The sequence below is a fragment of the Rhinichthys klamathensis genome, unplaced genomic scaffold (genome assembly GCF_029890125.1).
Source record: "Rhinichthys klamathensis goyatoka isolate OS25496 unplaced genomic scaffold, OSU_Roscu_1.1 h1tg000712l_1, whole genome shotgun sequence".
Taxonomy (NCBI): Eukaryota; Metazoa; Chordata; class Actinopteri; order Cypriniformes; family Leuciscidae; genus Rhinichthys; species Rhinichthys klamathensis.
Window position 1 is genome coordinate 97,972 of NW_026607129.1, and position 72,089 is coordinate 170,060.

A 72,089-nucleotide genomic window follows, 5' to 3' on the forward strand; every position below is an offset into this window, starting at 1 on the left:
CCTATCATTGTCTCTTCTACGCTGTGTGCGTTATTGATTAAATAGCCTAGCCTATTCAGCATGGGTACAGGCACACCTCGGGCACCCATTTTAATAAACTGGATTAAACACCAGCGCACACAAGCAATCCTTTTAATAGTCAATTCCATTTAAAAATGTAAACCCAACAGGTATGACATGTCAGAAAGAGAAAAGAACTGTTCGACGAGCCTATAGCACTGCCGCAGCTCAGTGGATAAATATATTTAGCTATTTATTATTCAGAATGCACAGTTGGAAAGAAAAAAATATTTGTAGGAACATTTCAGCAGGCTCAAGATGATTAATACAGAGATCATCATTATTCATTGTTTGCAGCCATTAAACATAGTAATGATAATCTGCATGTGTGGAGGTGCGCTGAACGCTAACCGGAAACTCCCGATATGTGCTAACTAGAACGCAGAAGTAGTTGTGCAAGTAGTCCATGTTTCTTCTGTTGAACTCCCTCAAGGTCACATAGGCAGCTCTGGCACTGGACGAAAAGTGAGACGATTGGGATAAACCAGGAGCGAGGCAATCATGATCATTTTACTGAGAAAGGAACAGGGACAGAAAGTGTGAAATAGATTAAAAAAAGAAAAGAAATGGATGTAGATCAGGACAGCAAGTGACTGAACTGAATAAAATGTTATTGTGTATGTCACTATGTGTAATGAATGAACATTACTGAATGGGAGGCAGCTTGGTCACACAGGTCTTGTTAAAGCTCAGTTCCTAACAGCAAAGAGGGAAAAGATTAAGATTACATGATTGTCTTAAAAGTAATATTCTGTTATATTATAATATGTTTTAAGCTCCAAAGAATCATATAGTCAACCATAGACGAACCCACATTTTTCATAAACTCTTAAAAATAAAGGTTCTTTATTGGCTTCATTTCTTAATTTTGAGACACTCACGGGATTTTCGGGAAAGTGCATAGTCACAGCACCCACGAGATTTTCGGGAAAGTGCATAGTCACAGCACCCACGAATGGGATATCTTCAGTCAGTTGCAAAACCACACGCATCTTTCCTTGAAGCTGTATGTTCTTCAAACCAAAGATAGAAATGTATATTTATTACATTAGACTTTTAAATCGCTCCCTGACAGACAATAGACCGTTTACTCATTACAGGGCCTCATGATTGCATGAGAAGCTCAAATCTCAAGTCAGTATCTGATATCAACGTCAAGCACAATTTGATCTTTTCCATTGTTTGAATGAGCTTTCACTCCAACCACCTCAATCGGCTGTAAAATGAAGAAAAGGTTCAGTTGTAGAAGTTAAAAATGTGCAGCCAAAACTCTAATATAGGGCAAATCAGTTGTTTCTTTATGCATTTATTATTTCATAACAATGTAATATAGTCGTTTTTTAGGTCAGTAGATTTGAGGTTAATATTAAAGTAATTTAACAACATATTTGCTTGTTCATGGTTCTCTGATGTCAGCTAATGGTCACATGACAAACAATTTGATTGTTTAGATTTTACAATAATTTTTTTAATTTGACATTTTATAATTTCATTATTAGCATTTCATTATCAGCTCATAAACACCCCGCAGTAATAATTCAATATCTATTTTTAAACATCAGTAGTCTATAACTATGTAAATGAGCAACATTTGTACAGCCTTATGTATGAAGGTAATATGATGCCTTAAAGAATTGCATATGGTAAGCAATCATGATTTATTTGTTTATTTATTTAGCATGTAGGCCTCTATGTGTGCATTAAAAGACCATTTCGGGATTGATAACGTTTCTTAGCCAAATGAAGATAAATATGTGTTCTGGTGATGACTGGCGTGTTCATTGAAACAATCAGATCAGAGTAAATCGATATTGTGAAACTGCAGCTTCATGCTAACGCAAAATAAATATGATCTGTATTTCTCTGACTTAGGCTCACACTTTTGGCACGGTTTTTACACACAAATGCGGCCAAAAGCATTGCAGGCCTGAGAACAGCAATTGCAACCGAAAACATCAGAGTCAGGAACTGCAGAACAGATTAATTGCGTTAAATCAAACTTTGTATAAAAAAAAAAAAACTGTTGCAAACAGTGTTGCCAACTATTTTCAAAGGAAAGTAGCTAAGGCCTTCCCTAAAAGTCTCTAGATGATGTCATACGTCAATTAGCATATTAATGACGTCATCTTGTCGTACTTGCGTTCTGTCAGCCTAGTGCGTTTTCTCTCTAAATTAATGTTCTATTAGTCTATTTAATATAATATAGCCGAATGTCAAATAAAGCTGTTTTCATTTCCTTTTTTTGTTGTTGTCAGACAATAGAACGAGTAGCTATGATTACATTTTGTAAAGGCCTATGTGGAACATTATCTGAATTGAGAGAGTTAGGGAACCGGATGAACTAATCTCTGTGATAGTGAGTGTTACAAGTAATAAGCACAATAAAAGAAAATTTAAAGAATTTAGTTTTACCATTTTCATTTTATTTCTTTTCTTTATTTACTATCTGCTAGAAAAGCAGATAGTGACAAGTCCGTGGAAAAACACTGCTCATTCGCGTCTGTCAGCGGCGGTGCGGCCATTCACTGAACAGGGGAGACACAGCGAGAGAGAGTGACCACAGGGAGAAAGCAAGAGCTCGCGCTCGCAGGACAGTACTGGCAACATTTGGAGGTTACTGAGGTTTGTCCAAAAAGTCGCTAAAATTGTCGCTAGTCGCTTTTTTGAAAAAATGTTGCTAAAGGGGTCTGAAAAGTCGCTAAAAAAAGCGACAAAGGCACTAAGTTGGCAACACTGGTTGCAAATGTCTAAATGGCTTCTTGTGTGCATGGGGCAAAACAGATTCGATCATTTTGATGAACGAGATTGAAAGATCTGAGTCAGTAAAATGACCCGAACTTCCCACTACTACAATACTGGTTTAAACCAGAACACTACCATAGTGGTTACTTTATTATTAATACTAAAAGAAATCTTGGTAGCAGATCCTCCATCCAAGCACAGACTAAACACTTCACCACAATGTAGAACAAAAATACTAACGGAAACGTTTAAATACCAACATATAGACTGCAACAAGAAGTTTCAGAATGGTTAGTTGATGTTTTAATGCAGTTAATATGTAGATATTGATTAATCGACTAGCCTGTTCTGTCATGATAACTCAATAACTCGCTGTAGGTGTTCGTGTGGGAATTGCTGTCACTAAAGCCGCATCCTGAAAACAGGTCGTTGGGAGACACTGCTTATGATTTATGGGGATTTAAAAAAAACACAACGCCAGCTGTGAGAAGATCGACAAAGCCCTTAAGACCACAGTAGAGTAAAAGTTGTAACAATTTATCAGTTAATTCTTTTTTAGTTTTTTTCATCTTAACAATTACTTGTAATATCTAAATAATAAGTGAAATCAACATTACAGTGTTTCCAATATGCTTCTAATTTGTTATATCCCTTTACTGTTGAAGCTGCTCACCAAGGCTCTCTCAATATTTAAATGGACAAACTCTCTCCCGACTGCCTATCTCTGAGTCGGAGTTCACAGCGATCTTCTTTTTCTTGATTGGGATTGCTGTTGAATGTTTTCTCACTCTTGTGTGGATGAAGCTGGAACTATTTATCTTCACACTGGCTCCAAAATGCAGATCTCATCTCCTCTGCAGATTTCCTCCTCTTATTGGTCCTGCTTTAAAACTATTTGCCCAGTTATTTCTTTTTTTAACGTTGTAACAAAACTTTGTTCTCTTGTTCCATTTGTTCCTGTTTTAATAAAACTTTTAAAGCCTGTTGTGTAATTCTATTGTCATTTTGTTTAGTCTTTCCCAAAAGACTGACCCAAAAAAAATGTGTTTGAATACTAAAAACTAACATTAAATTAAACATTATTAACATAAAATGAGTAGAAACACAACCTTCTTGACCCTGACTAACTATGTAAAAGGTCCGTGTCCACACTGTAAAAAAAAAAATTCGAGTAAAATAACGGTAAAAAGTCTGGCAGCAAAGTTGCCAACCACTTATCGTCAAATTACAGTAAAAAAACTTAAATTATTTTACAGAAAAATTTTGTTTTTTGAAAACGGATATTTACCGTAAACATTTTCTGTATTTTTACAGTCAAACTGCTGTAGAAAGAAAAAAAAATATCATAAAAAAAATGTCTGTTTAATGTTAAACGAATGTATAAATCTGTATAAAAACTTACAAATATTGCAGAAATACCTTAAAATTACATAATTAAAACAAAGACTTCTGTTTTAATACAGTATTATTTGGTCTATTTTTAGGATAATCCAATCCATCTACAAGAACTCCTTGTCAAAGTAAAGACTTTGACAAAAAAATTGTCAGAAAAAAATATATATATATTTGTTTTTTTTTTGGTAAATTTTTACTTCACAAGAAATTTCATCAATGACTTTCAATTAATAAATAAAAAATGTATTGAAAGTCATTGATACAATTTCTTGTGAAGTAAAAATTTACCTCACAAACAGACCTGTTCTGCCAGCCACTGAGAAAAAATCCTCTGACAGGATTTCTCTCTTTTTTTTAACTGTAAACTAAGATAATTATTATTACTTGTTTACTTCATACTTCACAATTTATTTATTTATTAATGTAAAGTATTTATTTATTGAAAGTCATTGATAAAATGTATTGGGAAGTAAATATTTACCTCACAAAAGTATTTTTTTTTTACTTCATACTTAAGACATTACATAAATAAATTATTTAAATTAAATTCATGATTTTTATGAAGTCACAAAAAAATAATAAATTAAATTACAGTAAAAAGACACAATAGAGCTGATACAATCAGTGAAAACATGAATCTTTGTAATGCTGAGGAAAAACAGAAGCAGCATCTGAAATAGCACTGTTTAATGCAGCTCACAGGGAATTAGCAATGGCTTAATTAGTAAAGGACATTATCAATGCTTTATTTAAAACATAAAACGTTACATTTACTTTTGAAATAATTTAAAATGTAAATTAAAACCGCCACTAGGTGGCAGCAATTCACTTTTATTGAGTGAGTCATTGAGATTAAACCTATTAATGGGAAACACAGGGACTACATCCTTAAAGGGTCATGAAACCCTAAACCAAATTTTCTGAGATTTTAACAGAGGTATGTGTGTTGAACAACATTGAAGACAATGTTAGCATCTGTTAGATTTAATAGTAGGGCGAAAATGGTTAAATTTTAGTTTTTTCCAGCTATTTTCGTCTTCCGGGTTTAAAATCTTCATCGCAGGCTGTGACGTGGCAGTGCACAGTGTAGTGCGTTGATGACTCATCGGTCTCTCATAATTAATAATGAGACTGAGTTTTTATATCCTATGAGAAGACACGGTCTCTTAATTATTCATGACACCACGTGGATCTTTCCACAGACATGTCAAACTTTGATATCGCGTAGTAAAGGAGAGAGACCATCATGGGACGCAAGTGCCGCAAACATTTTACCCGAGAGAGCTTCGAGAATTGGAGAATGGTGGACTTCGGCCTTGTCGATGACCAATGCAAGTTACGTCTTGCGAGTAATGCGGTACCAAGTCCTGAGGACTTTTCTATCCCTTCAGAGTGTGTGTCTAAAATGTAACCCTGGTCATTTTACTTGCCTTTTGTTAAATAAGCGGTCGTTATGAACATTTTAGATATTTCGATCAAGGGCGTAGATTTGGTTTGAACATTGGGGGGGTTGTAATGTTTAATATAGTTATACAAAATTGTTCTGCATATTTTTCATGTGATCATGGTATAAATATTGGGGGGGTTATCTCCCCCCCAACCCCCCCATAAATTACGCCCCTGATTTCGATAATATATCAATTGTATGCTTAATGCGGGAGACTTGTGAATGTGTAGTGTTGACGTGCGGGCCGGGCGACACCGTGTTGTGTGTGTGTGTACGTGCAGGCAGGCGAGCCTGCGAAATGATTCGGGGTCAGAGAGAGAAGCGGTAGGATGTGTGTTTGGACGAACGACTGAAAACTCTGCGATTATTGTTCATTATTGATCGTACATTGTACAGAGGTCAAAATTATTGTACAAATACGATAATTATCGTACATGTCAAGTCAAGTCAAGTCACATTTATTTATATAGCGCTTTTCACAATACAGATTGCATCAAAGCAGCTTCACAGTGATAACATGAAAGTAGTACAACACAGTTCAATAATATTGTTGAATATTAAATATCCCCAACTAAGCAAGCCAAAAGCAAGGCGACAGTGGCAAGGAACCAAAACTCCATCAGATTGGATGGAGAAAAAAACCTTGGGAGAACCCAGGCTAGTCAGGGGCCAGTTCTCCTCTGGCTAACAATCATAGGGTTTTAAAGAAGCTTTACAGTAAGTGCATATCAGAGAGTACCTGGAAAAAATACATTTAGTTAATCATGTAATATTTAGGGGATAACATATCGCCGGCGTTGAGTCGTCTCTTCGCAGGCGTTGAGTCGTCTCTTCACAGGCGTTGGTCTTCTCATCACAGGCGTTGAGGCATCCGAAATCCCCGTGAGAGGCAGGATACCAAAACTGGAGCCTACGAACGCCATTTTTCTCGGGACAAGCGTCCCGAGATAACAGCAGAAAGGCAGATGGGAAATAATTAGCATAGCTGATGTTCATAATGATTTTCATTACACGGGAGTAGGTGTTAGAAAACCATAATCTCACAACTCTCCGCAACCCAAACTCTCCGCAACCCAACCGCAACCATACGGACCGACCCGTTTGTCTATAAGGCTGTCTAGCCCCACTGGTGCGTTAAGCAGTTTCAGTGGCAAACGGTTCCGTATGGCATAGCAGAGGACTAAAAGGTAAGCATTATGTGAATGCTTGACTAAAGAGACACGTCTTTAGTCTAGTTTTAAACTGTATCAGCGAGTCAGAGCATCGGACCGTATCGGGAAGGCTATTCCAGAGGTTTGGAGCTAAATGCGAGAATGCCCTCCCTCCTTTCGTGGACTTCGATATCCTAGGAATGACCAGAAGCCTTGAATTTAGTGATCTTAGAGAACGCGGTGGATTGTAGGGCGAAAGAAGGTCCGTTAAGTACATAGGAGCTAAACCATTAAGGGCTTTATAGGTCAGTAGTAGTACTTTGTAATTGATACGGAACTTAATAGGTAACCAGTGCAGAGATGATAAAATCGGTGTTATATGATCATATTTTCTTGATCTAGTAAGAACTCTAGCGGCTGCATTTTGCACTAACTGTAGCTTGTTTATTGAGGATGCAGGACAACCAGCTAATAAAGCATTACAGTAATCTAGTCTCGAGGTCATGAATGCATGAACTAACTTTTCTGCATCAGAAACAGATAGCATGTTACGTAATTTAGCAATGTTTCTAAGGTGGAAAAAGGCTGTTCTTGTAACAGATGAAATATGATTTTCGAAAGACAAGTTGCGGTCTAGTATAACACCCAGGTCTTTTACTGTAGTGGAAAAAGTAACAGGGCATCCTTCTATATTAAAGTCGTATTGTAAGAGGTTTTGTGTGTAGTTTTTTGGACCAATAAGTAATACCTCCGTTTTATCTGAATTTAATAGCAGGAAATTACACGTCATCCAGCATTTTATATCTTTGAGACATTCTGTCAATTTAGATGAGGTAATGTTTTCATCTGGTCGTGATGAAATATATAATTGAGTTTCATCAGCATAGCAGTGGAAATTAATTCCATGTTTTCTTATAATATTACCAAGTGGCAGCATATATATTGAGAATAGCAGAGGGCCTAGCACCGATCCTTGCGGTACTCCGTAGTCTACTGACGTTAACTTTGATTTTCCCCCGTGTAAAGAGACAAAATGATAACGGTCAGATAAGTACGATCTAAACCAGCTTAATGCCTGTCCCTGAACACCAGTGTAGTTTTGTAGTCGATCCAAGAGTATTTTATGATCTATAGTGTCGAACGCGGCGCTAAGATCAAGTAGGACTAGTATTGAGATACAGCCTTGGTCAGAAGCTAAGAGTAGATCATTTGTAATTTTAACTAGCGCAGTTTCTGTACTATGATGCGGTCTGAATCCTGACTGGAATTTTTCATAGATATCATTTTCTTGCAAAAAAGAGCACAGTTGAGCGGATACAACTTTTTCTAGTATTTTGGACATAAATGGAAGATTTGAAATGGGTCTGTAATTTGCTAGGTTATTTGGATCTAGTTGCGGTTTCTTAATGAGAGGTTTTATTTCTGCCAACTTGAATATTCTTGGAACATGACCTAAGAATAAAGACGAGTTAATAATATTGAGAAGAGGCTCTTCCACTACAGGTAACACTTCTTTCAGTAGTTTAGTGGGTATTGGATCTAATGAGCATGTTGTTGGTTTAGATGCAATGATAAGTTTATTTAGCGCTTCCTGTCCTATCGTTGCAAAGCGGTGTAGTTGTTCTTGAGGGACGATAATTGAGGCTGAATCATAAGACACCATAGAGGATTGTACATTTACAATTGTGTTTCGAATGCTTTCTATTTTCTCATTGAAATAATTCATAAAATCATTACTACTAAACTGTAACGGTATATTTTGCTCTGGGGATGTCTGTTTATTTGTTAGTCTAGCCACGGTGTTAAATAAGGACCTTGGATTATTTTGGTTATTTTCTATTAGTTTGCGGAGGTGCTCAGCCCTGGCTGTTTTTAGAGCCTTTTTATAACGTGACATACTGTCTTTCCACGCGATTCTAAAGACCTCTAAATTAGTTTGTTTCCATTTACGCTCTAGGTTACGAGTTTCTCTCTTGATATCATGCGTAACACTGTTGTACCATGGTGCTTTAGTTTTCTCTTTAACCTTTTTTAATCTAATTGGTGCAACAATATCTAATGTACTAGTGAAAATGGTGCTCAAACTGCTAGTCATTTCCTCTAGTTCATCTGTTTGTTTGGGTTCTCTGAGCAGCTGAGATAGATCAGGTAAGCTATTTGAGAATCTATCTATAGTGGTTGGAAGGATTGTTCTGCCTGGTCTATAACGTGGCGCAACATGACATATTTCAGCAGTACGTATTATGCACGTTACCATGTAATGATCAGTGACATCATCACTTTGCGGTATAATATCTATATCAGTTGGATTGGTTCCATATGATATAATTAAATCTAGTGTATGATTTAGACGATGAGTGGGACCACGGACGTTTTGCTTGACCCCAAAGGAGTTTAATAAATCTGTAAACGCAGCCCCTAACGCATCATTTTTGTTGTCTACGTGTATGTTAAAATCTCCAACAATTATTGCTTTATCGACATTGACCAATAGATCCGAGAGAAAGTCTGCAAACTCTTTTAGAAATTCAGCATATGGCCCTGGAGGTCTATATACAGTAGCCAACGCTAGAGATAATATGGATTTCTTTCTTACATCTAAGAGCGTAACATTTAGCATAAGTACTTCAAACGAATTAAATCTGTGACCTGTTTTCTGAGAAATATTAAGAATATCTTTATAGATTGTTGCAACACCGCCGCCACGACCAGTCAGACGGGGCTCATGCTTATAACAGTATCTTGGCGGAGTAGACTCATTTAGACCGAAATACTCATTTGGTTTAAGCCAGGTTTCAGTAAGGCAAAGTATATCGAAATTATTATCTGTGACCATTTCATTTACAATAACCGCTTTAGGTGTGAGCGATCTAATGTTTAGAAGACCTAGCTTTAGAAATTCTTTTTGTTCACTGATATTTAGATTTTCTGGTTTAATTACAATAAGATTTTTGCTAGATCCTGCACTAGATTTATTGTTTGGCTTCACTAAACGAGGAATAGACACAGTTTCTATATAATGTTCTTCACTACGTATATCAATTAAGTTTGGACAGCAAAGACTGTGATTTGGATTTTGACTTATTAGTCATCTGGTGCGTAACGTCTTGGAGATATTATCCGACAGAACAGCCGCTCCGGCTCTGCTGGGGTGCAGGCCATCAGCACGGTACAGCCTGGGTCGCTCCCAAAACAGATTCCAATTATTTACAAAGAGCAGTTTCTGTTCATTACACAGTGACATTAACCATTCATTTAGTGCAAATAGTCTACTGAACCTTTCTTGTCCTAGTCGGTACGTGGGAAGCGGTCCAGACACGATGATCGTTGCCTCAGGCGCTGTGTTGCGTACCGCCTCGATCATCTGGCAACATTGCTGGCTGATGACAGTTCCCCCTCTCCCCTGCCGTGCCACACCCACTCCCTCCCTTCTTCTCACAGCCATCCACGCCCATTTAAGTTGCATTTTTCAAAAAGATTATGAGCTAGACTTGAGCTGATAGAGGGGGGTTTCATGACCCTTTAAATGCATGACAAATGTTAGAGTTTGTTGATATCTCAATTAATGTGTTTTGCATTATATTTGTGTAATTTCACACTTGTGTAACTTGAAGATTGTAACTTTCTGTTTCTATTCTCCCACCGTGTTGATTTCAAATGGGTGACAAAGGTCCACGTGTTTCTGGCCACACCTCAGATCCAAGATGAGAACCTCGATGAGCATTACATTGCATCACAACAGGCAAGCAAAACAGTGTTACTTTTCAGTAATTACTTTTAATTATTGAAATAATTAATTACTTTACAGTAATTACCAGTGATGGTAATTAGAGGGTATGCATTGTTGTCAAAAAGATATGGATGATAGAGAAGACAACACTTTGAAACATGTAAAATTATATTTTATTTTGGAACAAACTATAGAAACTAAACAAGAACAATTTAAAACAAAAGTCATAGAACACAAAAAAGTGAAATAAATGAAGAAAAAGAGATGAGGGAGCTGGCTAATCCGATGGGGTCTCAGTCACTGGACGGATTTGAAGGACCCGTCTATTTATGTGCCTTAGCACAACTTTCATCGGCAGTTTCACGAGGAGGTCATCGGGATTGCCAGGAAAGATGGTGTCAGGAATGATGTATACCTCCGACTCACTGCTGAGGAAGTGTCAGGTGTCGTTCACCTCAGAGACGCCAATGATGTCTGTTTCCTGGACCTGCACCTCAGACCGATCTGTGGAAACAAACCAGTACGGGAGGTTCAGTGCATTAGTACTGGAGCACTTCATCACTTCTTCTTTTTGTACAGTTTTGCTTTTATGTATATTAAATTCTTGTTTATTGACCTGTTATAATAAAAAACACACTTGCAACTCTAGCCTGTTATCAGATTACAGTCGTGCTGATATTCTGAACAGTTGTGCTTTTGTTCTTGTGATATTTATTAATTGAAATGTAGGTTTACAACTCCAAAAAGCATGTTTCCTCTGTTTCAGTGTGTACTATGGCAGCAGTGGTGTTGTGCATTATGGACCTGCACAGACGTGTACGCTGAGGACTGATATTTCCCTGCCGTTGTTGAGGATGCAGAGACGAAGGTGTGTAAGCACCACCTCATCGCCCACGCAGAGGTCCGTCAGCGCCTCATCCCTCCACAGCGACACATCGAAGCACTTTCCTCCACACTGGAGCTGAGTGTCCAGAAGGGGGACATTTGTACGGGTCATCCTCGCGCCACACAACTGGAAAAATTAAATTCATGGTTGAGTGTAAATAATGCAGTTCTGTTTCTCAGTTCAGTTCTGATCAACATTGCACATTTTGAATTTTTATTTTATTTATTCAATTTGTTAATTACACGATTTGTTTTCCAAATAAGGGACAAATCCAAAGTATGCAGTGTTGAGGTTTCCTGAACGTGTGTTTAGATCACAGTGCCATAGTGATAGACAGATGAAGACGGTCAGATGGACGGATAGATGGTAAATCTGGGGGTGAAAAGGCCTATATGGTGTCAACAGTCTTACTCAACTGCTATGTCCTGTTAATTTGTATGTTGACAACTTTGAATCACCCGTTAGATGCACAAACTATTTCAAGATAAATATAATTCAATGTTGTAATCTATTTAGTATGTTTTTGAGACTATTCAGCTCACAAATACAAAATTAGCAATATAATTGAATTTGGCACAGGTATTGCAGAACACGGTCGTTATCACTATGACTGGTCATTTTTATTTTTTACAATTTCCTGTTTTAGGCAACTTGTAACTGAATGATGAGGAGGGAATAATGTCAAGTTAGTAAATTATATTAGATACTGCAAAATGCATTAGGCGGATAGAAAATGTACTCACTCACTCTGATCTTCCCCTGGAGGCTGAGGTTCCTCCCTGTGAGAAGATGTCCTCTTCTTCGCCACTCATCAGTGCTGATGACGGACACAGGGGATGTTTGGCATGTTTCTCCGCCTCCTCTGTGATGTCCAGTGGAACGGTTTTCAATTTGAGGGCTCCAGGGCCAACAAACAAATACATCTGTCCGTATGCATTCGACAGGGTGTACTTTTGAAGAACATAACTAACCTCCTCCTCAAACTCCGGGGTAAACCCATCTTTTTTATTTATGTATGTTGTTACGACCCTGCGTTCCGCTTGCTCGCCTGCTGGTGGCGGTGTTGCTCTGAGAGAGCGTGGGAGATCGCACACACCTGCTTCCTGATTATCTTTAATTATGAGGAGGATAAAACCTTGGATTGAACATCTCCTCTTCACTTCGTCCAGGGGATTGACAGCCTCTGGCGAAGTCATTCGAACAGCCCACACCAACCTTCTTTCACTCCCCAACCGGATTATGATTTTTACCCTTTTGATTTGAAACCCTAGACTTTGTTATATTCAGTTGATTGTGATTTTTGAGGACAAATAAAATCTTGCAAGTCATTTTTGGTGTACTTGTTTACTTTATGTACGGCCGAAACGAGCTGGCCGTAACAATGTTTTTAACCCGTCTGTCAGAGCACTCCAAACATTCGGTTTTAAATCTTGCGATTTCAATTCTCGAGCGTGTGTTAAGAGTCTGTTAAAAGCTGTGCAAAGCCTTTTTATTTTAAATAAAATTAATTTCAAGCTAAAAATATTCATTGCAATACATAAAATTAATTACAAGTTAAAAATATTTATCAAAACGAGCCCACACACACACACAGACAGCGCTGGAGATGCTAATAATATCACCAAGAATATCATAATATCAACAATCATATATATAAAATTCCTTATCAGTTAAAAATATTAATAACACAGACACACGTGCGCACACACACAAAGGCCGCACAGCCACCATCTACTTCAGTGCGCAGCAGTTCTCCTCCTTACCAGGCGAGGCGCTAGTTCCCCTGCTGGATTTAAAGGTGAGACGGAAGGTATACAGGCATGAAAACGGGTCAGGGGTGAAAAAGGTGAGAAGGATATTACCCCTCTAGGGGGGTCCGGGGGCAGTTAATTGAGCCTTTTCTTTTATCAGTTTTAAATTTCAGTTACTGTGCGCATGAAGAACAATGATAGTGCTCTCCTCTCCAGTGTGATTTAGACACACGGTAGAAAGGAACATGATTAAGGTACAGCAATACGCTGATTTCACAGAGCCGCCATTTTGAAATCGAAAGCGAGGCTCCGGTGGGAAGAACCCCGGAAGTACAGATAGACAACAATGCCTTGGACTGCAAACCTGAAGCTGCTGCCGCGATTTACACTATTGGGTGTTAATATCCAATATAGGACATGTATATAGTTCGTTCCTGCTTCTTTTTTTAACGTTCTGAATTATATATAAAAAAATATTTTCATTTATAAATGAATTTCACTGTATATAGTCTAAAGTATGAAAGAAATGTATGGAAATTTTTAGAATAACTAATTTCTACATTAAACACAACAATACGCCATAGCATTCGCGACCTATGATTAAAGGCGATACTTCCGGTTTTCTTCCCACCGGAGCCATTTCAAAATGTCGGCTGCGTGAAATCAGCGTATACAGTCCAGCAAGATAGTCATTTTATGCGAAACCGAAACCATAGACCTTTATCTACAGATCAAGTATAATAATAGTAACATTGAATCATCTTGGAGAGAGTTTCGTCGTGTTGACTCTCGTAACCGAACGCTGGAGAATGACTGACAGCCGCAGCGCCACGGAGGGAAAAGTTTACGTGAACTTGAATTTAATGACTTAAATATTAATTTCTATCTCACATTATACTATAGTATGGCTTCATATAGTATATAGTATACTATATTTATTTTGGCCACCAATGATGGACTGTGCAGAGAAAATTGAAAATGACTCGGGTGCTCTTTGGTCATTTCTGACCGAAAAATTTTCTGTTTTGAAATTTAAAAAATCACAGCTTCATCGTAATGTTACGAAACTTGGTGACTTTTATGGCATTGGGTATGTGAACACACTAAAAAATTGAGGTCATGATCCGAGCAGGCTAAGTGGTCGTAAAAAAAATAGTCACACTTTGTGCTCTTCGGTCAAAAATGACCGACCATAGGAAATGAATGGGAAATTGACAAAAACACAAAAACTTTGAGAATTTGTGTGTGTACAATCTACAAATCGGCCACGATGCAGAAAAAAAGTGCTCAGCATTGAAGGGGTGACACTCTAAAACATCAAGAGTGCAAAACAGACATACCCACCCACACACACACAAACACACTTTTATACACAAAAACACCAATAAATTATGATTAAAGAAATCTGTTTTGAATGTTTAAAAATCACAGCTTCATCAGAAAATTACGAAACTTGGTGACTTTTATGGCAATAGGTATGTGAACACATAAAAAAATTGAGGTCATGATTTGAGCAGTTTAAGTGGTCATAAAAAAATGAGTCACACTTTTGCTCTTCTGTCAAACATGACCGACCCATAGGAAATGAATGGGAAATTGACAAAAACACAAAAATTCTGAGAATTTTTGTGTGTACAATCTACAAATCGGCCACGATGCAGAAAAAAAGTGCTCAACAATGAAGGGGTGACACTCTAAAACACCAAGAGTGCAAAACAGACACATTCACCCACACACACACACACATACACATACAAACACACTTTTTATACACATACACACCAATGAATTGACGTAGATTAAGTCGTTTATTTCGCAAGTCATAAAAAAAGAGATGGTTGTTTATGAGTTTGGAGAGATAGAGAGATTTTCATTTCCTTAAGTAGCTGAAGCAAACATACCTTTATGAGATGCAAGTTAAAGAGAACTTGGTAAAGACAGAGTGTATGATTAAACACACATTGGCCCTCATTTATCATTCTTGCGTAGAAACGGGCGTATATTTTGTCGTAAGATTATGCTTACACTCCTCTCACCGCCTGATTTATGAAGCTGTGCGTACCTTTGAAATCCAGGTGTACGCAATACCTGCCCTTGATAAATCCCGCGGCTGAAAACGATCGTCATTAGAATAACACGCCCCTATATATTCATTTTTTTGTTTTTTGTTTATTGCAACAGAAAATATACAAAGAATTGTGCATGAAAATACATCTCACAACAAGTAGAAAATAACAATCAAGGAAGAAAAAGAAAAAAAGATCATGCCAGGGGTAAAATTACAATAATTTAAAGTAACAAAAAGCTTCATAGGTCTTTCTTGCTTTTTTGTTCTTAATTTTATCTAATGAATTACCATATTGTTTAATCTCTTTTATAAAGTGTTCAAAGCTTGGCTTAGCTTTAGTCCATTTTTTAACATGAATGTGATATTTTCCAAGTAAAGTAAAAAGTTGTATAAGGAAGCACATCGTACTTTTGGAATCAACATTGTCCTGCACAACAACAAAAAAATACGACATCAAACAGCTCAATTTGTAGACATGTTTCAAACAACTTAGAAATGAAATTTGAAACATCCAACCAAAACAGATTCACAGATTCTTTGGCATTGCCACAAAATTCACATAAGTTTTCAATATTCAAATGGAAACGTTCAGAAAGTAACTCCTTGACAGGGTAAATTCTGTGCACAGTTTTATAGTTACACTGGACTGAACTATTCCAACCATTATAAAGCGTACGAATGAAAAACAAAGAAATCAATAACTTTGAACATAAATGAATGTTCAACAGTGTCAAACGCTTTATAGAAATCAATAAATAATATAAAAGAATCATCTGGGATAAGGTGTCTATAATCAATTAAATCTAAAATTAGTCTAATATTATTTCCAATGTAACGGCCTTTCAAAAAACCGGACTGCTCTTCATCAATTATTGTCAAGTTAGCAAACAAGTTAGGGTAAGGAAAACTCAAAGCTAGTAAGTCTTTTTGCAAAAATTATAAAAACATTTTAGTATCATGATTTAACAAACTAATTGGTCTCCAATTTTCTAAGACCAATCTATCTTTGTTTGGCTTGGGTATAAGTGTAATTACCCCTTGTTTTAGTGATGCGGGCATTTCTCCCAAATCAACCGCTTCTTTAAAAACTGCAAGTATGCAAGATTATTACAGAAGTGTTTATAAAACTCCCCTTTCAAGCCATCATTCCCAGGAGATTTATTTTCTTTAAGACTATTTATACAATTTGTAATTTCCTCTATATTCAATTCTTTATCGCATGAATTTTTATAGTCTGACTTAATCTTATTAATACTGGTTGATAAATTACTGAGAAAACAATCTGCATCATTTTAGCTGACTATTTGAACTATACAATTTACGATAAAATTAACTAACAAAACAAGAAATATCCTTGGGATTATCATTAGTAAGTCCATTTATTATTAATTTGTTTACAGAAGTTATTTATCTATTTCTTTTTTCTAAACCAAAAAAATATTTAGTTTATTTTTTCTCCTGCTTCCACCCATTTTTGTCTAGACCGAACAAAAGCACCCCTAGCTTTTTCTTCATAAATATTATCCAGCTCATTCTGCAATGTAGCAAGCTTTAATAGTTCAGTGCTTGGCATATTTTTGTTATTTTTCCCTAGGCTATATATTCAAGTCTCCACTTCCCCCACGCCCTCATTTTACGCCATGGACACACAGAGGACGGCAAAGAAGAGAAACTTCTCCGACGTGGAGCCGAAATGACCTATCACAATGCATTTTTTTTTACAGCACGTGTTTTGAAACAATTAGCATTTAATTTCGCCTCACGTCACATGTATTGGGGTGTACAATAGTGATGATGATGTGATGTGGAGTACCATTCATTCACATTAATAATTGCATGACAATTTGTAATATTCTTATTATTATCATGATTTGTATTATTAATGACGATTATTGTTATTTAGAAGAAGAATGTCGTTATTGTTATTATTTGTATTATTATTATTATTTAAAAGAAGAAGAATGTCATTTTTATTATTTTGTCAGTCTGAATTATTTTTGGGTCATCGAAAGCCTTTCATTACCGAACCCAGTCCGTGCGCACCACCTAACCCTGAAACGTCAGGTAAAGCGCACATAATTAGGTACTTTAGTTATTTTTAACACAATAACATTACATATTCTTCATGCTACATTTCTCAACACTGAGAATGAATAAATAAATGCTTGTTTCTCCAGACTCGCAGTTGTCAGTCATCCACAAGTCAGAGCACTTTCATAAAGCCATAGCGATTTCAAATTTATTTAGATTATAATGGCCAGAGTGACTATGAATGACAGAGCTTATTTTTAGAGTCAATCCATGTGATCAGGCAGAGGATTAAGTTAACTCAACTCAATATTTCAACAAATCTCCCCCAGCCTGTTTACCGTGAGGAGTCGGACGCACCGAGACAACTGCACGGTCCTCGCTGAACAAACCCGTCAGACGGCGGGAGTGAAAGGGGGATTGAGCGGGATTCTGTATTGCTGTCTCTTTTCAATCACAAGCCTTACGCATTTGTCAATCATCCTGGCTTGCTATTTGGGGAATGAGCCAGCGCTATGATCGGCCGAACTCTTCTTCTTCTGCTGTTGCTTGATTTGAGTACAGCGCTTGCACCAGGTTTTTGCGTAGTTTAGAGGGACAAATCGTACCAGCGTACTTTTAGGTCAAAATGCGAACAGGTCTGAGTCTGTTCTATGTCAAATAATGTCTGGCTTTTGGCTTCTCTATTCTTCATTCTTCATCACTCAAATCTGCAAACAGGGGATGATCTACCATGCTCTCGCTAGTAAAGAAGGTTTTTGCATCAGGCACAAGTTCTGTGAAAGTCTCTGTGAAGAGAGTGGATTAATCACGTTTGGCCTTTCTGTAGTAGGCGTGAACACGTAAGGTGAATGTTACCATGACATATAAAGCATTTGTTGCAGTTACTATGACATGAACATTTAATCACTGCTAACATTCATTATCAGTGTATTACCCCTGTATTTTACACTTTGCTCATTCGTCTATTACTATCACTATGTGTCAGAGCTTTATATGTTTTCCAAGCAATGTTATTTCCACTTCGTCCTTGTTATCCATCTTACCCTCATCGAAGCCTTCGTTGTCTTCTTCCATTATCAATAGAGCTGCGTATTCGCAGCCCAGTTCTATTTCTGGAATTCCTGCAAGCAATACATTTCCAGTGTTTAGTAAAACATCACCAGTCATCAGTGATCTGTGTTCAAAAAGCCAACTCACTTTCATAGTCTTTTTTGTAAAGATGTGCATATTTTATCTGCAGGGTTTCTGGGTTGATCAGCATCAATCTCTTTTGAGTACTGGGTAAAAACGATTATTATCCAAGCAGTAACGCCCTGCAACATAGACTTGGCTCATTATGTGGTTCGCTGTCTCTTCAGTCAGGCACCCACAATTTCTTCTCATGAACTCTCTTAAAGGGATACTCCACCGTTTTTTCATATTAAACTATGTTATTCTCTTATCTAAGACGAGTTGATACATACCTCTCTCGTCTCAGTGCGTGCACTGAATCGCTCTGTCGGGCGGAGAACTTTGAGAGCAGTTAGCTTAGCCCCATTCATTGTATATGGGCCAAACAGAGATGAAGTTAGAAGCGACCAAACACATCCACGTTTTCTCTATTTAAATATAGTTACACGAGTAGTTACACGACCAAGTATGGTGACACTAAATAAAATATGGCGCTTTTTATAAGCGGGTAAAATGGATAACTATAATGTATGGCGGAATAGCACTTATTGGGAGCACTTCGACTCGGCGCTGTAATATCTTCACTCGTGAAAAGTCCTTTCCCCCCTCTCCCTCTCCCTGTCATTTCTGTGTCTGTGCACGAGCGACAGTGCGCGAGAGAGACCGAGTGTGTCTGCGCGCGAGCGACCGAGTGTGTCTGCGCGCGAGCGACAGTGCGCGAGAGAGACTGAGTGTGTCTGCGCGCGAGAGAGACCAAGTGTGTCTGCGCTAGAGGTCTGCTACCCGACCCGAGCCCGACGGGTCCCGAAAATTGTGCGGGTTTCGGGTCGGGTTCGGATTAATGTTTAATGAACAGCCTCGGGTTCGGGTTTAACTAAGAAGAACTAAATAGGCTATATATAGGGTAGTTTGCGTGCCGTGTGCTTTGCCTGCTTGCTGTGTTGTGGTGACCGGCACGCGCGAGAAAGTACATACGTGCGCAGATGTGCAATATGTGCAGACACACAGGCTCTCTCTCTCAAATATAATGATAAATATATATATATATATATATATATTTTAATTATTTTTTTAATTTTATCATATCATTTATATCACAAAACTGTTTTGCGCATGTGCTACCGCTCTCGCGCGCTATTTCAGTCACAATACAGACAGACAGCTGACGACAACAAGCAAACCATGAGTCTGATAAAGCAAAAAATTACTTGGTAAGTTTTTTCTCTTACTGCTGTGCTGCCTGCTGATAGGGCCGCTGCGCCTACATGTATTTGTTTAATATGTCAAGCAATCATATACAACATAGCATATTGCAAAAATGGTATTTGCTGTGAGAAACAGAATGGACCTCGGGTTCGGGCTTAATATGTAAATGTAATTGTCGGGTCGGGTCGGGTTAAATGATCGCGGGTACGGGCCGGGTTCGGGCTTCAGTTTAAAGCCCGTGCAGACCTCTAGTCTGCGCGCGAGCGACAGTGCGCGAGAGAGACCGAGTGTGTCTGCGCGCGAGCGACAGTGCGCGAGAGAGACCGAGTGTGTCTGCGCGCAAGTGACAGTGCGCGAGAGAGACCGAGTGTGTCTGCGCGCAAGTGACAGTGCGCGAAAGAGACCGAGTGTGTCTGCGCGCGAGCGACAGTGCGCGAAAGAGACCGAGTGTGTCTGCGCGCAAGTGACAGTGCGCGAGAGAGACCGAGTGTGTCTGCGCGCAAGTGACAGTGCGCGAGAGAGACCGAGTGTGTCTGCGCGCGAGCGACAGTGCGCGAAAGAGACCGAGTGTGTCTGCGCGCAAGTGACAGTGCGCGAGAGAGACCAAGTGTGTCTGCGCGCGAGCGACAGTGCGCGAGAGAGACCGAGTGTGTCTGCGCGCAAGTGACAGTGCACGAGAGAGACCGAGTGTGTCTGCGCGCGAGCGACAGTGCGCGAGAGAGACCGAGTGTGTCTGCGCGCAAGTGACAGTGCACGAGAGAGACCGAGTGTGTCTGCGCGCGAGCGACAGTGCGCGAGAGAGACCGAGTGTGTCTGCGCCATAGACAGTAAAAGAAATGGACAGAGCGATCCCATTGATTTCAACGGAGAAGACTGAAGCCCGATTATTGCACTTCCTGTCTGATGTCTGAGCGACTGCGCAGGCTCAAACTGAGCGTGACGACAGTCTGGCAGTTGAAAATCTTCCAGTAGCTGTGCCAAGCCAAATCTGAATCACCTAATTCCTCAAAAACGTTGTTGAAATATTTTGTCCCATTGCTTTTATAGACTCTCTATTTATGGGCTTCTACCTTGACTTTGTGCCTCCATGTCCCCCCGATTGCCTCATAGACAGTTAAAGATTCCCTGCGAGCTTCTCCTCCTGTCTATACGGTAATGTCTCTATTGTGCGACAGAAAGTCCCGTGGTTATGACGCAATCTTTAGCCTATTTTTAAAAAAAACGGCTTCTACGGGGCCGTAACGTAAGATACAAAGTAATGGAACATTTTATACATTGTCGTGTTTCTTTAGAAATAAATAATGGACAAATGAAGTCTTTGGACGCCTCAGATGTAAAGTTATTCGCTGTCAAAGTGACGCCAAAATGAATGGGAGTCAATGGGATGCTAACAGCAGGTGATGGTCTGCTACAATGGCGGCTCCCGCGAGGCTTCAACTTCCGGCTAATGGATTACCCCCTTGGTCTGCGCGCGAGCGACAGTGCACGAGAGAGACAGAGTGTGTCTGCGCGCGAGCGACAGTGCACGAGAGAGACAGAGTGTGTCTGCGCGCGAGCGACAGTGCACGAGAGAGACAGAGTGTGTCTGCGCGCGAGCGACAGTGCACGAGAGAGACAGTGTGTCTGCGCGCGAGCGACAGTGCACGAGAGAGACCGAGTGTACAAGAGCGCGCTCAAAAGTGCGCGAGAGAGACTGAGTGACAGTGAGCCTGAGAGACCGAGTGTGAGCATTAGTAAATTGCATTAGTAAATTGGTACATACTGTAGGTAGCCTACTACATATATAATTACTATATAAGAGGCCTGAAAGTTCAATTAATGGACTCCAATAATCAGTACAAACGTCTTGTTTTTAACTATTGTTTAATAAATAGAAATAATTCGAGCACATAAACTTTCATATGGAGGATTAAATAAGATAAAATTTATGCAGTATGATTTCACAACTAACTGTACCACAATATTTTACATTTCTCAAGCGTCAAATAACAGTGACTCTGAATTTCATCCATTTATCGAACTTCCATAGTGCAGTTCTGCCTTTACATGTTCTCATTGGGTTACATTCTGTTATGGAATATTTATGTTATATTGATTGTATATTTTGGGCATTTTATTCACATCCATTATGCAGGTACAATGCAAGTTTATATTTTGCTTCCTAAAATATATTTACACAATGTAAAATAGTGCCCTGTTGAAGTTTTGCTACATTTTCTTGTTTTATTTATTTTTGTTTATTCTTTAAGGAGATGCACTGAATTTTGGTGAATAAGAGGACCTGTTTTATTTTGATGCAGGTAGTTGTACATTAGCAGGAATGTAGCACAATATGGACGACAATAACATTTGTTTTGGTTAAAATCAACAAATAATCGTGATAATTAATTGTGATCTCAATATTGATCAAAATAATCATGATTATCATTTTGGCCCAAATCGTGCAGCCCTACACTGTAACATTTTTCGTTGTGAATTTACAATAAATAATTGGATAAATTTTGCATGACTTTCACAGTAAGGATTACAGCAATATACTGTGAAATATACTCACAGCAATTTACTGTAATTTTATATCTGTGATATTACAATGCATTGTTGTAAAAGCACAACTGTATACTGTAACTTCACAGCTTCAATGACAAAGCAATTACTGTGATATTACAGTACATTACTGGGGAATTACAATCTTTTGCTGTACATCATTACAACAAGCCCCTGTACTTTTACAGTGTGTACTGTGAAAGTAATGTACAAGTTCACAATCATTTACTGTGAATTTACAATGTATACTGTGGAAGTTATGCTAAAATTGTCCAGTAACTTACTGTAAAAGTAATGCAGATGAAGCTTCCATTTACTGTGAATTTACAAACATTGTACAATTAACACCCTCCCCCCAACAAACAACTCTCAGGTAAAGTCAATGTTAGCCCAATGGCATGTTTATTAACAAATATTTTAATGTACAGCAGATGAACTTAAAGAATTGAAGAAATTCTACTTTCTAGACTTTCAACTTTTTTAAGACGGCTTTTATAAAAGAGAGAGCCATCCTCTCAATCACAAACATCTCAAACGAGTCCACACGCAACAGCATTGTGTAAACACCTTGTGGTGCAAAGTTGTCTTGAAAAATGACAAGAAGAACAAGGCTACTCAAAACTGAGCCTAACAACTACCTCTGCAAATAAACGAAAAACATTATGATGCCCACTCAAAGTCAACAAGTTTCCTCACAACGGTGCTCACATGAGGGTTCATTTTTGACCGCTTCTTGGTCTTTGAGCCTCTTTCCGGATTGATGCTCAGGAAGCACCTGTTAATAAGCAAAGATAGTTTCAGTTTTAAATACTTACCGTATGTATTGCAGACAGCATTTATCAAGGTGTGCTTTTTGCTATGCTTTTTCCCCACATAAAACCCTAATAGATTTATAATCCAAACTTGTTAGATCTTACTCTCACCATAATTTTATTTAGCCATTTTTAGCCAAGGTGCCTCAGGTTAGGTTTGCCTAAGGCAAAGTGGTTGATTTTCCACTATGAGAGGCCATATCAACGTGCGCCACCACTGAAATACATCTTCACGCAATTGGCCAGTTGGTAAATTAAAACCAAACCCTGTTGAAAGTATGATAAACACATCCTTTTCAATTAAGGGCCTGAGAGCAATTTGTTCTGCTTTTAAAGAAAATTTCATCTACTTGATTCAATACATTCACATTTCGCAATATACTTTTCTAAATCATCATCACATAGCCTGCCCCAAAACAAAATAAATAGCTGTGATTGGACCGGTAGATATTTGTCAGCATAACGTGTAGAAAACCAGACTGATCTGCACAGCGAAATTGAATGAGTTCGCGAGATCAGGATGGTCTCACCAGGCTAGCCTCAGGTACCTTGTTTTTCAGCATTAGACCTCAAGACAATCATTGAGTTGGAAGCCTGTACTATAATGTGAATAACAAGATTAAATGTGATCTTTGTAAAATACCTTTGAATGAACTCCAGCGTCGACGATCCAGCGGCAGGATACTCAATGTTAAAGACGTAATAGCTGCTGAAGAAAGCAGCTAGTCCATGTAAAAATAAAGGATGTGGGCCCATAACGACATGTCCCTCGATGGATAAAAGCCATTCACCTGAAATGAACAGATACAACATTATGTGTTATGAGCACTTTGCGGTCTGCTTAAGATACAAAGGGCTATACAAATGTAATTCTTATTATAATTAAAGCTGCAAGCAGCATTTAGCGGTGTTCAAGCAGTTAAGGCCGTTAAGCACAAAAGCATCAAAAGACATTAAGTTTTATGTAGCAATCATTTAACCACTGAAATCATAGATGGAATAGACCATGTTTTAGCATGATTTACCATGATATATCACATTGCAGTGTGACTTTTCATTATTTACAATGTTCCAGTATGATTTACCATGAATCTAACCATGATATACCAAGTTCTAGTATGATTCACCATGATTTACCCTGTTCTAGCATGATTTACCACAATTGAACACATTCTAGTATGATTTAATATGATTCTAGCATGATTTACCATAGTTTACCATGATTTACCATGTTATACCACATTCTAGAATAATTTACCAGGATTGTAGCATGATTTGCCATGATACACCATCTAATAGTATTATTTACAATGATTTATCATGTTTCTATCGTGATTTACCATGATGCACCACATTGCTAGCATTAATGTGAAGTGTCAATAAAACGTAGTGATAAAGTTTGACAAAATATGATTGTCTTATAATAGTTAACATGGAAAACTGGTTTGCTTTAGTGCAGAATACTGGTGAAAATCAAGTGTGTCAAAATGAAAGTGAGCCAATAAGTGGTCTTCTGCTGCCCTCTGCTGGACATTATACTTATTAATAAAGGGTTTTCACAAGTGCTTTTGCATTCATATGTAGACATATGCTTACACACACACACAAAGACAAATGTTGTTGTTGTTGTTGTTTTCAATGCTATTGAGATGTGTCATTATGAAAATATACTTTAATGGTCTATAAGCATTTCACATAATGTCTTTGTAAACTATTAATCAGATTATTCAGCATTTATTCAGAAACCTAGAACTACACTTTACACACACACATTCTGCTGTAGATACAGACATTGGAACTGTGATGGAAAAACAATGTTTACTGCAAGTCTTCAGGATTCACTTTTCACAATGAGCTACAATAGTCAGTAGTAATACTTAGATAAATTTTGTGTCAGGATCTGGGTTGCTTCTCTCTCACACACTATTACACATACTCATTGAGACACTCATCTCACTCACACACCAGACTGCACGATTTTCAAAATAATCGGGTCACTGTTGTTTTTACACTGCATGACTATCTGGGGTAACATTCAGTTGCTGCTGTGTTCACACTGCACGATGCATACCTGCCAACCTTGAAGAAATTGTATGAGTACTACAACCCACGACGACCCCCCCACCCCCCTCCCCCCCCAGTGCGTGCACGAGAGAGAACCTGACATACCTAACACTATAATACATATTATACATATAATATACTTTCACCAATTAAGATTTATTAGTTACTCCATAACCATATACAAGTAGACCATGAATGTTATACAATTACTGAAATCACTCCGAACATTTTGTACAGGAGGCATACAGCAAATCTTCTTGTATGAATATGGTCAATTTCTAGTGTTTATATCCAAAAAGAAACGATGCTGGGAGATGTTTTTGTATTTAGCGCGCTCACCGCGATGTATGTTTTTTCTGGGCTTGTGCAGCGTCACGCAATCGCGCAGAATCTGATGACTGACGTCAATGGTTCCTTGCTTTCATTTTGTTCATCAATTGATGTTGCGATGATAAATGTATATCAAGTCATTCTCGAGTCATACAGTTCAAGTCGTCAAGTCTCAAGTCATTGGATCTCAAGTCAAAGTCAAGTCGAGTCATTTTCTTGATTTCAGGCTTGTTCGACTTCATGCAGCTCTGCGCAGACCGATCGGCGGCTGACTTGAAGCAGTGCATGCCGGTTAGAAATGTTGTCCGACTTGATACAGCGCCGACGGCACGTGACTGTGACGTATGCCATCAAAGTACCGCGAGAGCGATTCGAGAGTAGCCGGAGAACTCAGCTGCACGAGCTCTGATGACGACACAGCTGTTGCACGATTGGCCGGATTCACCGCATGACAACGATCACGTGCGTTTCGTGTTTATTCTCACACCTTTAGTTCCACTAAAGCTCACAAATCAGGTTTTTTTTATAACCGTAAACACTCTTTTCATGTAGTCGCGATGTATTGTGTTATGTTTATCAAAATAAAACTGATTAAAAAACGTTTATTCCACTTCATTGATAGTGGCTATTTTGAACTTTATTCTTGTTCAAACAGATGCAGTATGAAGCAGTACATAAATTATTGAATGAAAATGTGTCTGAAACATCTGTGCATTTGGCAAATATTGAATTTATTTCACTTCAGCTGTGCTAAAGTATACAAACACCACGTGAGCGGTCACTACGGGAGCCAGAAAGTGTCCGACTTCACGTCTCCGTTTGCAGCTCCTCCCCGCCTGCACGCGGCTACTCTCGCCGATCAGTTACATCCAGCCGCAGCCGATGTCGAACACACCTTTAGTCAAGCAAGTCTCAAGTCCTTAAATTTGCGACTGGAGTCAAGTCATGTGACTCGAGTCTCCATCTCTGACGCAGAGTGATCTCATTGGTCGCACGTCAGAGGCGCCCGTGCCATTGGATGTGCAGTTGCCGCAGCGCAGCCTATGAGCGAGCCAGAAGCTCATGTTCTGCTGTGCAGCTGCAAATGCGCTTTACATAAAGGCTTCAGTAAATCGAAGAAAAGGAGTTTCCCCACTGCGTATAGCTACGTAATACGAAGTGACCGTTCGAAAGGGAAATTTTGTTATTTGTAATAAATAATACCAATTTGTTCATCAATTTCAAATTAACATATTCATATGATTCAGATTAGTCAATGATATTTTAAAGACTTTACAGTTCTTCTGTACATGTCCATCCATGCAGGCATGTGCAATATTTTACTTGTATAATAGTAAATTGTATATGTGATTTCTTATTTTTCTCCCTTTTTCTTTTATGTGAACACATGTCTGTAAAAAACTTGCCAGTTTATTGCATCCATTGCAGTAAGTAATCTTTTTAGCTGACTGTCACATTCTCAGTATTTGCATTTACAATAGATACGGAATAGCAATCTACATCACCATATTTCACAACATGTAATAATCTCTTTTATTAAGCACTTAAGATTTGAATAACATTTTTGGAATCAAGATTACTCATTTCATTTACCCATTAGGTTTCTTATCTCCTCCACTGCCTCGTACCCACTGCCATCAGCGCCTTCATTTCAAGCTAATTCGCTAGTATTTGAGTGACAGCAATGGAAAAAAAACTATCTTTTGTATAACAGCATTGTATTAAGTTGTATAACAGCAGAATGGATTGCAGACATGAAGATCATAGACATAAATTGTAATGTTTATATTACATTCACCTTTATTGCCATCTAGAAACCTTTGTGGTAAATATAACACCAATAAAATTCAGATTAGTCAATAATATTTTGTAAGACTTTACAGTTCTTCTGTACATGTCCATCCATGCAGACCTCTGTAATATTTGACTCGTATATTAGTGAATCATATGTCATGTCTTATGCTTCTCCCTTTTCCTTTATGTGTCAGTAAAAACGAGAAATCTTGACAGTTCATTGCATCCATTGTAGTAAGTAATCTTTTTAACTGACTGTCTGACACATTCCTAGTATTTGTATATAAAATAAATATGGAATAGCAATCTATAGCCTCATATTTCACAACATGTAATAATCTCTTTTGTACTTAACATTTTGAATAACATGTTTGGGTATTAGATCAAGATTACTTATTTCATAAATCTATTAGATTTTGTATCTGCTCCACTGCCTCGTACCCACTGCCAACTGCACCTTCATTTTAAGGTAATTCATTTATTCACATTCACCTCATTAATAGTTCAAGTTCAATTTTTATTTATATAGCACATTTACAACAGCTGACCAAAATGCTTTACAGAAAAACAAGATTAAAAGTAGATATTACAGAAAAAATAATAGATTATAGAGTAACCATAAAACAGAAGAACCAAAAACAGAGACTTGACAGGGGCCGTTTTAACCCTCTGGGGACCAAGAACGCACCCGTGCGTTTTGGCAGATTTTTTTTCACATAGCAGAAAAATAGACTTAAACTACTCCATTTCTGGTCATACAGAGTTATGAAACATATTTAAAAAACTGTTAAATGTCTACTTTTTTATGTGCCCACCTACAATCGAAATAAAATATTGTGCTTTTGTAAAATAAAGAAAATAAACAGGGTGTGCGTTCTGCCTCTCCGTGTCCGTGAACTTTTTTCTGGAGCACGTCTCTTAAACTTAAACAAAACTCAGCGAATACTCTTCACCCAGACATGAGCAATATATGTTTATGATCATTTAAGTTTGTACTTTTAAATTATCTAATTTAAAACTAAAATAAATATTTCCTGTTTATGTAATCTATATAAAAAGAGAGATGTGTCAGCCGTTCTCATTATTGTTCTCGCATCTCATTATTCCGTTAATGTGAAACGCCCATTGTTACGACCCTCCTATGACTCATACCCGTCTAGGGCTTTTAGGAGGGGAACACATATAACCATCTCAGACACGTCACACTATAACACTGAATGAGGTGAGAAAACACGAGATACCACTGAATAAAGTGAATAAGTTTTAATAACTATGATAATGGATAAAGAGATAACAGAACCAACCACAAAGGAAAAAGGGGAAAAATGAATTGTGCCAAAACAATGAAATTAACATAAACATAAAAGTTATCTAAGACAACAAACAACTAATACTAGGATACAAAGAAAACCCAAAAAGAAAAGTCTTCAACGTCCAAGACGTCATAACTAAAACTACACTAACTAAAAAACATAAATACAGCGGGTGGCACAATTCCCTAACTAGTGTTTTTAATACAGACAGATTTCACTACGTGTGCACCATGTATGTCACGTGACAAACTTACTTAACCCCTTCTTCCCAGGACCGTCACGCTCACAAAGGAGAAGGTTTTGGACGCAGCCAAAACAAAGATCAATGAGCATACAGGTGAACAACGTACAAGGTTCTCTCAAAACAAAACAAGGCAACAGTTCCCACAAGACAAAACAAGGTTCTCTGAATACAAGGTTCTCTGCCATCTTGCAGCAGCATGGTCTTTAAGTATCCACTTCACCATGTGTCACTCATCACGCTAATGCAGATCCCGCCTTCCAAGGCGCGGCCACTCATCCTCTTAGCTGACAAGCACGATAGCCAATCAGAAACAACCTAAGAAAGTGAAAGTGAGAAGAAACAGAGAGCGGAAAAACAAATCCCCCCACACACAACTATAACGTTCTTACGGACGTAACACTCATGGAGAGCGCACGCTATTCAAGCGCTAATGATCTGAAGCAACACATTGAGACGTGTAAACGCCCATATAAACTCGGTAAACACACTATATTTAGTCAGATTAATGTACTGTCGTCTTGCGCGGCTGTGAGGAATAATCCTGGGACATTTACCTACCTCAGAACAAGTGCTGGTTTATTTTCACTTCGAGGAGCGAGCTGAACTGTAAGTGTTTTATTCTTGTGCTTTGTTCTAATCACGATATAGAATAACGTTTAGTGTCTGTAAACGCAAAAATAGCCTACTGTTTAAATTTGAATCATGTTTCTGTGTGTGTGTGTGTGTGTGTGTGTGTGTGTGTTTGACTAGTTTAGGATAGATTATAAAGTTTTAACTCTAAAATAGACATCAAATAAGCTTTTGTTAGCAGTTTCTGCTCATATGTTAAATATATAGTATGTTTTGTCAAAAATAAACTTATCAACTGTTATAGTGTTTGTTCCAGCTAGGCTATATCAAAATAATGAATCCTTAAAGGTTCTCTAAGCGATCCTGGGTGACGTCACTTCTTGTTGACGTTCGAACTATTGTCAAACAAAGCGGAGGCTAGCTAGACCCTCCCTCCTCCTCATCCGCACACTAACCCCCCAAACCCTTCTTGTCGGTCATTGGCTGGAACAGTTTGTTATGTTTCATGGTGCGGGTAAGCCCAGTTTGTTTTTGTTGCTGTTTGTGGAGCCTGGGCTGTCTACAGAGATCGCGTTTCTTTACAGTGTGTTCAGGGGACAGGCAGCCAGCGGATAGTGAGGAGATGTTTGCTGTATGTGACAAAAAATGTTTTGGCCTAAAAAACGCGTGACATCACTTAGAGCACCTTTAACTTTGAAATATGTATAATAAAAAATGTATTGGCATACTTTAAAAAATAATACTTTAAAAGAGATTTATGGAAAAAGACTATTTTCTTTTCAAGATGTTTCCAACTCTAACTTTGAACCAATTCTATTGAATGGCCCATATAACCTATTTGAACAGGATTTGTTTCCAGGTATGACTAAAAATGTGCTTTTGACTTCCATTTATATTTTGTTTATATATATATATATATATATATATATATATATATATATATATATATATATATATATATATATTAGGGCTGTCAGTTAAACGCGTTATTAACGGCGTTAACGCAAACCCATTTTAACGGCGTTAATTTTTTTATCGCGCGATTAACGGTCTTTTTGGCCTAGCAAACTTTGTAGTTTTTTTTTCACATGCTTTTGCAACAGGACGGCATGCGGGCCGCTGCGCTATGAAACCCATTCATTTCAATGGCTTGCGGTGCGCGAGGACGTTTTGAAAGCGCAAGCGGATCTAGCTAGACCGGAAACAAAACAACAGGCACGCCGCACACACTTGTTTGGGCTTGCGAGCCGGATGCGCGAGCGCGAATCTCTCTGCTCGCGCGCGGAATAATAATGTGCCGAGCACGAATCTCTCTGCTCGAGTCGCGCGCTCTCAGATACACGCTGCTCTTGTAAGAATTTTCTCTGGGCTCACTCAGAGAATATGCCTGCACTTAAAAACCTGTTCCGTGCAATCGCGAATCTCTCCTCTTCCCCAGCTAACAATTTTAGGTTATAAGAATGTTTTCATAACGTTCCCATTAAGTTATAAAAACGTTTCTGAATGTTATAGGAACTTTTAAACGTCCAGTTTTGAGTGGATGACGAGCGCGAGACGCCGAAATGGATGCCAATAAGATTCTGAATGGAAAGTTTACTTTTAAAAAGTTGCCAAATGGTTCCATTGACAAGACCAAAGTGATCTGTGTGTTTTGTCGTTGTGAACTGAGCTATCATCATCGCAGCACGTCCAGTCTGAATACCACTTGATGATGGCCAGCACACACACACAGCTGATGCAAATTCTCCGCCCCCTCGTCAATATTTATTTCACCCTTTTATTGATGGACAGTGTTATATTGTGTGAGAGATTATTTGCTCCAAGTGAGAATGTTAGTGTGAAATTGAACAGTATATGCCAATATTGTTTTCAATAAAAAACATTTGCACAAAGCAAGCCGATCCACTTTTCCATGTTGATAAGAGCATTAAAATGAGAAAAAAATAATGGGACAAAAAGAAATCAAGAGACATTTAGAATAGATAAAAATGTGCGATTAAATGCGATTAATCGCGAGTTAACTATGACATTAATGCGATTTATCGCGATTAAATATTTTAATCGTTTGACAGCACTAATATATATATATATATGTCTGTGTGTGTGTATATATATATTCCTTGCATTCTTTCTTGTGACACACCTGAATGAAATGAATGCATCTTTGTCTTCTCCGGTGAGAATCACCTAATTATTCATGAAGGGGTTGGGCCGTTGACGCCCATTCGCATATTGCCTTTCAAACAAAAAAAATGTTTTTCACAATTTAAAGCAATCTATGGTGTTATGTGAATGGTTAGAAAGGATGATTTTCAGATCATTTTGAAGAAAAAACTGTAGGCCACAACATCCATTAGTCAAAAGTCTTGTGGACACATATTTAGTATGTGTTTTGTGGCCTTATTTCAGAAACTTTAATTTTTAGTTTTATCAATAAACATGCATAAACAATATTCTCTCAAAAATACAAACATGTACATACATGTTGCTTACATTTTATGGTAGCCCTGTTTGTGCTAAATAGAGTGTAATTACACATGTGCCATTAAGATGTTTATAAGCAACTGAAAAAGCACAAATGTCAGGGCATGTCAAAACATCTCAAGGACCCCAAAAACACCTTGGTCCCCAGAGGGCTAATCACTAGAGGCAGGCTGTTCCAGAGTCATGGCCCTAAAGTCATGGTCCTTTAAAGTCTATTCTCTGAGATTTGTTCAAATTTACGACACTCATGAAGAAGTTTGGCCACTGCGTTTCGGACTAGCTGAAGACGAGCAATTTGAGACTTGGATATACAGCTAAATAATGAATTGCATTAATCTAGCCGAGACGTAACAAACGCATGAACAGCCATTTCAATTCACTCTCACTAGCTGTTTATTTATTTTCATTTATCCATAGGGTTTAGGCTGCTTTGGCTGTCTATGCAAGTAACACACACAACATATTAATCATTTGTCATATCTTTATATTGATTAATGCACAATTCTACATGTCTGTAGGGTCCACATAGACATTGTTGTATAAGTCTTTACTGTGTATATATATATATATATATATATATATATAAAACATTGTGATATTTTACACATTTAGCCATTGGTAGAAATTAGAGTAAAGGTTAATTTATGTAAAAATGCTGAGTAAAAACAAGGTTTTGTAGCTTAAATGAACAGCTTGATTTGTGTGAGATGTGTCTCTTTTTCTCTCTCCTTGCAGTAGATTGGACATCTCTATTCCCATCTATGTAAGAACTGTTTTTAAATTTAATGGCGTAGCATCATAACCCCAAAAAATGCATGTAATTTCATACAAATGTAATTCAGTCATGTGTTGAAAATATGTTGATTACTGCATTCTGTATTTATTTATTACATTGTCCCATCTCTATACAGTAAGTAATCATTTTAGAAATTATTTTTGTTTTACTATTATTATTATTATTATATTTTCCCAATTAACTGTTAAAGGGATACTCCACTTTTTTTGGAAATAGGCTCATTTTACAACTCCCCCAGAGTTAAACTATTGAGTTTTACCGTTTTTGAATCCATTCAGCCGATCTCCGGTTCTGGCGGTACCACTTTTAGCATAGCTTAGCATACATCATTGAAGTGGACAAGACCATGAGCATTTCTCAAAAAAAAAGGACCAAAGAGTTTCGATATTTTTCCTATTTAAAACTTGACTCTTCTGTAGTTACATCGTGCACTAAGACCGACGGAAAATGTAAAGTTGCAAATTTCTAGGCTGATATGGCTAGGAACTATACTCTCATTCCTGCTTAATAATCAAGAAACTTTACTGCCGTACCATGAGAGCAGCAGGCGTAATGATATGACGCAGCGCCTGAAAATAGGCCACCTTCCGTCAACACAACGGAACTATTTTCAGGCGCTGCGTCATATCATTACGCCTGCTGCTCTCATGGTACGGCAGTAAAGTTTCTTGATTATTACGCAGGAATGAGAGTTCACTCATGTGATTCACTCATGAATCACAACTGCTTACAGTGAAACTGAAAAGACGTTACCAAGGTCACAATCAGTTTCAGACTTTAAACATGCAAAAGGTTTTGTCTGCTTTAAGAAAGCTTAAAGATATCCATTCAGAATATAAAGATATCTTCATTAATGCAGAACTCTCTGAAGAAGAAATGTTTAATGAGCATGAACAGTGTGCAAATGACATCAGTGCTCCTGATGAGGAAATGGATATTGCAAGCAGACAAAGTGAGAACACTGAAGAACAGAGCAATGAGAATGAACCCAATGATGCAAACGATGACACTACTGCAGAAGAGCAATCGAGAGGCCTTGCCATGGACACATGTCTTCAGCCCCCAGATCTCGGCCAGCAGCTGTTGTCTTATGATGATGGAATATTTTGCATTGCCCCAGCAGAGAAAAACACTCCTGTAAACACTTTGAAAGTTCCTAAACTTGAGTCTATGGCATTTCCAGTGCAGTTTCCAGATGGCAAGAACACTTTTGATGAGCCTGGTAGAGCAAAACATGTTTCCCCCAGCAGATACTTTAACTCTAGACTATTCTCTATTGACAGTCGTTGTGCGAAGGATAACATTTAAATGTTAATTTAAAACCGCCACTAGGTGGCAGCAAATCACTTTTAATGAGTGAGTCATTGAGATTCAACCGGTGCTTTTAAAATTCGTGTTTTTGGTATGGGTCTGTGTAATTTTATTAAACATGAATGTAATTTTACTCCTAAATTGGAAAAACCCGATTCTTAAACTCCATAGAAAAATCTCGAGGGAACCAGAGGGGCGGGGTTTTAATTTCTTACCTGCACCACGCTGTCCTGAGTCGGGAAACACCGGATCACGATGTGATTAAAAGTGCAAGCTTCACTTTTAAACAATCAGGATAGGATTAATATTTTACAGGGACTACATCCTGTTACATGCATGACAAATGTATGAGTTTGTTGATATATCTCAATTAATGTATTTTGCATTATATTGGTGTAATTTCACACTTGTTGTAAGATTGTAACTTTCTGTTTCAATTCTCCCACAGTGTTGCATTCAAATGGATGACAAAGGTCCACGAATTTCTCGATCATTACATTGCATCACAACAGGTAAGCAAAACAGTGTTACTTTTCTGCAGGTAATTAGAGGGTATGCATTATTGTCAAAAATATACGGATGATAGAGAAGACAACACTTTGAAACATGTGAAATTATATTTTATTTTGGAATAAACTAAACAAGAACAATTAAATCATTTTCTCAGAACACAAACAAATTAAATAAATTAAGAAAAATGGTTGAGGCTATTCTGCTGAGCTCTCCCTCTCGCGGATCTGCAGGACCCGTCTGTCCGTAGTTGCATTGGCAGTCTGTCGATGATGTCGTCTGTGTTGCCAGAGAAGACGGTTGACGGCACAATAAAGACCTCAGACTCACTGCTGAGGAAGTGGCAGGTGTCGTTCACCTCAGAGACGCCAATGATTGTTACTTCCGTTTCCTCAACCTGGCCCTCAGGGATCTGTGGAAACAAACCAGTGTGGGAAATGTCAGTGCATTAGTACTACAAACACCTCACTGTAAGTTCTTCTTTTTGTACAATTTTGCTTTCTGTATATTAAATTCTTGTTTATTGAGCTGTTGTATTAAAAAACACACTTGCAACTCTAGCCTGTTATCAGATTACAGTCGTGCTGATATTCTGAACAGTTGTGCTTTTGTTCATTTGATATTTATTAATTGAAATGTAGGTTTACAACTCCAAAAAGCCTGTTTCCTCTGTTTCAGTGTGTACTATGGCAGCAGTGGTGTTGTGCATTATGAACCTGCACAGACGTGTACGCTGAGGACTGATATTTCCCTGGCCGTTGTTGAGGATGCAGAGACGAAGGTGTGTAAGCACCACCTCATCGCCCACGCAGAAGTCCGTCAGCGCCTCATCCCTCCACAGCGACACATCAAGGGTCTTTCCTCCACACTGCAGCTGAGTGTCCAGAAGGGGGACATTTGTACGGGTCATCCTCACGCCACGCAACTGGAAAAAGTAAATTTATGGGTGAGTGTAATACAGTTCTGTTTCTCAGTTATGTTCCTGGAGTTCCACAATTGCACATTTTGAATTTCTATTTTATTTATTCAATTTGTTAATTACACGGTTTGTTTTCCAAATAAGGGAAAAATCCAAAGTATTTAGTGTTGAGGTTTCCTGAACGTGTGTTTAGATCACAGTGCCATAGTGATAGACCGATAAAGACGGTCAGATGGATAGATAGATAGTTAATAGTATAGATAGTAAATCTGAGGGTGAAAAGGCATATTTGGTGTCAGTCTTACTCAACTGTTATGTCCTGGTAATTTGTATGTTGCCATTTTCACAACTTTGAATCACCCGTCAGATGCACAAACTATTTCAAAATTATATAATACAATGTTGTAAATGATTTATTATGTTTTTGAGACTATTCTTTTTAAAAATACAAAAAAATATATATATAATTGAATTTGGCACAGGTATTGCACGGTCATTATCACTGTTGTTTTTTTTAGTTTTTTTTTTTAGGCAACTTGTAACTGGATGATGAGGAGGTAATGATGTCAATTTAGTACATTATATTAGATACTGCAAAAAGTATTAGACGGATAGAAAATATACTCACTTCTCTGATCTTCCCCTGGAGGCTGAGGTATCCACCCTGAGAGAATATGTCCTGTTCTTCGCCACTCATCAGTGGGGAAGCCGGACACAGGGCATGTTTGTCCTGCATCACTGCCTCCTCTGTGATCTCCATTGGAACCGTTTTAAATTTCAGGGTTCCAGGGCCAACAAACAGATGGATCTGTCCGTATGCATTGGATATAGTGTGTTTTTGGAGTACATAGCTCACCCCCTCCTCGAACTCCGGGGTAAAGCCATCTTTTTTATTTAAATAGGTTTTTGACCCGTCAGAAAGGGCACTCAAACACTGCGTTTTAAATCTTCTAATTTCAATTTTCCATCCCTTGGTGAAGCTCTGGGCTCGCTGGCTCAACTTGGTTGCAACACACTTGCAAGTCAAAAATGCAGACGTAGTTGGAGTAGTTGGAGTTGCCATGCTGAAGACAGAGAAAGGTACATGTAAAAACTCTGGCAAATATTATTTAATTTGTTGTTTGTTTTATTCATAAAATTAAAGTCAAAGCAATATTTTGAAGGAAATTGTGTTAAGTTTCGAAGGAATGGTTCACCCAAAAATAAAACAATATTTTCTCCCCTCTCTGAGGAGGTTCTGACTGAACTTTCTTAAAAATCATGAATTAATTAGAAATAAGTGAAAAAATTACTTATTATTACCCCTTCTCTAATAATTTTTAGTTATTAAAGGGTAACTAAACCCTAAAACAACTTTTTTGTTAGTTAATGATCTGTAAAACTGGGGGTTATTAGTGATGTTCATTGATTCTAGTATATTTTAACATTATATTTTTAAATTAGAGTTTTGGTTTTATATTAATTATATTCATCTTATTGCCATATGTTATGCTTACGTCACGATGATAAAACGGCACCTTTGCCTGCAAAAGCCACCAAAGCCAAACTAATAGTAATTTAACTAAAATTACATTTTTAATTTATCAAACCAGTATAACTCCTCTTTCTCTATAATGCTAACGTTACTCCTTTATAATAGAAACACATGTCCATACATCCATACCTGTGTTTTATCTGACTTATTTCTCTATTTTGCTTGTGTATAGGTCGTTGTTGCTGCTGTGCAAGTATTTAATTTGACAGCCTGACATACATTTTCAGTCATACATTTATAACAGGGGAATGATTTGCAGATTACAGAGATGAAGAACATAGATATAAAGTGAAACGTTTTTTCTTACATTCACCTTACTTTGTGGCCATCTAACTTTTGTGGTAAATAGATATAATACCAATGTGTACATCAATTTCAGATTAACGTATTGATGATTCAGATTAGTCAATCATATTATTTTAAGACTTGTCATGTCCATCCATGCAGGCCTGTGCAATATTTGATTAATATAATAGTGAATCAAATGTGATTTCTTATTTTACTCCCTCTTTCTTTTATGTGAACCCGTGCCTGTAAAAATCTTGCCAGTTCATTGCAGGAAGTAATCTTTTAAACTGACTCTGTCACATTTTCAGTTTGCATTTACAATAAATATGGAATAGCAATCTATATCATCATATTTCAGAACATGTAATGACCCCTTTTAAGCACTTAATATTTGAATAACATTCAAGATAACTTATTTCATTTACCTATTAGGTTTTATATCTCCTTCACTGCCGTGTACCCACTGCCAACTGCCTTTAGCACCTTCATTCCAAGGTAATTAACTTACTCACATTAACCTCACTAATACTCCAGGACGGTCCAGGCGGAGCAGGCTGGTCAGGGGACCAGGGCGGAGCAGGCTGTGGGCGTGGCCACGGCGGAGCTGTCGGAACCCCTCGGGCGGCCGTGGCGGTGAGGACCCCTCGGGCGGCCGTGGTGGTCTTTTTTCAGGCCTCCGTGGGTCTTTGGCCGGCCACAGCTCAGGCTCAGTAGCCACTAGAACAGTAGCGGCCACAAGGACAGACATAAAAACAGAAACAAACATTGGCTCAGGAACAGGAGACACTGGCTCTGGCTCAGGAACAGGAGACACTGGCTCCGGCTCAGGAACAGGAGACACTGGCTCCGGCTCAGGAACAGGAGACACTGGCTACGGCTCAGGAACAGCAGACACTGGCTCCGGCTCAGGAACAGGAGACACTGGCTCCGGCTCAGGAACAGGAGACACTGGCTACGGCTCAGGAACAGGAGACACTGGCTCCGGCTCAGGAACAGGAGACACTGGCTACGGCTCAGGAACAGGAGACACTGGCTCCGGCTCAGGAACAGGAGACACTGGCTCCGGCTCAGGAACAGGAGACACTGGCTCCGGCTCAGAAACAGGAGACACTGGCTCCGGCTCAGAAACAGGAGACACTGGCTCCGGCTCAGGAACAGGAGACACTGGCTACGGCTCAGGAACAGGAGACACTGGCTACGGCTCAGGAACAGCAGACACTGGCTCCGGCTCAGGAACAGGAGACACTGGCTCCGGCTCAGGAACAGCAGACACTGGCTCCGGCTCAGGAACAGGAGACACTGGCTCCGGCTCAGGAACAGGAGACACTGGCTCCGGCTCAGGAACAGCAGACACTGGCTACGGCTCAGGAACAGGAGACACTGGCTACGGCTCAGTAGCCACTAGAACAGTAGCGGCCACAAGGACAGACATAAAAACAGAAACAAACATTGGCTCAGGAACAGCAGACACGGGCTCCGGCTCCGGCGGGCAGGCAGGCGACGGGCTCAGGGCATACCGGACTTGGAACTGGCTGGAGTGGGAGATCTTCTATGACGTAGTTGGATCCACACGCCCACAGCGTGTGATCCACGAACTCCAGAAAGGTCATATTTAGGTCCTTTACCAGAATAATCTGGGCTAGCGTGTCCTTCAGACCACCCCAGAAACTCCGTTTCAGTTCCGCTGCATCCTGAGTCATAACATCATAAAGTTCTAGGTACAGCCCCGCATACTCTTCTAGAGAGCGCTCTTCTTGGAAGAGGATAGGTGTTTCAATGGGGCTCACCTTCTTGTTCTTCCTCCTTCGGCTCACTTTTTTTTTTATATATATATATATATTAGGGCTGTTTTCGACTAAGGATTTTCATAGTCGAATCTGATTCGTTAGATTTAGCCGTAGTCGACTGATAGTCGGACCTTTTTTTTTTTTTAGATAGCAGCTAGACGTTCGTTTGAATAACTGTTCGTCTGTTATAGGACAACTCGCTCTACGTTTATTTAAAAAATGAACAGCAAGACAACTAGAAGTGAATGTGCTTTCCATTAAATGAATCCTTAACAAAAAAAAAAAAAAACGTTGCAATGAACGTGCTTTGTTTTAAATAAATCACACACAGTAAACAAAACCTTAACAAAAAAACTTTGCAATGAACTTTGCAAACTGCGAGCCGGTGCGGTGAGACGTAGCCTACATGCTCGGGCAGATTCGGCTTGAAGTCGTTCATCCTCGGATGCGGCGTCGCGCGCGCTGTTACAAAAAAAGCCGTGCACACAGCCAAGCGAAATGGGGTCTTGCCGGTCTTGCGCACCCAACGCGTCATTTTTTGCCGTGCGCACCTTCGCGCTCGTGCGGACGCGTCGAGTATAAACAAGGCTTTACTCCGTGTCAGCGCGTGCTCTGATCGGTAGGTGCACAGACCTCTCCCGAATCATCTCCAGCACTCAGCCTCCGATGCACCACTAACTCCGCCTCCGCTTCCCTCATAAGATGATATTAGTATTTAAACATTCTCTATGATAAAAAATGTTTGTAAAAAATATTTGAATAGCACTGTCTTGGCGGTTATAGAGTTCTAATGACGGTGTTCACCTATAACCGTCGTCTCACGGTAATATAATACACCCCTATTGGTTACGTAACATAACACTTCCCTATTATTCGACTATGAGGTTCACAGTCGAATCAGACCTCTCCGAATCGAATCGTCGAATCCTCGACTATTAGAAGTCAGCCCTAATATATATATATGGTTGATCGTTCTGTCAGGGTTGTGCAGGGGACTGAAGACGAGGACAGAATGAGCTCAATGAAGATGCTTTATTCATTAACTTACTATCAAAAACCAAAAGAGAAAGCATTCCAGGACTTCAAGAAACACAACCATACATAGACGATGATCAACAAACACTGAGGGAAAACACAGGGCTTAAATAAACAGGGACTAATAGGATAATTAACAGAACACAGGTGAAGGGAATTAATAATTAAACAGACCGGGAAACACTAACAGGACTAAACCAAAATCACAAAGACAGGGGGAAACCAGATCACAAACCAGATCTTAAACGCATAGAAACGTGACATATACTCAAGTAATTTGTCATGATATTTTCATGTTTTAGAAAGTCATTGAAAACATTATGAAAGTTATAACCATACCTTTTTTTTATTTATGATTCTTAGGATGGCCTACAGTCAGCAAGCACCACTCATCTTTACAACATCTTTACAAGTCCTGGGTACCTGAGTCTGCGGGGAAACATTGAGAAAGTGAGTGAATTTAAAAGCATAATTGAATATCTAGTACATTATCCTGGTTTACTCAAACCTAGGTAAATGTAAGCTATTGTACGTGTGTTTCTCAATCACAGTCCTAGAGTACCCAAACACTCTTATTTGAGAGACACAATTTAGGTGAATTAACCTTGATTAGGAATACATAGGAAATATTCAGTGTTGGGGATTCCTGGACCAGGACTGAGAAACTCTCTCATCTGTGACACTGGGCTGTTGTTCTCCAGGTGCAAGTGGCCAGGATGACTCGGGCCCAGTTTCCTATCCTGGACTTTGTCTGAGGTCTGGAACGAAGCTCCACGACGTCTCCTAATGGAGAGAAGAGGCGTTGGTGGAGCTGTATGTCGGAGATAAGGTGGAGATCACACACCTAAAAGGAAACATTCGGCCAAATGGAGAAAGAAAATTCGATTCTTCAAATTACACGACTGTCAAGGTAAACAAATATAAATTTCAAAGATTATAAAAGACAAGTAAACAGTCATTAATAAAAAAAAAGAACATATTTAAACTGCAAGTATTGAGATCTTGTGAATCGGAATCGGGACATCTATATTGACACACAGCCCAAAGGTGAACTATATTAAGGCAAACAATCTTACATCGATAGTTACAATCCTAATGTTCATACCCTTGGCGTTGATGTCTTCCGGCTCTGTGTCCTGCAGTAAAACCAGCATAAATGTTAGATTTCTTCTAAATGTTTACATTAATGGTTTAAGACATAAAAAAAATTTATATACTGACTTTTATTTTATTTCATTCACAGTATATATATATATTTATATACTGTGTATATAATTCACTATATATATATATATTTCATATACAGTATATGATGGTATTTCTTTTTATGACTGGACCTATTATATAGGTTTATATTTGCATACTTTTCTGTCAGGAGTCCATTTTCTGGCAAAGAGAACGCACTGCTCTTGACTTAACTTTATTACTTTTAATAAGAGTCCAATTAACTGAAAACGCTCAAAAGGTTGTTTTTAATTACTTATAAAAATCTTTATAATTGTAATTACATACACAGTGTGGGGCGGCATATTTTCAGACTTTTTTCTTTAGACCAAAAAAAAGAAGAAGCCATTTTCGGGCGATTTTTCAGTATAATAATATAGTTAACAATATGTTACAATTACGTAAAATATTAAAATGAAATAAAAAAAATACTTCAGTCATACTGTGCTATTGTGGCTGCGATGCGTCACATGTCAACCATGACGCGTCACCATGGAAATAATAATACATAAAAATGTGAGGCGATCCCTGGCTATGCCTTCCCCTATAACTGGTGCCCTCTCAAAAACACTAACGGCATGACTCCTATCTCCTAAGCCATTCTATAGCTATTATTATTCATAGCTAATTTAGTTAATTTGTGGATACCATAGTTTAACTATAGTAACCATGTTTTGTTGGTTTTATTTGTAGTTTTCACTGTTTATAAAAAATCTAACTGTAACACTAACCTTAAGCCTAAATGTGGATTTCTTTTCTTCACCAGATTGTTGAGCGCCACATCCTCAAAGTGGAGGTAAAGATCATCTGAAGTTGGTGGTGTGCTCATCCTTTTGGACAGTAGATTGGAAGAATACTCTGTACCAAGTCATTTTTACTCTGGCAAACTTAATGACTTGGTACAGACTCTTCCAATTTCATTAAAAGTCCGGCACATTAACAATCACCTTCTGAGTCTCCAACAACTCGATATTTATTTATAACATAAATTACGAAAAACGTAACATGCATGAGCTGTTCTCTGATTGTTTCAGGAAAAGATTCGAAGCATCAGGAATGTTGAAAACGCCATCTTGTGGCAGGTCAAAAACCCAAATGTTTACAGCTCTGTTGTTTTATCAATTAAGCACAAATAAAAAGCCTGACAATGCTAAATGTTTTTTGATAATATAATACATATTTATATAATAATAATAATGAAGTGTTTCAATAAATCAATGAATAAAATGTTTCTGGACAGTGTTGCTGTCAACGGGCAACCAGGTCAGAGACTCTAAATTATCCAGATATGTTTTGCTCCAACATTGCTCAAAAAGTTGCCTTGTGTATCTTCACCTTTAGAGTGCACGCTATCACTACATGATTTGGTCGATTAAATTAGAATGCCCCTAAAATTCAACATAAGAGGCAAACGAAATGTATTTATATAATTTAAAGTCCCTGTAAAGGCAATTAAAAAAAATTCTAAACACGTCAGATATTTCTCAGAAATAAAAAAAGCGTCATTTGAACGGCCAGGACGCCGCTTTTTACGCCGCCAAAAAGCGAAAAGGCCGTAAAAAGCGCCGTGGGATGGTGTAAACTACGGCGTATTTTTCATCGATCCGGAGGCGGCGAAAAAACAACGCTCTATATGCTCATGTAACGCCGCTTTTTACAGGAAAAGTGTCCCTCAGGACTTGTAGGAATGCATCTTGATCTAAATCCGGGGTACAACGACCCGGCGAGGTTCAGTGGCATCTGACAAAGCATCAACAAACAAAACCATGTCAATAGCCCATTTATTGCAAGCTGCTAAATGCATTTCAGTAATACCGTAAAACTTCAAATAGTAGCCCGGGCTTTTATTTTCCCAAATCGTACCCAAAAAATCGTATTTTCCCAAAACTGCACCGGCTTGTATTTGAGACAGGCGTCTATATGAGACAGGCCTTTATAATTTAGTGTTGAGATGTTGTTCATTGAGTGTATTAGTGATGCGCAGGTCGGCTTTTTTTCCCAACCTGCGGGTCCCGCTTTTATGAAATGATTTGGTACGCCCCGCACCACTGTATCTATTTTTACAACCCGCCCCGCACCCGCGACCGTTAAATAGACACATACTAGGCATTGTAATGTAAATGAAAACAGCCTTTATTTCAGCCTGAAAGTGCTTGGAAATATCGCCCTGTAAACTGGCAACAACAAGAGACGATTATGAATATGAATCAAATCAGGTCATATTAATAAGATACTAATAAACATTTTCAACATTTACAAAGCAGCGTTTGTATTCATCTAATAGGCTAAACCATTTTTTATTTCTTAGACCCCCCACAAATATGTCTTGACATGCTGGAAGTGCCCGTTTTGTGGCGCTACTGTTTGTATATTTTTCACACGAGTTGCACTTCAGGTAGCCGATCTAGCTGTTGTCTCCTGCTGCAACTATTTCTGAGAACTGCTCCCAAACATTAGATTTAGCAGCCTAACCTTATTTTTCTTTTCAATTTAATCAGGTAAATTCCCGACCTCAATTTCTCCCGTACCTCGTCTTCCATCTTCACTTTTATTTCTCCGTTGTTGTTGTTGTCGTGGCTGGCGGCGGGAGCTGCTTAGCACACCGCTTTCGTGACGTGTCACCAAAGGTTTATGGACCTCACGCAAGTTAGGTTGCTACGGCATTCGTATTGTAACCTTATCAAATAACCTAATAAAATACGAAAATAGATATTCCCAAATATTTAATATAGGCTGGAAATTGCAAGCAACATACATGGATTAAAAAAAAACAATAATAATGACCCGGCCCCCAAATAAAGTGACAATTTCTTTACCCGCCCCGACCCGACCCGCGGGGTCCGCGGATTACGAGTCTGCCCGCGCATCACTAGAGTGTATAGGCCTGTCTCTAATCTCTAAAATCTCCAAATGCTCCACGTGAAACTGCGGTCTTCCGACCTTTTACTATCGCGTCAATTGATTTTGATTAATATGCGCGAGGGAGAGAGAGCAAGATCGCTCGTGTTGTTTGAAGACTTGAGAGTGCGCGCGCGGCCGGGTCTCTCTCTCTCTCTCTCAATTCAATTCAATTCAAAGGGGCTTTATTGGCATGAAAGTTTTTGAAACAATGTTGCCAAAGCATATACAAAATATACAAATAAAATATATAATATATATATATTATATATAAACATTTAACACAATGTTGGATATATTTGCGTGTGTGTGTGTCTGTCAATCACTGTCCCTCAGGTTGTGGCATGTTTGTACATATTGGGCAGCAAGATAAGTTCTGTCTCCTCCCAGGAGAAAGTTTAATTTAGAAATTTCATTCAGGTTTTTGAAATTTGGGATTATACAGTTAAATTTGTTAAAGTAAAGGTTCCTTGTGTCTTTGAACGCTTCACATTGTAGGAGAAAGTGCATCTCTGTCTCAACCTCACCTGTCAGACAGTGATCACACGTTTCTGTGTACGTGTAGGATGTGTCTGCAAAATTCTGCATGAAGAGATTCTGTTGGGTGTTTGTCCCAACGGGTATAGCTCTGATGACTGAGTGGACCCCATATTTCACTACCGTACAGCGCAATGGGCTGGATGACACTGTCAAATATTTTAAGCCAGATTTTAATTGGAATTTGGAAGTTATAGAATTTTCTCTTAATTGCATGTATAGCTCTTCGAGCTTTTTCTTTTAGTGCATTCACTGCCATGTTGAAACTCTCTCTCTCTCTCTCTCTCTCTCTCTCTCTCTCTCTCTCTCTCTCTCTCTCTGCTCGTTACGCGCCCTGTCAAGTCATTCTACATCACTCACCGATCAAAAAAGGCTTTGGAGGGACGAAAAATTGCTTTGGCCGGCGCCAAAAAGCAGACGATCTGACAGTTTTAGAGGATTAAATACAACCCGAAACTAAAAAACAGACCCGGCCTCTATTTGAGACCTTTATTTACCCAAACCTGCAGCCACACCAGGCGTGTAAAAGAGACAGGCGTTTATTTGGGACTCGGCTATTATTTAAAATTTTTACGTTATCTGCATTTCGTTGCTTTGTACCTACCCAGCCGGCACACGACCGACCTTCAACGTTGAAATATGGTTGAAATAATAACAGTTGTTGTTTCAATGTTGAAACTACGTTGCAATAATGTTTAATGCTAAATGGTTGAAAAAGGGTAAAAAAAAAAACACTTATAAATCAACTTTGATTTTTTTTACAAGATCTATGTTGAATCAATTAATGTATGTACAGAATAAATAATTTCTGCCTTTTAAATTATTATTATTTTATTATCATTTTACATTTTTATCATGAACCTTCTGATATAAATATTATAAAACATTGCGCTGCTTTACCACACTGAAACAATTCCTATTGGTTATTTAATGATTGGTTAATGATCATGATTGGTTAATCTGTCTGTCATTCATGAAACTGGCCAATGAAACTGTGCATGCCATTTTAAGTTTGAAAATATGACCGCTATCCTGACCATCTTGCCGTCTGACTTCGATCGCGAGACTGGCCAAGGGAAGAGCACGAAAGAAAGTGGTCTGCGAGGGCGCGGGATCAAAAAGGTAAGTCTGATTTCACAATTATACGCAAGGTCATGAGTTAAACGCATCCAGTATGTCAGTGCTTGGAGAATTGTAAATGCACAGTTTGTTGAATGAATTTACTAACTCGATATTCAGGGAATGCATTTGTGTCGCGGAGGCCTACTTTAGTTTTACAGATGTCGATTGAGGCCAAACGTTACTCGTGCCGCTTCAGTGTCGCTTTGTGCTTTTGGGGTTGCTTCGTCGATTTTCAGGGAGAAGACATTATACGTGTGCACACAGATAAAACATTTCAGGAAACAAAAGTGTAACGTTCGATAAGCTAATTTTTCCGTTTAACAGTTGTCGTCATTACTGTCCATTCACGGTAATATCGCGAGATTAGAAGCGAGACTGGCCAAGGGAAAGAGCATGAAAGAGATGGGCGATAAGGAAAACAATATCCAATCGAGTTTATTTTATTTTATTTTTTTAAAACGATTCAAAATATTATCACGATTCTTTTTCATGTTAGTTTTACTGTTTTGCAAGTTGTCTGAGCAAATAATAGTTTAATTAGACTAATGTTGGGCGATATGCTTTCATAACATCCTATCGTCAGAATTCTATCATCTTTAACAATTAGAGACAAACGATAGAGACATCAGAGGCAGTGGTAAATTCCAGAAAATAACCTATTCATTGCTATTTAAAAGTGAAATAACTTAACCTACACTGATAAAAATACTAATTTTACAAGAAAATTACAATTGGCATTTAGAGGCTTCTGCATCTGAACTCTTTATATTATATATATATATGTGTGTGTGTTTCCCACAGGATTTTGTGTGACGCATGTGACGTCACAGAACCATTTACATATTTATGATGACATTATATTTTCTGTTGTGATACATAAAACAAGTATAAATAAACACGACCCATTAATAAAGGCTACATTGTGTTAACAGGAATCACTCTTACTATACTCAAATCCTGATTTATAGGCTATAATCGTGGCAGTGTCTGATCAAATAAATATACATCTAACTCACACTAAAAGCAACTGTGTGGTGGTTTTGGCTAGTACTGTTTTATTTCAGTAACAAACTATGAGCATATTAACAGACGAGTTATGTTCATATTTAAAAGTCTGCATCTAACTGAAAGTGTGGCTCACTGCACAGAGTATGTGCCTTTTGTAGAATTTTAAACCTACATGTATTTTTATAATAGCAGTAACTGTAAAGGGGTTAGTTATTGTAAATAAAATAAGCTAATGTTTAATAAGCTAAAGCTAGTGCTCGGTGGCTCCTCTGCTCCTTTGCGTCAATAAATGAGGTACGATGAGAGGCCGTTTGAATGACTGAATTTTATATTGTGAGATATTTCAGAGTTTTGAAGGTCTTGAAACACTGTAGAACATGGAGAGAAAAGGCGTTTTGCCCGTAAAGGTAATTGAGATCATCTTGAAGAGCTTGAGGACACTGGGTCTGTTTCACTTATAGTTGCCCGGATTATTAATATTTATACTCACAGGAGAAGTTCTCACGAAAAAAATGTCTGCCTAATTCTCAACACATGCATACTCGTGTGAATATGTTCTTAACCTCGTTATAATGTTAATGAATTTGGACTCTAAATGAGTGACCCCAAAACATTCTTGGCTATCTTAAGTTATATGTTTATCTCTGTAAAGCTGCTTTGAAACAATCCATTGTTAAAAGCGCTATATAAATGAAGATGACTTGACTTGACTAATAACTTTGACATCCTTAAAAGCTTTTCCATAAATTTATAGCAATTTTGTTGATCTGGACTGTTTTGGTTTTTCCCTTTAGATGCAGTCGTCAATGCACACAACACAACCAGTACAAAATTAATGGAGAGGAGACCATGTCCAAATATTTAAAATATGCACCAGAGAGGATGGGTGGTGGTGGCCGTAAGAAGACTCTTCCTTGAAGACACCTTTTTTTTTTTTTAAATGACTGTTGCTAGTAGAGTGTGAAGTTCTACAAAAGACTTCTCACTTGTTCTACAAACTTTCCTTACTTTTACTTGGATTCTTTTTCACTTAAAGGAGAACTCCGGTCAATTTTAACATTGAGCTAATTTTTTTGCAAATTTGGAGTGCCGTCAGTACAGATAACAACGACAAAAATCTGTGTTTCCTACACTGTGTTATCCTCTTTTTAAAATTTGCACCCTGTTGACTTAAACGGGGCAAGTTTTAAACCTGCTTTTAGCCTCTTAACAACCTTAATGTGTCATTACAAGTGCACAGCCATGTGAGTGACTTTATTCAGAGTGAACACGTTGAATCTGACTGCAGTAAATGTGAAAGATATGGAGACAAATTGTCCTCCTTTGATTATTGGGGGGGGGGGGGGGGGGGGATTACAACCATTTATTTAAACTTAAATGGTTGTAATTCAAGAATGCTTTGGAATATAGACCTAAGTTTGGTCTTGTTTTAAAGGAAACACTCAGCAGATTATTGCTGAAGTGAAAACACTTCAAAAAATGAAAGTATGAAAAAGTTATGGAAGTTTACATTTACAGTAAATCAAATATACTGTACTAGGGATGGCCCGATACCGATACTGGCATCGGGGATCGGGCCGATACTGTCCTAATATACTCGTACTCGTACTCATAAAAATTCGCCGATACCACGCACCGATACCACGTACATTTTGCAAAACGAAACTGGCCGCCGCGAGTGCTTTGTCGAGGTGAACTGAGGCATAGGAAAGTATAATGTCGGCGGTTTGGGCTCATTTCAAGATAAGGGATGATGACAACAGCAAGGCAGACTGTGAGTTATGTTCAGCTAAGGTGTCGAGAGGAGGGAAAGAAAGTACCGGTACATAGTTTAACACCAGCAATCTAATTAAACATCTGAAGACGCATCACAGATCTGATGGCCGAGCGGGCGGTAATGCACTCACTCCGTGTGTGCGGGTTACGGGAGAATAAAACGATTCGCGGGACTCCCGCAAACTAGAAATATCTATGAATAAAACATAAAAACTAAAAGATTTTTATTCATCTCTTGCAGAAAAGCAACAAGAACAACTACAACAAAATAGAAACGATTTACAGGCCAGAGTTTCTATTCATAACATGGTTACAGCGTTGAGCGATGTAGCCAATCACAGACATATGTGTTGATTTCTTGAACGCAATGGCCAATCAGAAGCATTTAAGATAGACTCCCCTCACCGCTCAAAACGGACTTTTTTGTTCAGTGCTGAATTCTGTATGCTGGCAAATCCTCTAATTATAACAAACAAAGTGTGGATATTATGAAAGATTCATTGTGCAGTCAGCTTCATTGATAATAACAGAGATGTGTGAGATCGCGATGAACTGTCAGCTTTTAGGATTTATTAAGGGAGCGCACTTTGCGCGCATTCAGTCATGCCAGACCATGCACGCAGTAGCCTGCTTGCTTTTATGTTAAATTAACAGTGGTTTGTGTGTTAATACATTTATTATTTTACTAATTTTTATTTATTTTTAGACTTGTTAAAACAAGCAGAGAAGAAAATAAAAACAGTCTTCTAACCTGTGTTCTAAAATAGTCGTCTTCTTTTCTGGGAGCCTATTACTTTTGCGGTAGAAATATCGGTATCGGTACTCGGTATCGGCAAGTACACAAATGTAAATACTCGTACTCGTATCGGTTTGAAAAAAAATGGTATCGGGCCATCCCTATACTGTACTATATATTTACTCTAAAATTACTCTAAAATCTAACCAAGTACCAGTACATTCCATTGAATTTAGTTGTATACATTCTGCCTTAACAAATTAATACATATTTGTCCAAATATCAATTCTGTCACAGAATTTGGAACCTTGAGACTTAGACCTTTCTGACAATATGTGTTTTGTCAAGATTAGAAAAGGTTTTGATCATAAATTAGGAAATATAATAAAGCCCAAAAGGGGGAGGAGCCTGATAAAATAATTTAGAGTACCATTTCTATGGTAAAGCAACGTTCAATTTCAAAATGATTTTCACAGGATAAATTCTGAGTTTGTAAGCTTTCAAATGATACCCAATTTATGATAACTACTAAAATATATGATGTAATAAAAAAGGCTATAAAAAAGATATTATTATATTTTAGAGGAAAATATATATATTATACTTTTTAGAGGATAATATTATATTGTAATTTTTTATTGAAAAATACTAGATTATATGTTTTATTATGAACTTTTAGCATGAAAACCAAAGTTTCAATTATGAAATTATTTAGGTGTGGGATGCTTTGTGTTAAAACTTTATTTTTTAAAATGGATAATTTCCTGAATTTTCTAAAAACCGATTTAGGCATTTAAACTAGAAGACGTTTTTATAAAAAAGGAACAAAGCAATTTGTCAAATGTCAGTCATAATACAGGTTAGACAATAATAATAAAGGGCTACAATAATCAGTATGAATTTTTTCTCTAAAGGCGCACCCGCTTTACAGCGGAGATGGATATGTTTGTAGCCGACACTGATTTAGAAAGCATTAGTTTATTAATAAACAATTAAAATGCCTCGTTATTTTTTCCAGATATTTATTGTCATTATCCTACTTTTGCGGCAAGATTCATGCGTGCGCTTGAGTGTGAAATAGGCTATATTCCTCATTGCACCCAGTATTTAAGCAGAAATTAATATAAACGTGATTAGTCGACTAATTGCTTACATTTCATAAGATATTAAAAACGGTGTTTTTGGGCTATCTTAACAAAATACCAAGGGAATATCCTAACTGTTCAAGAGTTCAGTGTGTTGTGGCTTTTCCTTTCCAACAAACATCATCACTGAGTAAGAGACACTCTAGCGATTATGCGATCGCATGATTTAGTGTATAATCAGCCAAAGTCTGCATATTCATGCGGGGGCATTTTTTCAAATAGGCCGCACAAATTGACGATTTCCGTGCAAAATATGCGGGGATTGCATGATTTCATAATCCTCGCATTTTTGTTGCAAAAAAGTTTAGCCGTTTCCCCGTTGCCATGGGAACGTTATGAAGTGACGTAATTACGCGACTCGAACATCATCGAAAAGCTGTAAAACAGGAGCACACTTTATTTTTTTATATTTTATTTATTCATTTTTACAGAAGTTGTAGCATATTCCTCTAGTAAAGCTACAGAACTTGTTTGACTCATCAATGTTTTGTAAGTTTGATGTGTTTATTAAGGTCTGAAATAAAACAAGATGAGAACTGAAATATTCCAGCACTTTCAGTGATTTAGTTATGCTTGCTTATCATAGGAAGTAATAAGAAAGGACTCTTTACATTAAGGTAGTAGCGTAGTGAGAACAGGGTGTTGGGGAATCACTTTTTTTCTCTCTTTTTCATCAAACCGCAGTTTTTGCAAGTTCACGCAATTTTTGCAAGTTCACGCAATTTCATCGCAAAAAATTGCATAAATATCCCGCATATTCCATCGCATTTTTAAAGAAAAAACGGCCTGCGTAATCAAGGATTACGACTACAAGAACACCCATTTATATGCCTTTTAAACTAATGAAGACCACTGCAATGTCCTCACTAGTTGTTTGTCATAATATTTCACTATATCAGGGAGCATTTGGCCCTAACAAACAATTACACACACTCTCACATACACACACACTCTCTTTTGTTGCACACGCAAAAAGAAAAAAAAGAGGAAAAACGACCTTGATTGGCCAAAGGTAATCTGCTTTGTCATCATGTGCCATGGCGATATCTTCTGATTGGTCGCCCAGTTTCAGCCCCCCTCCCCCTCCCCCGACCCCTCCCCCTAAACTTCACCACTGGCAACAAGTTTCTAAGGTGAGTCACTTTTTACTTCTAAACAAACTTTTTAAAAGTTATAACTTCACAGCTAAAACATACTCTTCCCAAAAACAAAAAAAAAGTGGTAGACTGTGATATTACAGTGACAAGACAGGCTGACAACAGAGGTTGTGACAGGTTTATTTTAACCATTAATGAGGATTTAGTCCAAGGAGTGTTTCTGACAGGAAAGTGTATTTTCTGAAGTATTTTTAAAACTTATTTCAAATTACACTCATGATTTATTAAAAGTTATGAAGAAATGACCGTAATAAAAAGCATTCTGACAGGATTAAGTCTGAGAGGAGTGTTTCTGACAGGAAAGTGTATTTTCTGAAGTATTTTTAAAACTCATTTCAAATTACACTCATGATTTATTAAAAGTATAAAAAGCATTCTGACAGGATTAAGTCTGAGAGGAGTGTTTCTGACAGGAAAGTGTATTTTCTGAAGTCATTTCTTCACCTTATCCTTTCTCGGCTGCCCTTACCAATGACACACCTGTGACGAAGGGAGGACAAATTTAATTTGGTATAACAGGTATCAAGGCTATTTATTGTACAAACTTAAATCTAAGTTTTATAAAGTTGTGACGAGCTAATTGATAGTTCATGACAACTATTTGACAAGAGCCTCTTTTACACTAATTTAAAGATGAAGGCTGGAATAAGTATGATTTTTTTATATATATAATTATGAAAAAAGTGGAAAAAAATAGTTAATTGTAGTGATATTTCACATTATTACTGGTTTGGCTTAGCTTGGTTTAGTTTGCGGGAGTCCCGCGAATTGTTTTATTCTCCCACAACCGGCACACACAGAGTGGGTGCATTACCGCCCGCGCTCCCTCTTATGACGTCATCACCCAGTTACTGTAGAAAACATGCTACCTTTGAGAAAACCCCAATAAATGTTATTTTAACGCATTTTAAGACAGAAATTTTTAAATGTATACATATTAAGCACTCTAATTTACACATTAATTGGTTGTGGTGGTTAACCTGCAATTTACACTTTAAAGATAGACTCCCCTCACCGCTCAAAACGGACTTTTTGTTTAGTGCTGAATTCTGTATGCTGGAAAATCCTCTGATTATAACAAACAAAGTGTATATATTATGAAAGATTCATTGTGCAGTCAGCTTCATTGATAATAACAGATGTGTGAGATTGCGATGAACTGTCAGCTTTTTAGGAATTATTAAGGGAGCGCACTTTGCGCGCATTCAGTCATGCCAGACCATGCACACAGTAGCTGCTTGCTTTTATGTTAAATTAACAGTGGTTTGTGTTAATGCTTTAGTAACAAATAATTTATCTGGAGCATTTATGCTGATGTGTATGGTGGCGACACGTAGGCTAACTTGAAAGTATTTGGAGGTACAGAAAAAGTATTTTTGCAGGCGGGAGCGGGACAAAACATAAATGTTGCGGGCGGGAGAAAGTAACAGAAAGTTGAGAACGTCAGTTATAACGACCCACGTATCAAAAAATAGAATATCGTGCAAAAGTTTTTCAGTAATGCAAATTAAAAGGTTAAACTAATATATTTAGTAGCTATATATAACTATATACATTATGCATTATTATACTTTTCAGAGGGCCGACATTTCTGCATTTAAAATATATTTTTTTATTGATTTCATTTAATATTCTAATTTTCTGAGATTTTGAATTTGAGGTTTTCATAAGTTGTAAGCCATAATCATAAAAATTATAACTTTTGCACGATATTCTAATTTTTCGAGTTTCACCTGTAGTTTTCAGTGATCTAGTGACTGCACTATATCAGAACCATGGATAGCGACACAGACGCTACGGAAAGGATTTTACCAAAGCTTGAGGACTGAGTGAGCGAGTGACCTAGTGGTAGTGTGGATGGTGTTATACCATCGTTCTTGCTCAGTCCTCAGAGCAATTATAGGCGTCATCAGCCAGTGTTTAAGTGGGTATCCGCTGTCACCGAGAAGCAGCCCGTTTACTCTTCCAGCCTCGAAATCCTTGTATAACGCACTCTCCCAGAGGATGCGTGCGTCATGGGCAGATCCAGGCCATCTCGCCACCAAATTAAAGATGTTATAATTGGCGTCACAAGCAATCTGCACATTGATTGAATATGGTATCCCTTACGTTTGACATAAAGATACTCATGATCAGATGGTGCATGGATCCGGACGTGAGTCCCATCTATGCAGCCCACAATACCAGGAATGCCAGAGGCCCGGCAGAACCGGTGTTTCATCACCGCCGACTCGGCCTCAGTGGGGAATGGAGCAGATCGCGGAAGGCGACGGCTCAGTGCCAGTGACACTCTGCAGATGGCCCGACATTCGGTGGATTTGTGGACATTAATCATGTCTCCAACAGTGTTTTGAAACGCACTATTTGCATAAAAACGTACCGCTATTAACAGCTGTAATGCCGGTGTCAATGCTGCATTGTGGTTCAACACAAACTGTAAGTCGGGTGACAGCTCTTCAACAAGTTCATATATATCTCTCCGACAGAATCGAAACCTCTCAATCAGCTCCTCATCATTGTAAATGTCCAATGGATTGGTTCTGTCCCTAATAACTCTCTCTCGTCTAAAAGCCTGCTCATTGTAAAGTCTGTGTATACGGAGCGCCATGTTTTTACTGTTGAGTTATCAAATGGTTACTATAGAAACTTGCCTAGATTTTGACTTTACGCCTGGTACTGACTAGGCGTAAGATTTACGCCCGGTCTTAGCGAGAAGAGGACTTAAGCCTGGATGGTGCAACAGTCGTAACTATTAGGTCGGACTTAGAATGCTGAGTTAAGACCTACTTACCTTAAGACCAGGCGTAAGCCCTGTTGGTGCAACCGGCTCCTGGAGGAGAACAGAAAACAGCCTGCTGCTCTTGTCTCTACCGACTTTGGAGACCTTCCAAAGGGATCTGTGCTTACCTACCATGCAACACAGGCTTCCAGGGCTAATGATGATCCCTGTTTCCCTTACCATCACAGCCATGCTCATTTTACACTGTACTAGATGACACTGAGTCGTGCTACTATGGTGGCCTGGTGGTCACTCAGGCTGTTGCAATACAGCTGGAGATAGAGACAAGGGAACAGAGCCATAGCAAGAGCTGGCATAAAATTCGAGCCAACCGTCTTACCTCCTCTTCCTTCAGGAGAATTTGTTCAAGGGTGGCAGACTACAACGTATTAGCTGCCAATTTGAAAAAGAAAATAGTGCAGACTAAGGTGATGAAAAGAGGTTTGGAACTGGAGCCTGTTGCTGTGGCCGAATATCAAGACCTCATTGGTTATGAGATCTTCCCCTGTGGGTTCGTCATCAACCACCACGCCCCACACCTAGGTGCCTCACCTGACCGAAAAGTGATTGACCCCAGTGCCTCACCAACGCACGGCCTCCTGGAGATCGAGGAGATCAAAAAATCTCTGGACTTCTTGTCGGCGGAGATTTCAACTGTAGCAGTGCAACAAAAGAAAATCATGGATTTGATGGGGGAAATACAAATGCTAAAGAGGCAAAGCTTGGAGAAGGACCGAAAGATCGCTATTCTGGAGACTCGAGTTGCTGACCTCGAGCAATACTCCAGAATTAATGATGTGGTTATCAGCGGCCTGAGAACCAAACACCGGAACTATGCCAGGGTGGCTGCAGACGCTGGGCATACTGCTGCCGGAATGAGTGAAGCCTCTGAGGGGGAGAAGGAGTCGCTGGAGCAACAGGTGATTTGCTTTTTGGACAGCAAAGACATTTATGTTGACAGCGAGGATATTGAAGCATGTCATACCTTGCCGAGCAAAAACAAAATGGCCACTCCGTTGGTAATAATCCGGTTCACGAACAGAAAGAAAAAGACAGCACTCCTCAGACAGGGAAGGAAATTAAAAGGCACTGAAGTATACATCAACGACCACCTTACCGAGAAAAATGCTGACATCGCCAAGAAGGCACGCATACTCAGAAAACAAAACAAGATCCAAGCAACATGGGTAAGAAATTGTAAAATATTCATCAAACTACATGGGTCGACACCTGAGACAGCGAAAGTGCTTCTCGTCAGGGACATCACTGAGCTGGATAAGTTTGAAGAAAGGAATGAATCGAGAGCAACATAGATCTACATAAGGTAACTGAATATAAACTGAACTGAACTTATTAAAAGCAATGACTATGAAAAATTCGGACAGAAACTCATCTGCTAAATATGAACAGCTGAACTTGGAAACTTTCAAATATACAGAACATAAATCACAAGATATTGAAAATGACATTGACCCAGATAATAACTTTTACATTGGTACTGACAGCCAGTGTGAATATTATACAGTTGAGCAGTTCAAAAAACACATAAAAATGGATGGCACAATATCAATTATACATTTTAACAGCAGGAGCCTTATCACAAACTTTTCAAAAATTAAACAGTGCCTAAAACAAGTGGAAAATAAATTCACAGCAATAGCAATAACAGAAACTTGGCTCACGGAAGAACATCATGATTTGGTTGAGATTGAGGGATACGAACTGTTTATCATCAACAGGAAACAATCCAAAGGTGGGGGGGTTGCATTATATATTGACCAAAGATATCAATGTAAAATAATTAATAAAATGTCTTTTGTTTTAGATACAATCATGGAATGCATCACAGTACAGATTGAAATGGAAAAATCTAAGAACATTCTAATTAGTTGCATTTATAGGAAACCGGGATCAAATATTGACATGTTTAAGGGAAAAATAACAGAAATATTTAGTAATAGTAATAACAAAAAAATGGTTTTTATCTGCGGAGACTTCAATATTGATTTGCTCAACCCACATGAACATAATAAAACTACAGAGTTTATTAATTTGATGTATAGTACCGGTTTATATCCCTCAATCACTCGACCAACGAGAATTACAACAAATAGTGCTACATTAATTGATAACATATTTACCAATGTCATTGACTATAAAGTTGAAAGTGGACTAATAATTAATGACGTCAGTGACCATTTGCCAGTTTTTGCGAACATACATAGCTACACCAGGACCAAGAAAGACGACAAAATATACACAATGACCCGATACAGAACCCAAGAAAACATCAATACATTAAAAGAGGATTTAATGAAACAAGACTGGGGCAAAGTGTACGTAGATAATGTGAATGAAGCCTATGATTCATTTTTGAATATCGTAACAACACTTTATGAAAAAAAATGTCCTGTAGTAAAAAAAAGAAGTAAAACTGAAATCTGATGAAAAACCGTGGATAACTAATGGAATATTAAATGCGTGTAAGAAGAAAAATGTATTATATAAAGAGTTTTTAAAGAAGAGGACAAAAGAATCAGAAAATAAATATAAGATATATAAAAACAAATTAACCAGAATCATGAGAAACAGTAAAAAGACTTATTATAGTAAACTACTGGAGAAAAATAGAAGCAATATAAGAAATACCTGGAAGGTGCTGAATGAAATTATCAAGAATAAAAAAGGCAAAACTGGAGATACTAAATATTTTCTGACAAAAAACAATATAGAAGTTAAGGATATGACCTTAGCTGCAAATTAATTTAATGATTTATTTTGTTGGAGTTGGTCCAGGTTTGGCTGAGGGGTTTGCAAAAACTGTCAGTATTAATGATGTGCTAAGCAAGAATGTAAATGTTATTGAATCTATGTTTGTTAAGGAAACAGATGAAAAAGAAATTATAGAGGTTGTTGAAACATTTAAGAGTAAAAAGTCAACTGATTGGAATGGAATAGACATGTTTATGGTAAAAAGTATTATTGGTTGTGTTGTTAAGCCTCTAACGCATGTATGCAATCTATCTTTGAAAACTGGAGTCTTTCCAGATAAAATGAAAATGGCAAAAGTGATACCTGTATATAAGGCTGATGGAAAACATACACTTTCAAACTACAGACCTGTTTCACTGCTCTCCCAATTTTCAAAAATATTAGAAAAAATATTCTCTAAAAGGCTTAATGATTTCATTACTAAACATAATATACTGTGTGATCAGCAATATGGTTTCAGGGCAAATAGGACAACTGCACATGCACTTATTCAATTTGTGGAAGAAATAACAAAATCAATAGAACAAAAAAAATATGCAGTGGGGATATTTTTGGATCTTAAGAAGGCATTTGATACGGTAGACCACGATTTATTGATTATGAAATTACACAAATATGGAATTAGGGGGACGGCACTTTCTTGGTTAAATAGCTATTTACATAATCGACAACAATATGTTGAATTGAAAAACCATAATTCAAAGTTAAAGAAAATTACCTGCGGGGTTCCCCAGGGGTCAGTGTTGGGACCAGTGTTGTTTAATTTGTATATAAATAATGTATGGGAGGTATCTAAAACACTGAAAACCATTTTATTTGCTGATGATACTAGTTTAATTTGTTCTGGAGAAAACCTGCAACAACTCTTGAATACAGGGGAAAATGAATTAAAAAAGATGAAGAGCTGGTTTGATGCAAATAAACTAACACTGAACTTAAGTAAAACTAAATTTATCATTTTTGGTAATCGTGCTACAACTATAAATAAAAAACTTATGATAAATGATATTGAAATAGAAAGAGTAAAAGAAATAACATTTTTGGGAGTAATAATCGATGAAAAATTATGTTGGAAGCAACATATACATTATATTAAGGCAAAAATATCAAAATCAATTGCTATATTGTGTAAAATAAATTACCTATTAAATCAACAAACATTGTACATGTTGTATTGTTCCTTCATACTTCCATACATTTCTTATTGTTTGGAAGTATGGGGAAACACTTACGAAACCAACACTGAATCTATATTTATCCTTCAAAAGAGAGCAATAAGAATTGTTAATAAAAACCACTTATAGAGCACCAACTACTCCATTGTTTATTAGATTAAAAGCATTAAAATTTAGAGATATTGTTGACTTTAAAACTGCACAAATTATGTATAAAATAAATAATCAACAGCTATCGACCAGTATTCAGGGGTTGTTCCAAATGAGAGAGAGCAAACATCACTTAAGAGGAACATTGGTATTTAGAAAGAAACATATAAGAACAAATTCTAGATATCACTGCATCACAACAAAAGGAGTGAATGTATGGAACAGCTGCAGTGAAGAGATGAAATCATGTACAACTATGAGTAAATTTAAAAAACTATTTAAACTGAAGATATTAAATGAATATGAAAAGGCCTTGAGGTGATAGTATTGTACAAGAGTATCGTATTGCATGAATGTAGGTATGCATTTGTTTCTATGTGAAGGCATGGGTTTATGTGAACAGTAGGTAAGTTGATATACAGTCTATGTAAAGAAGTATGTATATGAGAAGTGTCAAATTGTTTTGTATTTAACTAAATGATAACAATAGAGAAGGGGGTAGGACTTGAAAAGTTTGCTATGAACTTCTTCCTACTCCTTTTTGAACATGGGAATTTCTAAGTTGAATGACCTTTATTAATTTTGGAAGTTTGTGCTGAGAAGCACAGTTCCTTATATAACTATTATTTTAATTTTATTTGTATATGTGAAAGCATGTTTGTATAATTCTTATTTTATGTTTTCTACATGTTCAAATAAACTACTACTACTACTAAGTGCCCCAACAAAGGGAGCATGAGGGATTGCAAGTACTTGCGTTGCAAGGCTGATGGTAGCCTTAGCCTGAAGACCACACACGAAAACTATTTTCAAGTGATGGGGCAGATGGGCATCACTGGGTTGAAGTGGTGTGACTTTTTTGTGAAGTGCAGTGATGACCATCACTTGGAGTGGGTGCACTTCCAACCAAAGGAGTGGGAGAACATGAAATGTAAATTGGACACATTCTTTTTCTCTCACTTTCTGCCTTCTTTGTGTAACAAAATCATGTAATACATCACTGATAATCTGTTTATGTATATAGATCTCTTTTGTTAATGTTTTTAAATGATTTGTTCCTAATGTAATTTCTAATGTTCTGACCTGTTCCGGTTCCTTTTCCATACTTCTGTGTACATGGTAACCTTTACAAACCTAGACCATTGTGCCTATCAATGTTTTGAAATGAAAGTCAACATGACAGCAGTTCCATGACCAGTAGGATGGGGCAAGCCTGCAGCAGTTCTCGAGTGAGAATCAAAGTATCCGTACCTCCCAGATCTATCTCTGAACACAGCAATACAATCTGGAGCAACAAGGAGGAGAGCATAGCTGACATCTGTGGAGAGACACTGTAGCCTTTCGGTGAGAGGAATCCACCACTCTTCAGTGCCAGGGGTCCCTGTGGCTCTGAGGTATCCAAACATCACTCCTGACTTCAGAACATTGTGTGTCCGGTTAAATGAATCAACATTCAAAGGTACTTCCTCCATGGTCAGATGGTTGCGATTAAACCTTCTTTCTAGCCTGGCATGCCAGACCTACATCAGGATGTTAGGTCTGGGAACTCACCATTGACAGGGCTCAATACGAGGGGGGGGATAAACGGTTGTCTTTCAAATTCCCTCTGCACGTAATAGGATAGCGCTACAACCAACCAGAGCAATAAAGAAGGTGACGTAGTCAGAGCGATCTCACACATCTTCACACAAAAGACATCTTCCTTTTTTAAAAATGACTCAAGTGCCGTTCTTTGTTCATGTTTCAAAGAAAAGCTTAACTTTAAATCATCTAGAGTCGCGGCCAAAGCCGAATCGAAAGGCAGCTATTCGCCAGCAGCAGCCATTCTTTGTTTTCAAGTAGCAGTGAACCGTCGCATCTCTGTCGTCATTATGTTAAGCCCGCCCGCTGACTCTATACACGATGTGATTGGCCTGACTAGAGTTTGGTTTTTCCAGCTCAAAAGTCAACGGAGAGTTGCTAGACTACACTGGCTGCAAAATAATTTTTGTAGCTGCTAGGGGGAGTCTAGATTTCTAGGCTACCGTCTTTCAGAAATAAGCTGCAATTTAATGCCGACATATAACGCATCTCCCTCCTCTAAAACTCTATCAAGTTCAGGCATCTTGAACGCAATACCTTCACTCTGGTTGGGCTAAAATGTCAACGCTACACACGTGCACTGGTGATTTCTCGAGAAACTGCCATACCTAACATCACCCTGACAATGAGATGCCTGCACAGACACAACCCTGGGTGCAATATCACCACCTTCTACATACGTTCTACCTGAAAACTGAGCTACAGCTGCACTGGTGCTTGCCTGTTCAACCTGTAAATAATCATTCATGAAATTAGGCTGCTGATCAAAATTAGTGTTATAGAATCTGTTCAATTTTAAATTGCACTTCATAGTGTTTGGGACAGACATTTTTTGCTAAACAGTTCTAAAAATAAATAAACAAAAGGGTCTTTTATCCGAATAAAAGTCACAAAATGCGAAACAATGTAGGTGCATTTTGAAATAATATCTAGTTTTTAGAAATGTTTTATCTAATCTAGGGCTGTCACTAGGCTTGCTGCGATAGTCGGTGTTACTGGTGTTCAGCCACAACACTGGTTTACTTACTAAAAAAACGTCAGTCTTGGCAAGTATTTTAATGTTAATTAAACAAAGTACAAATAAATTACTCATAGCTCTTGACTAAATGGGCTACCTTTAGTAACATTACAAAAAGATCAATCTATATTTAATTTATACAGTAATGAATATGCAGTGTTCAGTGCCCTGAAATGAGCATGTTGCAAAACACAGATATCAATAGTACCTGGTTAATCCTGGAGGGTCTGGTCAGTTCATCCTCCAGGTTGAACTTCCTCCAACAAATTTTTTTGAGCCTGAGACCTCTTTCCTCTCTGCGGCATCCTTTAAAATATGAAGAGATAAAATAAATGAGACAAAAAAAATATTTCTGACTAATATATCTGACTAACTCACTAATTTGAGATTTTACTTTTAAAGTAATACATATTAAAATACACCTAATTGCTAGTCAAAATAATTTTAACAAGACATTTTCCCTTTGATAGGGACATACTTTGAAAGGGTAAGACATGAAATGAACTGCTCTCTGTAGAAAACGCCAAATCACAAGGAACCTGTAAAGAGACAGAACAGAAACAGACATATTAGGACACAGGGACTACAATTATGGTCATGTGATGAAAATGTCATAGTACAGATTAAGATTATACCATATTAATACTAACCAAGGAGAAAAGTGCAGAAGAAAATGCAGGTTGTGCTCTGATCAGTCAGTCTGAAAAAACAACAATGACAACAAAATGAAAAATGACTAAACCTGAGATACTATGCGTAACTTCTTTACATGTTCAATATTCATTATTTTTATCTATATGTAGAATATAATTTAGGAATGTATCTCAATAATGTATTTTTCTTTAAATTCTCTCATATTTTCAAGAAATAAAGTTATGTAAAATATGTGGCCTAAAACCTGTGATGGACTGGCCATCCATCCAGGTTTACTATATAGGACAAGTGTTTTGGAGAATGGATGGGTAATTAAATATGCAAATAATGATAACCCAGATAGCAAAATCTTCCGGGCCTTTTCTGGATTCTTCTGGCATTTGTTTGGTTTGTGTACGATGTTGGCAAAAAGATGGTAACCCTGAAGAGTTCCGGAATCGGTGGTGGCGCAGCTGGAGCTGGTGGAGGGAGGGGCATTATTTTATGGCTCTCTTCTGGCAAATATGAAACATGCCAGATTCAATGTATTTTTCAGTTGCTGTTGTGGGAGTGATTGTGAAATGACTTAAACAAGTATTTCCTCTCCAGTTTTATCATAAGATATATAGCCTCTAATGGACAAGGTTGTCTTTGTCATAACTTTATGAAATTACACGAAGTTTTAACTGAAATCGTATTTAAAATGTATGTAAATGTAGGGTCTGACCATAATTAACTTGACATAATAAAATAAAACTAATACATGATATTTAAGTATGAAAAATCGAACTTATTAAAACATTTGTGATTTACCCTTTGACCTTGCTGCCGCGCCATTTTAAACGAAGTCGGACAATTCTCATCCTCAGTTCCTGAACCGCGCTGATGTAAAGTGTGTTGCTTAATAAGCTGAACTATGCTTTATTTTTAGTAATTCCATTAACTATCGTGCAAATAGGCAAGGCAAGTTTATTTATATAGCACATTTCATACACAATGGTAATTTAAAGTGCTTTACATAGAAGAAATTAAAATAATCAAAACAAATAAGAATAATTAAAACAGTTTAGAATAAAAAATAAAGTACAGTAAAAACAGTTGGACGTACAGTGGCACAGTGCTCATTCAGTAAATGCATAGCTAAACAGATGTGTTTTGAGTCTGGATTTGAATGTGACTACTGTAGGAGCACATCTGATCTCTTCTGGAAGCTGGTTCCAGCTGCGGCTGGCATAATAGCTAAAAGCAGACTCTCCTTGCTTAGAGTGAACCCTTGGTATTTCTAGCTGATGTGATCCTAATGATCTGAGTGATCTGTTTGATCTGAGTGATCTGGTTTATATTCAGTGACCATATCTGCAATATATTGAGATCCTAGCCCATTAAAAGATTTATATACCAGTAATAATACTTTAAAGTCAATCCTAAATGTAACTGGGAGCCAGTGTAAAGACCTGAGGACTGGTGTGATGTGTTCATATTTTCTGGTTCTGCTCAGGATCCTGGCAGCAGCGTTCTGTATGAGCTGCAACTGTCTTATGGTCTTTTTACACTGAAAAAAATGATATGTTGGCTTTACTTAACTTTTTTATGTAAACAGGTTCCACCGGTTGCACATAACTATGTTTCGTTAAACAAACATAATATGTTCATGTAACTTCAACATCATGGAATTTGGTCATTTTAAGCGACCCAATTAAACTCTGAGCTAATGAGTTAATTAAGTGAATAACTGAGTGATGATTGAGCATTATTGAAGACACCTGATGTTAACAAGCAGAATCTCTGAAGGAGAAAACCGGAATGTTTAAGTCACCATTATGGAGATAAGTGTGTGTTTTAGTTGGGCTCTTGACCATTAACTTATTAACTTTAGATTTTGTTTGGTTGCTGTACATGAGTTATAACAGCCGGATGAACAATAAACAAAGGTCATCTGATGGTGTTGGTTGTGTTTTAACATAATCATTATTTCACAATCATTTGACCTGAGTCACTGAACTTATATTAAACCGAGTTTCTGAGTTTAGTTTACCTTTCGAATAATAGCAGCATTGTCATTGTAGAGCATACTATTTTTAGCCTTTTCAATGAAATTCAAATGATCAAATCAAGAAATAAAAAAGAAACTTCTTAAAAAATATCCTGAGTAGGCACACACAGACATCAAGAATCAGCATATGAATCTCAGCAATGGTGACAAACAGATCATAAGCTCATTATTTATTAATGCAGCAATGCATGATGGGAGCCATGAATGAGTTTTGATTGGTGCCACCCAGAATGCACTGCAACATGCTTTATAATTGTCACCATTGTTGAGATTCACAGGCTGATTCTTGATGTCTGTGTGTGCCTATTCAAAACTTTTTTTTTTAGAAAATGTCTTTTTTATTTATTGATATGATCATTTGAATTTCATTGAAAAGTCTAAAAATAGTATGCTCTACAATGACAGTGCTGCTATTATCCGTAAAGTAAACTTAACCCAGAAATTCGGTTTCATATAAGTTCAGTGACTCAGGTCAAATGATTGTGAAATAATGATTATGTTAAAACACAATCAACACCATCAGATGACCTTTGTTTATTGTTCATCCGGCTGTTATAACTCATGTACAGCAACCAAACAAAATCTAAAGTTAATAACTTAATGGTCAAGAGCCCAACTAAAACACACACTTATCTCCGTAATAGTGACTTAAACATTCCGGTTTTCTCCTTCAGAGATTCTGCTTGTTAACATCAGGTGTCTTCAATAATGCTCAATCATCACTCAGTTATTCACTTAATTAACTCATTAGCTCAGAGTTTAATTGGGTCGCTTAAAATGACCAAATTCCATGATGTTGAAGTTACATGAACATATTATGTTTGTTTAACGAAACATAGTTATGTGCAACCGGTGGAACCTGTTTACATAAAAAAGTTAAGTAAAGCCAACATATCAGTTTTTTCAGTGTAGGAAGGCCAGTGAGGAGTCCATTACAATAATCCACCCTGCTGGTGATAAAAGCATGCACAAGTTTCTCTAAGTCTTGATTGGAAACAAAGCATCTAATTCTTGCAATATTTTTCAGATGATAGTATGCTGATTTAGTTATTGCTTTGACATGACTACTGAAACTAAGGTCTGACTCTAGAGACACACCAAGATTCCTGACTTGATTTTTAGTTGTTAGACCCCTTAGCGTCAAGGTATGCGTTCATCTTGAGAACTTCATCTTTGTTTCCAAACGCAATGACTTCAGTTTTGTCTTTGTTTAACTGAAGAAAGTTTTGGCACATCCAACTGTTTACTTCATCAATGCATTGGCACAGGGAGTCAATGGGGCTAGTCGTTAGGCGATAGGGCTAAGTAGAGCTGTGTGTCGTCTGCATAGCTGTGGTAAGAGATTCGGTTCTTTCTCATTATTTGGCTCATTGGGAGCATATATAGGTTGAACAGGAGTGGTGCAAGAATTGAGCCTTGAGGGACTCCGCATGTCATGGACGTCCACTCAGACTTATGGTCTCCTATACTCACATAATAACCTCTCCCTTCTAAGTATGACCTGAACCATTTTAGGACTATCCCAGAAAGCCCCACCCAGTTTTCCAGCCTGTCAAGAAGTATGTTGTGATCGACAGTGTCAAATGCAGCACTGAGGTCGAGTAGTACCAGCACTGATAATTTCCCTGTATCAGTATTTAAGCGAATATCGTTTATTATCTTTATGAGAGCTGTCTCTGTGCTGTGATGCGATCGGAAACCAGATTGAAAATTGTCAAAGTATCCATTCGAGATTAAGAATTTGTTCAGCTGATTGAAGACAACTTTTTCAATGATCTTGCCTATGAAAGGAAGATTTGAGATCGGTCTATAATTGCTTAAGATGGTCTTATCCAGATTGCTCTTTTTCAGGAGGGGCTTGACAACTGCAGTTTTCAGGGAGTTTGGAAAACTACCAGAAAGAAGTGAGGCATTTACCACTTCTAGGAGATCTGCTTCTAAGCTGTTTAACACACTTTTGAAGAAAGATGTGGGAAGTGCGTCAAGGGCGCAGGTTGATGTTTTAAGGTGCTGTACAGTTTCTTCCAAAATTTTGCCATCAATTTCTTCGAAAACAGACATAGTAACTACTTTCTCAGGTTGTGGTCTGATCTGTCTGACCCCAGCGCAACTCAAGGATGAGCTGATCACCTTTCTGATATTATTGATTTTCTCAGAGAAGAAAGAAGCAAACTCACTGCACTTGCCGTCTGAGAGCATTTCACTGGGAATTTAGCTGGGGGGGTTTGTCAGTCTCTCTACAGTAGCAAAAAGAGTACGTGTGTTGTTTAAGTTGCTGTTTATAATATTTGAGAAGAAAGTCTGTCTAGCTTTGCCTAGTTCAATATTAAAAGCATTGATGCTGTCTTTGTAGATGTTATAATGGACTACAAGTTTTGTCTTCCGCCACTTGCGCTCTGTTTTTCTGCATGTTCTTTTCATATTTTGCACAGCTGTTGAGTTTGTCCAAGGTGCTTTTTGTCTACCACTCTTCCTGACTTTCACAGGAGCAATATAATCTATTACACCTTTAACCTTTGAGTTAAAAGAATCAAGGAGAAAATCAGAGTCAGCAGATATGCTTGGTTTTAAAGATATGGCCTTCATAAATAGCACACTAGTGTTCTCCTTTAAGCATCTCTTCTTGACAGACACAGATCTAGTTTCAATGGCAGGAGAGATCAATATTATCAAAGAAAATACAGAAATGATCAGACAGTGCTACATCCTTAATGACAATCGATGAGATGTTTAAACCCTTACTGATAAGTAAATCTAGAGTGTGTCCACGATTGTGTGTGGGTCCATGTACATGCTGAATCAGATCAAAAGTTTTGAAAACAGTTTTGATTTCTTTGGCCATATTTGTATCATTATCTATGTGAATGTTAAAATCTCCAGTAATAGCAAAACAGTCAAACTCTGAGGAAATTGTTGATAACAGTTCTGTAAAGTCCTCAGCAAAGGCTGGAGAGTATTTTGGAGGCCTGTAAATAATGATAAGTAAAATGCGTGGGGCACCTTTTAACATAATACCCAGATATTCAAAAGAGGGGTAGTTACCAAATGAGGTTTGCTTACATTGATAGACATCTTTAAAAAGAGCAGCTACTCCTCCACCTCTCTTACCCACTCTGCAGACACTCATAAAAGTAAAGTTAGGAGGGGATGTTTCATTGAGGACTGTTGAACTGCAGCTGTCTTCTAGCCAAGTTTCATTTAGAAGCATAAAATCCAGGTTGTATGTGGTTATTAAGTCATTGACTAGAAGTGATTTATTTTTAAGTGAGCGGATGTTTAATAGTGCTAACTTAACAGTCTTACTTTTTGTTACTTTTGTCTTAGTTTGGCGTGTAATAGGCACCAGATTAGATGGGTTTGCTGTACGGCTTTTGAAGGCCTTAGACTTTCTATCATGTAATCGAACAGCAATAGAGAAAGATACAGGCACACTGGGTTCCCGCTTGTTCTGTAAACACTTGAGAAAGTTACTGTTTTCATAGCGGGCACCCGGCACATATCACTGAGAGCTGGTAATTCCACTGAGAGCTGGAATAAAATAGCCAGTTACCTAATTATATTTTCTGTTGTGTTTTGTAGGTAGTAAGTCCCGTGTAAACTGGCATTATATGACATGAGAAGCATTAAACTGTCCCGTTTTTGAATAGTTGTACCAGATCTTAGCGTCAGGACTTACTTTAGCTAGCTGCTAGGTTTAGCATGTTCACCAAACCGAGCCCGTTTCTCTGACCAAACCAAATGTTCCTGTACATTTCCTGACAGAGAATTCACCGGTGACTATCAAGAGCCAAGGAAAAGTAAGGTAAGTTGTGTTCTGTATGTTTTTAACTCTTGTTCTATGTTGCTTTTTTTTTTTTTGCGGAGGCTATGTAAACGTCTTTTATCGGCTAAGTAGATTTTTTTTTCGTACCCTAACGTTAACGTGCCCTCCTGAGCACCAGGCAGATTGTCATGGCAGTTTTAGATGACAGGAATTTGATGAGAAAATTGCATATAGCGCCTTTTTTATGTATTTCTTAAAATTGTAATGTTACGGTAACACTTTATTTGAAGGTGTCTACATAAGAGTGAGTCTTATTAGCATGACGCACATCATGAGATGGACAATCATCTGCTTCTGAGATGGACCTGCAGTCTGGTGAGACCTTACGCTCTATTCTCATTTACAATACATTTCTATGTTATAGCTAGCAAGGGCTGAACAGTTTTTAAAGGGGTCATATAATGGTACATGGACTTTTACAGTTGATTGTACTGAAATGTGTGTTGGCAGTGCCTGTACACAACCATCCTATAATGATAAAAATCCATCCAGTGTTTTTGTTTTAATCTCCTTATATGTTTTCCCCTGCCTCAAATTGAGCCGTTCGTTTTTGTGACGTCAATAAAACGGACGCCCCTACCACAATTGTTGATTGACAGCAGCGTTTCAACACAGACCCGCCCTGACCGAGCTGTCATCATAGTCCGTCATTGTTGATACGCTGGAGCAGAATGGCGTCTAAGCGATTGTGGTGTTCTGCTCTTGGGTGTAATAACGAACACAGCAGTCATTTTGATGTTCCTAAATCCGAACCGCTGAAGACGCAGTGGCTGAGTTTAGTTTTCAAAGGGAATATTCCCCACGATCAACGTCAATGCGTTCATGTTTGCGCAAATCATTTTTCACCAGACTGCTTTATAAACGAGGGTCAGTATAAAGCTGGTTTTGCTAAGAAGCTGCTCCTGAAAAAAGAATCGGTGGCAACTATTTATGTTCCCTCTGCACCTCCAGAAGAAGTGAGTGTAACGTTTTATTAACCTTTATATTAATCTTTGCAAATCGCGAAAAAAATTTTTTTCATGACCATTAGTTGTAACGTCAATCTGTCAATGAACTAACGTATACATCAGTAAACACATAGCGTTCGTATCTCACTTCTCTACCCTGCCAGTGCATACAAAAATAGATCAAAGTGACATTATGTTAAAGGGTTACTTCAGGATTTAGCATTAAGCTTTGTATCAGTAGAAAACCAGTAGTATTTTCGAATTACCGTGCTTCCCCCCTTCATATCCCCCTGAGATGAGAGATTTATGTATTTTTAATCTGGAAAAAATCCTCCGATGACGCAAAAATCGTCATTTTGCGTCATCGGAGGATTTTTTGGTCAGAGGCTTAAAACTACAGCAGGTTTGAGCAGCTAGTTCCGCATGTTTTCACCACGCCCATATTGGGCGGGATCTCACTCACAGAACGTAAACATAGTGTCAGCCATCTTTCTGTAGCTAAGCTAACAGGCTCTTGCTCTGTGGAGAAAGTTTGATTAATCACAATGGCGGAAGGTAGTTTTGAAGTAGAAATGGCAGAAGGGGATTTCGAAGATATTTTGAGAGAATCGGATGCTCGCGGCTACCTGTATGAACCGCAATACAGTGATGAACAGTTGCGGTTGATAGAGGAACAAGAGGCGGTCGGAGCAGCTGCTGCAGCAGAGCAGCAAGACCTGCTTGGCGGTCAGGAGGAAGAGCCCGGGCAGACTCGAGCTGGGGCGGACTGGTGGTGTCAGTGCTCTCGATGTGCGCCTATGTTATCAGAGAGAGAGTCCTATTGCTGTCGCGAATTTCAGCGATGCCATTTTCTTTTGGAAGAGATCGCTGAATCCGCTGATGAAACGGCATGCGTAACTGAGCACCCTAGTTTTCAACCACATATGGACAGGGGGGTCCTGGAAACCTATTTCAGGATCCCGAAAATAAATTGGAAACGCCAGCCAAAGCCCACAGGGACAAACGGACGGCTAAGTGTAAAGTGAGTATTTTGTTTTTTTACTTTTTGTTACTATGACGACATATAACTTACAGAGTTTGGACACCAGGCAGGTATTATCACAACGTGCTTCCCACGTAACGTTAGTCAGCTGAGCTATTGTTGTTATATTTACATCGTTAGCAATTATACTGTATTTGAAAATAGTTTGCATTGCTAACGTTGTGTTTACTGTTTTGTAGACAATATCGTCTAACAGCCTACCGTCACTTCATGGAATGGGTCCTGCAAGGCGAGAGACTGGGGAAAGGCTATCGCATTGTTTTGCCAACCTGTGTTGTTCAGGACATCAGACGAAGATATCCAGCTCCTGACGGGCAATACAGTGGCTATATAGAAACTGCTGAAGCTCTGGAAGAACTTTGAGTGTAAAAGTGATTTATTATTTATTTATTTTTTCAATTAAAACTTATAACTCACATTGGTTGTGGTTCTTGTTAAAAACCTTTAGAGTTGATACATTAGAGAATGTGTTTGCCTATTATACTACATGGTCCTGCCTTGAATAATCTTTTTAATGTGAAAGTCTAAATTGTGTAATATTCATTAGGCTAACTTTTTTAATCCAAAATAAATTCCAAGAAGGGAAATAATCCAGGTAGTTTGTGTACAGTAAGTAATTACAGCAAAATCAGTGACAGTAACCATTCAGCCTCCCTCCACAAGTCTATAATATAGAAATTGAGTGTACACAGGAGTATAGGGTAAGATGAAGAATTTTTTTTTATTAATATTCACACAAAAATTATTCTGCTGCCATAGTCAAAGGTACATTATTAAAATAAATAAGGAGATACAAAACAAAAAATGTCCTGCAGAATATAAACAAAGGCGAAAATAAATAAATTATAATCTAAAAAATAAATAAGGAAATATAATCAGCGGTGGCAAAATCTGATTTGACAGTAAGAAAACTCAGGAAGGAGTAGCAGAATGAATTTGAGGAAGGTGCCATGAGTGCTATGATAAGGTGCTATCAGTGTCGGTCTTAGAAGCGGCTTTGGAAAGAAGTTGTGGCAGCCTCCTTTGATGGTTTAGGCACGGGTGCAATGTTGGGTGGAAGTGCAGGCTGTGCCAGGGCAAGTGAGGAGGTCTGTATGGTAAATTGAATGTTCGGGTTGCGTCTTCTATCCATGACCCTCTTGATGAGTGTGTCTATAAACTGGGTGGTGTGTGGTGTGAAGATTTTCTTCAAGACCCACTGTTTGGATCTCTTGCAGAAGACTTGGTTGAACCGTGCTTGTCCTGTTAATGATAGGAAATATAATTAAATATAAAATCTGAACTAAGATTTGATTTTGTCCTGTCTGATCGTTCCCTTGGCTCTAAACATTGTAATTTTTGATATTATATTACACAGACAACACATAATTACATACCTGTCTGGGTTCAGGAGGTTCACCTCTGGCATTCCCCTAACATCACGGGAAGATTTCCAGGTCCCAGTATGGCCCCCAAGACATGTCCAATCTACCTTCCTCTGTGCACCAACGTCAACAATAGTCTTTGACGAAATTGTATTCCCGCACATCTGGCAAAATTTGAAGAGTGACATGAGGCTTGACTCATTGACAATTATCTTCTTTTCATTCCAGTCCTTTTCACCTTCATCATCTGATGATGATGATGTTGATGTGAGGGTGAAGGTTGACCCAGGTTGATAGCTTTCATCATTTTCACCTAAAGCTTCAATGCTGCTGATGGTGGTATTGAGGCCCCCAGGTGTACTTAGGCATGGTGACTTTAAAAAAAAAAAGATTAAAAAAAAAAAAGTCATACAGTTGCTTTAGAATTCATTTAGAAAGAATATGATGTGAAGTATGTTGGTTATTCAAAAACTTACAAATTGTTCTTGGACTGAGACCGGAAATTTGACCGGAGTTGAGGTCAGCAGGATTTTTTCTTCTTCTTCCAACGACACTAACGCAGCAGACGCAATTGGAGTCTGAAATGACAAGTTCAATAACGTTACATAATATTTCAATAAACTAAAGTTATTCTGAAGTGAAAACAATGCAGGTTTTTTCGTTGCCCAAATAAAAAGGAAATACCTCTAACATATACATATTGAGATTTCTGACCGACATAAGTGTCAATTTTATTTTTAAGCTTACATTAATTAACACTATTTTGTTCTAGTCTGCACTACATCAGGGGTTCATCTCGCAAATGTATCTGTTTCTGCAGTCATCTCCAAACATACAGCAACTTGCTTGTGTGGTAACGTTAGCATAAATAGACTAACACAGTTTTACAGAACTGTGGCTTTACTTTGATAACAGTCAACTAATATGTAATTATCTATCTAACGTCACTTTGCTAACTTTCCTGTTTTACTGCTAACAACTACAACACTATATGTAGGCTACTGTGTGATCAGAAACAGAGTCGAGTATTAGCGAGTCTTACCTCTAGGCGAATGCGTTTAGTACCAGAAGGCCCAGGCTGTTCGTCATCTGGAAATCTGAATATCGACGGGATTGCGGTGTCCTTCAGAGTGGTTCTCTTAATTCCAAGGACATTCGTTTCGTAGTCTTCCTGCTT